Raw genomic sequence first — 65,000 nt, forward strand, 5'->3', positions numbered from 1 at the left:
AGAGAGAGAGAGAGAGAGAGAGAGAGAGAGAGAGAGAGAGAGAGAGAGAGAGAGAGAGAGAGAGAGAGAGAGAAAGGGGGGGGAGAGGGGTAGGCGGGTATTGTAACTTCAGCGTATATCGGTGCTAAAACATATCCCAATTCGAACCAGGCACCGTCAGGACCAACATGTGCCCTGCAGTATGCTACTTACTTCACTTCGCCGCACAAGTGACTCGCGAGGCAGCCCACGGTAGCATTGAAGGGAGGGCGAGGCACACGCCATCCCCGGCACGTCACGTAACAGTCTTGGCACCTGAAAGATACGTTTAACTTGCTAAATATCACAATAAAAGTTCTTAATATAATTAATAAAATCGATAAACCTCTTGAGGTATTTATGTATCTAACCGACAACGTCATATGAATTCATTGGTACAACGCCTGGCGGGTTATAAACCCATTAACCTCATTAACAACTCACTCACCTATAGTAACTACCGTAGCAATCTGTCCAGTACTGTGGGAGGTCCTTCGGGCACAGAGCTGACGGAGCAGGGGAAGCGCAATAATTAATCTTTTGACTGAGATTATGGTATAACACTTGTCACCTCATTTGAGTAATCCTAGAAAATTTTACTGAAAAAAATAATAGGCGAATAAACAAATATACAAATAAATAAGTAAACAAATAAATAAACATCGCAAATTACTTACGTTGGGTTGTGGTAGAGGGCGAAGTGGTTGTAGTCGTGGTTAAGATAGTGGTGGTGGTGGGTGGGTTGGTAGTGGTGATGGTGGTGGGTGGGTCTGTTGATGTGGTGGTGGTTGTGGGTGGGTCGATGGTGGTGGTGGTGGTGGTGGTGGTTGTGGGTGGGTCGATGGTGGTGATGGTGGCGGTGGTGGGCGGGTCAGTTGTGATAGTGGGTGAGTCGGTTGTGGTAGCGGGTGGGTCAGTTGTGATGGTTGTGGTAGTGGGTGGGTCAGTTGTGGTGGTTGTGGTAGTGGGTGGGTCAGTTGTGATGGTTGTGGTAGTGGGTGGGTCAGTTGTGGTGGTTGTGGTAGTGGGTGGGTCGGGTGTGGTGGTCGTGGTAGTGGGTGAGTCTGTTGTGGTGATTGTGGTAGAAGGTGGGTCGGTTGTGGTGGTTGTGGTAGTGAGTGGCTCGGTTGTGGTGGTTGTGGTAGTGGGTGGGTCAGTTGTGGTAGTTGTGGTGGTTGTGGTAGTGGGTGGGTCGGGTGTGGTGGTCGTGGTAGTGGGTGAGTCTGTTGTGGTGATTGTGGTGGAAGGTGGGTCGGTTGTGGTGATTGTGGTAGAAGGTGGGTCGGTTGTGGTGATTGTGGTAATGAGTGGGTCATTTGTGGTTGTTGTGGTAGTGGGTGGGTCAGTTGTGGTGATTGTGGTAGTGGGTGGGTCAGTTGTGGTAGTTGTGGTAGTGGGTGGGTCAGTTGTGGTGATCGTGGTAGTGGGTGGGTCAGTTGTGGTGATCGTGGTAGTGGGTGGGTCAGTTGTGGTAGTTTTGGTAGTGGGTGGGTCGGTTGTAGTGGTCGCGGTTGTGGGTGGGTCAGTTGTGGTGGTGGTGGTGGTGGTAGTATCTTGACTCCTGGCACCTGAGAGAGAGAGAGAGAGAGAGAGAGAGAGAGAGAGAGAGATGCATTATGATTCTGATGTGTCATCATGGCATAGTAGTAATGTCAGCTTTACTAACACAACTGAAAATCTTAATATACTTATATTCTCTGATCTATAGACAATCTATAATGATTCTACTTATATTTTTATCATCAGGAAAAAATTAGACTACGTCAAGAAGAAAAGTCACTCAACTCTTCGAATGATCGCTATGGAGAAAACGTATCCCTACAGTCCTATTACTGATTAGGCAGTCTTCGTTTCAGTGAACTTCAGTACATGACACTGTACCAGTGTAACATGAAGGTAGCTACCGTATAACTTATTATTTTAGCGACTTTGTAACGAAGACATTCTAAAGACCTATCTTGTCATAATAATACACTCGTAATCTCTGTACTGTTTCTATGGTGTAATTGTACTTGCTGTCGTACCATCTTCAGTTTTTGCTTCCAGCCATTGAATAACAACATTACACAAAACTTTCCCTTAATGAAGTTTACATATTTCATACATATATCAAAGTACACTTTAGGTTTAGAAGATCTAATAACATTCGTTGTTCGTTTCTCTCTCTTTATTATGTACCTTGTTTGACGCCACTGGAGCGCAATAAATTTATCAAATCAAATCAAATCTCTCTCTCTCTCTTTCTCTCTCTCTCTCTAGAATACATAGTTCATAGTTCATAGTTTTATTGACCACAACATCTTGCACTTACAGTAATAATTACATAACAATATTAATTTATGAGTCCAACATAACTCAGTACTATAATAAATCTTATTCATTACAGAAAAGAAACAGGTCACCAATATGACAACTAATGTTACATAATCCTAATACCTAAATATGTCACAAATTCATACACACACACACACACACACACACACACACGCGCGCGCGCGCGCGCGCGTGGGCGCGCGCGAAAGGACTACACGAATGTAGCTCAGATCCTGAAAATTACAAGTAGGAAATACATCCAGCCCACCTCGCACTTACGCCATACTAGAGCGGCCAGAATTAGCGCGGGGATGGCGCTCCTCAATCCCAGCATGACAGAGTTTGAATATGGCAAGACTGGAATAAATAAAAGAAAACTATGAATGCATCCTACCATTAACCACGACTGCAGGACTATTGTCATTCAAAGAGGTTTTTCTTGATCACTGATCGATAACAATTGTACTTTTTCGATAGCTTGTCACAAATATCACCGTACAACAAAAAAGAAACACATGAAGTGATAAATGAGTGTCAACATACCAGATGCAGATGTGATAATCAGGGGAGTAAAACCTTAATTATCACGTAAACAGTGCGGCCCTTTCACCCATAAATGTGTCACTTATTTCTGGATGTGAGATAACACAGCGTAACCTCTGAACGGTGCAGCCACACTGGTGCTATTCTCTCGTGCTAAGCCGTCAGCTCGTAGCTTTTTTTGTTGGTTGGTCACGGTGCATAGTCATGCCTTGTGATGCTTTTAGTTTGACCTTCCATCCACAATGTCCACTCTCCACCCTTGCCACCGGCCTCCCTCTCGCTACTTCATTCATCCGTTTCACCCCAGCCTTTCTACCATTACATGCCATCTCCCACTTGTCTCCCCTCCTCTCTTATTTCATTCTCTCATTCAGGTCTCATATTCGCCCACGTCTAGCAATTTTTGTTCCCTTCCCTTCATTTCATCGATTTTTTTTTCCTGAATTTCTGTATCACCTTAACCGTTAATCCCTTTTTCTTCCTTCTGTACTTTCTTCTCTCATTACCAACCATCATTTGTCTCCTTGATCTATCATGTCCCCTTTGTTCTTTGCATAACCCCGACTCATTTTTAGGACAGGAAGAGTTCTCTTTTGTGGAGCCGCGCCGGTGGAACAGTGAATAGCATTACAGGATACCGCTCGACCATGAATACCAGTGACCGGGGACGTTTTAAGCGATGTTTGCGTGCTGGCGTGTTTTTGATACATTAATTTCCTCACGCTCTTAATTTACTCATTATACGAGTATTTCCACCGCATAGGCTATATGGCAATTCATGAAATATGTGTATATGTCTGCATTATAGGAGGAGGCAGTAGACACCTGCCGAAACGATAATTACTCCCAGTGAGGTCTAAAGCACTGTTCAGGGGGTGCTGTGAACCTATCATTAAACCCAGCTGTGACCTCACTGAACGTTTCCCTTTGTGTCTCACAACACAAGGGGGCAGTCACAGCCTGCCCTCTAAAGACAACTCTCTTCCTCCACACAAAACTACAAGCACCTAATAACACACACACCCTTCACTCAAAAATTTTAAAATCATCATGGCGACTCCTACACCAGCCTCGGGGTCCCCATCTGGGGAGGCGACCATAAATGTCCCCAGGTCGGACTGCCTTTCTGTTGACGACCCTAAGTGTCTTGACACCCCTCTCAACTTTTTCTTCATTAACTTCTGCACCATTCGCGGTCTAAGATCTAATTTTCAATCTGTAGAACACCACCTCTCCTCTTCTAAACCTCATCTTCTTTTCCTCTCTGAAACTCAGGTGTCTGAGGCAACTGACAGTAGCCCCTTTTCTGTTCCCTCCTACTTTCTCTATCCTCATTTTCGATCCAAAGCTGGATGCTGCGTTTATGTGCGCAATGACTTAACCTGCTCTCGTGCCCACGCTCTTGAATCTTCTGAGTTTTCCGCCATCTGGCTACGACTACAGAGTCACTCTCATACTAAATTTATCTGTGCTGTATACCTCTCACCTAACTCCTCTGACTATAAGAAATTCTTTGACTACTTAACTTCCAAAGTGGAGCACATTCTGACCCTCTTCCCTTTTGCAGAGATCTCCATTCTTGGAGATTTCAATGTTCACCACCAGCTTTGACTTTCCTCTCCCTTCACTGACCATCCTGGTGAACTAGCCTACAACTTTGCTATCCTCCATGACCTACAGCAATTGGTGCAACACCCTACTCGTATTCCTGACCGCCTTGGAGATACACCCAACATTCTTGACCTTTTCCTGACCTCTAATCCTTCTGCTTATGCTGTCACCCTTTCTTCTCTGTTGGGCTCCTCCGATCACAATCTCATAACTTTATCTTGTCCTATCACTCCAATCCCTCCTCAGGATCTCCCTAAGCAAAGGTGCCTCTGACGTTTTGCCTCTGCTAGTTGGGGGGACCTGAGGAGGTATTTTGCTGATTTTCCTTGCTTCCGTGCTTTGGTTCCTTGCTTTCCTTGCTTCCGTGTCAGAGACCCGTCTTTGTGTGCTGAGCGCATAACAGAGGTGATAGTGTCTGGCATGGAGGCATACATTCCTCACTCTTTTTCTCGTCCTAAACCTTCTAAACCATAGTTTAACACAGCTTGTTCTCATGCTATACATGATAGAGAGGTGGCCCACAAAAGGTACTTAAGCCTTCCATCACCAGAATCTCATGCACTTTATATTTCTGCCCGGAACCATGCCAAGTCTATTCTCCAACTAGCCAAAAACTCCTTCATTAACAGAAAATGTCAAAACCTTTCAAGATCTAACTCCCCTCGTCATTTCTGGCATCTAGCCAAAAATATCTCCAATAACTTTGTTTCTTCTTCTTTCCCTCCGCTATTTCAACCAGATGGCACCACTGCTATCACATCTATTTCTAAAGCTGAACTCTTTGCTCAAACCTTTGCTAAAAACTCTACCTTGGACGATTCTGGGCTTGTTCCTCCCTCTCCTCCACCCTCTGACTACTTCATGTTACCTATTAAAATTCTTCGCAATGATGTTTTCCATGCCCTCGCTGGCCTAAACCCTCAGAAGGCTTATGGACCTGATGGGGTCCCTCCTATTGTTCTCCGAAACTGTGCCTCCGTGCTTGCACCTTGCCTAGTCAAACTCTTTCAGCTCTGTCTGTCAACATCTACCTTTCCTTCTTGCTGGAAGTTTGCCTACATTCAACCTGTTCCTAAAAAGGGTGACCGTTCTAATCCCTCAAACTACCGTCCTATTGCTTTAATTTCCTGCCTGTCTAAAAATTTTTGAATCTATCCTCAACAGGAAGATTCTTAAACATCTATCACTTCACAACCTTCTATCTGATCGCCAGTATGGGTTCCGTCAAGGCCGCTCTACTGGTGATCTTCTGGCTTTCCTTACTGAGTCTTGGTCATCCTCTTTTAGAGATTTTGGTGAAACTTTTGCTGTTGCCTTGGACATATCAAAAGCTTTTGATAGAGTCTGGCACAAAGCTTTGATTTCCAAACTAGCCTCCTACGGTTTCTATCCTTCTCTCTGTAACTTCATCTCAAGTTTCCTTTCTGACCGTTCTATTGCTGCTGTGGTAGACGGTCACTGTTCTTCTCCTAAATCTATTAACAGTGGTGTTCCTCAGGGTTCTGTCCTGTCACCCACTCTCTTCTTATTATTCATTAATGATCTTCTAAACCAAACTTCTTGTCCTATCCACTCCTACGCTGATGATACCACCCTGCACTTTTCCACGTCTTTTCATAGACGTCCAACCCTTCAGGAGGTAAACATATCACGCAGGGAAGCCACAGAATGCCTGACTTCTGATCTTTGTAAAATTTCTGATTGGGGCAGAGCAAACTTGGTATTGTTCAATGCCACAAAAACTCAATTTCTCCATCTATCAACTTGACACAACCTTCCAGACAACTATCCCCTCTTCTTCAATGACACTCAACTGTCCCCCTCTTCTACACTGAACATCCTCGGTCTGTCCTTTACTTATAATCTGAACTGGAAACTTCACATCTCATCTCTAGCTAAAATAGCATCTATGAAGTTAGGTAAACTCTGGAACTCCCTGCCTGCTTCTGTATTTCCACCTTCCTATGACTTGAATTCCTTCAAGAGGGAGGTTTCAAGACACTTATCCATCAATTTTTGACCACTGCTTTGACCCTTTTATGGGACTGGCATTTCAGTGGGCCTTTTTTTTATTAGATTTTTGTTGCCCTTGGCCAGTGTCCTTCCTACATAAAAAAAAAAAAATGCAAGTCACGATAAAATAAATAAATAAATAAATAAACTAATACCTGCTTCTGAGCTACTGAAGAAGAATACTGATATGTTCCAAATGATCTACCACGAGGAACTACAGGTGTTGATGCAAATGGGCAGTGTATAAGGAGTGAAATAGTTACAAATTTCTTTGAAGAAGAATTTGGAGACTGGAAAAGTAGTCTTTTTTTTTTGGTGGGGGGGACAGCACCCATCCAAATGTATAGTGTTCTATGGATGAAAAAATAAATAAATAAAGATAAAATAATGCAAAACAAACAAATACGGCACACAAACAAGTGCACCCAATAAGCACTGATAAAGAGATTAATGATGAATGTAATGTAAATATGTTATATAATATAAAAAAATATAACAATTAAAACTCAGTATAATCTTAAGTATGTAAGGTCTTGCTGTTCAGAGAGAGAGAGAGAGAAGGGGGAGGATATAACTTTTCTACTCATAAAACTGATTTACCTTACATTATATCGACATCATTGTGAGAACTATGTTGTGTACTCCATCCTCCCAACCCAAACATGAGTAGTGGCACTTGGTTCATTTCCTGTTGTTGGCTGCCTTGGTTAATACTGGAATTGATAACTCATGCATGCAATACCTGATGACCAGTCACTCTATTCTGTGTTCTATTCAGAATTTATGCTTAGAATCTGAAAGCTAAGAGATGATAGCTGGTTAGAATCTCCTATTTTGACAGGATCTTTTTGGAGGGAAATGAAAGATGCAAGGTTAACTATAGATATCTGTACTTAAGCCATTATACATTATGGAACATCACAGAATAAATATTAAACTATATGTTATGTACACAAGGCACTGGAATCACAGACTATAATTGAAATGAGGCAATGCTTTAAAGATGAAAAGGCAATGGAAACATCTTACAAGCTGACATTTTGTCTATGACAATTTTTGTTCACAACAGTTTCTACAGGGCCCTCAGGAAATGTATACAGGCTTCCTTGCATGGCCAAATTCTATGAATATATTACATTTACTTATCTTTACAGTCAATTATAAATCAAATAAGATAGTAAGTATTTTTGTGCAGTTTAACCAGATTACTTAGACCATACAGACCAATCATAACCACATGTAGCACTATTGATGTTAGGCACAAATTCTGTGGCTAAAATCACTGAAATGCAATGATGACAGGCATTCTGGTAAATGTCCTCTGACAATAATACCAAGCACAAGTAAATGGTTAAGGTGACTTTGTTCAACAGGAGGCTTGTCTGGAAAGATTTTCATGGGAAATATTGACAAAATTTTAATTTGTGCAATTAATCATGCACAGTTTAGGAAGTAATACATCACTGTGCCTCAGAGGTTCAGCTGCCAGTCACAGATCACAGTGTATGGAGTGTGACAAAGAGGAACTCTGAAACTGACAAAACTTGAATAGAAACACTGGCACCTCTTGAGTACCCAATAACTTGGATAAATTTACATTGCTTCACATAATTGTGCATAAGAATATTATTGACACCATGAAATGTTTTTTATGAAAAAGAGAATCAAATTAATTCACCAATCTACATAAATTAGTATAGTCCTTCATCCCTCAATTCTAAAGGGCAGCCAGCTTAAACCTCATTTACCTGAGCTTGCTGGACTATTAACAGTATTCATGTGTTTTCTGCATATAAACATTAATACCTTAAAGGTGGGGTTCATGCTGCAATGCTATGCTAGATGTGGGATGCACATGATGCAAAACCATGTGGCTTCCAACTGATAGTGGTTTTTAAATAAAGGTGTTTACACTGGATGCGACACTACTCTCGCAATGTATGCAATTGTCACTCATGTATCCTGCCTGTTGCTGGCCCAGCAATTTTTTTCAAACATAGCTCAGCTGATGCATGCACATCCTGAGTACTTGTGGGTCACTCCGGGCAACAAGGGCATGCTGCCACTTGACTGCACTGCTCCCCTTGGAAGAGAATGTGTATAACAGTATATCATCGCTTGCAGTCAGAACAGTCATGTCACAAGCATCGCCAGCATTGGCCCATGGCATTCCATATCTAGCTAAGTATGAGTGTCAGATCAAGTAAACAAGTTTGGAAGATGTACATCATCCAATCCTGAAAGACACGACTGACATGAAAACAATAAAGAGAAATCTTGGTTATCCTCCCTGATGATGCAACACAACTCAACTTCAATTGAATTTTTAAATGAAAATACATGAATGAATGATGTGGGAGTCCAAATGATTCTGTGTAAGCTACACACTTTGAATAATTGATAACATGCAAGGAGATAAAAACATTATGTACCAGATTGTGCACCAACATACAAAAATAACTACTCATTATAATTGTATAGGGATAAATGACAGGCAGACTGTTCTGCGTTTAAGGGATAAATGACAGGCAGAGTGTTCCAAGTTTAGCTTGATATACCACCTGACCTGATTAAGTGCAATGCTTAGCCTATCTATCACCTTCACTAAATTAACGACTCTGACCTGATCCCATGGTGGGTACACTTCACATTCTTAAAGCCTTTGACAAATTCAATGCATGTACTATAGCAATGAGGTTTTGCAAGTTTTTCCTTGGTTTCTTAAATATAACTGAATCCTGTTCATGTTTTTTTTTTTTTTGTGTGTGTGAGAGAGAGAGAGAGAGAGAGAGAGAGAGAGAGAGAGAGAGAGAGAGAGAGAGAGAGAGAGAGAGAGAGAGAGAGAGAGAGAGAGAGAGAGAGAGAGAGAGAGAGAGAGAGAGAGAGAGAGAGAGAGAGAGAGAGAGAGAGAGAGAGAGAGAGAGAGAGAGAGAGAGAGAGAGAGAGAGAGAGAGAGAGAGAGAGAGACCTTCTAGGTAGCTTTTACATGACCAGATCCTTCAGCCTAAATTAGTATCCACAGGTTATGATGACCAATGCAAACTACTGGTACAGCTTCACAGAACAGGGTATTTTACATATCAACATCCACAGTTTAATTTCACTGAAGGTGACTGCTGTTAGTGTGCACTGTTGGTACCAAATCACACTCTAAACTAAACCACACAGCAATGAATTACTGATATCAAATACAACATACATGGGACTTGAAAGATTAAAGTTATAGATAGGAAAAGATAATACTAAACAAAGCTACTAATATTCTTGATTTATATCTTGCCAAATAGGAGGCAGCTAAGACATCGTGCCTTGTCTCATTGTAGGAATTAAAATAGGAGGAATTCGCAGTTGCCTTTTGCAGCACCAGGACAGAAGATGACAGTATTCTTATTCTTTCAGCTGTGAAATGTGTGGTCAGGCTGAATCTCTCACACAGGAAGCATTGCAGAATACTGAGGTACAATACAGGAAACTTATATACAAAAATAATAGCCAATGAAATGAAATTCAAACACTGGTTTTAACCATAAAATATTATGTACAGCATAGTTATCATACAGTAAAATAGTCCTACATATACAGAAAAATGTTCTCCAGGTGTTAATAAAAGGGATAAGACCATATCTTCATTCTAGGAAACATGATTGCCTCTCTTAATAAAATTATCTAACATATAAGGAAGCACACTTTACTTTGCATTTTCACTTCCTTATCACATTTTAATATCGGGATGCAAATATGCCAATATGTGTAAAATTTTGGACTGAGAAAGTATGTATATTAATTTTATGTTTACACTTACCTAATTTAAGCTTCATTCTTATAATGCAATGCCATTGCAGATCCTTATGATTCACTGAATGAAACAATTAGGAACATGGAAACAGGTCTTGAGTTGGATAACATTGCTGCTTCATTCCATGTGCAGAGTATAAATGAAGTACTGATTACTAGCTTTTGTATAAATAAATCAGAAAATTAGTTAAACTGATAACCATCTCCACAAATAAGACAAACTTATTCAACATGGTATTTTATTGCAATGACAGTGTGTATTAAACAGTGAAGAATTTTCAAGTAAAATTGTTATTTTAAGGATTCAGCAAAAGAATCCCAAACCAAACCTAAAGCCGACATGAAATGCAGCATAACAGTTGTCAGCATGTGCACTGAGGGTGATTGAGAGAGCAATATGGATGTGTGACAAATTTGGTGAAACAGTGAAGGGAATAAATTGTGGAGTGACTGAGTGAGCAGTGTTGCACATTGAAATGGTTTGGATGAGTGATAACAATGAATGGGAATGAGTCTATGAGAAATTACAAGGTTGAGACTAAATGGCAAAATGTGAGATGGAGAACATCAGTAAAATGAATAAAGAGTGGATTAACACTAAAAGGAGAGAGGTGACTGGTGAGGCTTTGACCAAACAATGAGGTATTGCTGGAGCAGGTAAAGATGAAGACTTCTCTGTTATGGAAATGAGGATGTAGATATACAGATAATAGATCTATATATATATATATATATATATATATATATATATATATATATATATATATATATATATATATATATATATATATATATATATATATATATATATATATATATATAAACTGATACAGTGCTACAACAGAATATTCCACCTAGTTCTCTCATTTCCAAAACTGACTTCAACTTAACCTGCTACACTTATCTAAATCTAGATGTTTATCTGTACACTAGGCTGAGATCCCCCTTAAAAGGTGTAGCAAAGCAGAGGACATGCCTCATCTCATCACAAAGTAGGAATATAAATACAGAAATAAGCCACTATCTCTTGGCTAAATTCCCTTCAGCTGACTTTTACAAAGGGCAAGGAATATAGTGGTAGTTGTCTACAATCCACATCTTGCTGCATGACTATCATGAACAAAACTGTAAATGACTAGGAATGCTGGCAATGTGCTCTTGAATTCTTATGTCAAAACTACCAAAACAAGCATGGTATCTTTCTTCACTTAGTTATTAACTGTGAGGTACATCAAAGATGAATATTCTTTTGATTTATAAAATTTAGAAGTTCATTCAGAACAATTTATTCGTTTTCTGAAACTTCAATTAAAATCTACAATTATTGATTCTACATGAATAGCAATAGCAATAGCAATCACAGTGGGGTCTTGGACAAATACATGTGGAATGTGAGAAGTATATGCATAACTAAAGTAACAGTAAACCTACATTCTTGTTGGACATGTGGTTGGTGTGATGTAGTGTTTCTCCTTCACTGTAATAACTTGTGATTGACTGACTGTCTGAAAACAGCTACTGGGACTTACTTAAGCTAGAACAGTGAATATAAAATACAGATTCAAAATACAGCACAAATAACAATAACTGAAAACAACAAAGAGTGCTGAGTATCAATATTAAATTAAAACATACAGAATACTAAAATGCTACAACTTCATAAAGGAAAAATGTAAATCAGTAAGATAAAGATTACATGAGAAATTAAAAACCACCAAAAGAAAACAAAAGTATAGATGAATATTTTCAATTAGTACTTTTAATTTCACTAGTAAAAATGCCCGACATGATTGTTGTTTATGTATATTTTTGCATTAAGAGAGACACTCATACATGATATGGTCTTAAGCATTTGCACCTCATAAAATTCCACATGTAGATTTTTCTTTGCACTGCTGCATTGCATGCACTGGGGGCCAATGTGCACTGTCTTCTCATGAACTGTAACCTGAGTCTAATTGTGTTCTGCTTGTGAACTAAGTGTTACTCTTAAAACATTCTGCCTTATTCAGTTAAGTAAGGGGTAAATTTAAGAGCTAAAAGCAAATCAGATGTCTAGTAACATTCCAAGTTGCACAAACCTCTAAGTTTATTTGAATAAGGCACTAAACTGAAGTATGGAGAGAGAGTGAGAGAGAGAGAGAGAGAGAGAGAGAGAGAGAGAGAGAGAGAGAGAGAGAGAGAGAGAGAGAGAGAGAGAGAGAGAGAGAGAGAGAGAGAGAGAGAGAGAGAGAGAGAGAGAGAGAGAGAGAGAATGCTTGCATGGAGATTCATAAAATCATGAAAACTTATGTGGCAGTACAGAATAGGAATGCCTGACAAATCCATAATAATAATCCATAAACTAATGCAAGAATTGAGTGTATTTACCTGTTTGTAGCATCCAGGAAATGAGCTATGTTTGAACTGTCCTGTCTCCATACACACTATTATCTGATTTAATTTAAAGCTGTGGATGCTCTCAGCTCTCATGACCTTCTTTCAAACTAATGCATATACCAACAAATATGTGGGTAGACAGGCTGCTACGCTGTCCATCACATGTCAATATTATGCACCTAGTGGAGTGTATTGTGAAATATGACATATTTACATTTAATTATACATCAACCAAATTCATATACAAATACTTGTGGTTTTGGTGTTGAATGAACAATAAATAAAATAACCTATATTCACACTGGTATATACTCAGCCTTAGCTTTAGGGATGGACCATGGACAGACCATAGCAGCTTCTACCACTGGTACCACTTCTGCTGCTGCTGCTGCTGCTGCTGCTGCTGCTGCTATGATCACAATTGCCACTGCCTTTACAGTGCACCACAAACTAAGGATGCAATGGTACCTGGAAGTAAGCCTTTTTTTCATGCCTTTATCAGAGCTGATTGCAAAGCTGACTCTAAGGAAGAAAACTGTTATCTGACTTTTGTTTCAGACTAACTTTTAAAAGATCAATATTATCTTTAAGATTTAAAACTGTGACTGAGTTCTCTAACAATATCATGCAATTATGTATGGTTGTGATTGATCATTCTGCAAGTTTTCATTCTTTTTTTTTCCAGAATGCATGATAGTAAATGGCAAATATCCACTATGAAATGTTTCAAGTGTCCCCCACCAAGATCCAAGAATTTACCTTGTCTGGTGACTGTACAACTATCTTACTCCTGAAGATCCAGCGCTTGCCACAACCCAGGTAGAAGAGCAAGAACAACATCATAACAAACAGCAGACAGGTGGTGTATAGGATGTGAATCTGGATCAACGTCACATCACCCTGAAACACCGTATTTTTTAATAAGATTTGAAGGGTTTATTTAACTCTGTGACTCTTAGTGGAGTCCCCTAAAATACCTTTGTTACCATTCTCTGAAATATACTCTGACACTATAACAATGTGCAACATGGCATGTCAAACACAAAGGGAAGAGATGTCAATTTTTTTCTGAAGGGAATGATAAGTGATAGAGCAGAGGCACAGAGTTCTATATGCATTATTATTATGCAAATGTTCTACACACTAATCAGTGAAAAACTAACCTCTGAGAGATAGACACTAAGTTCATGTTGAGGAGCCACTAGGAGGTTGCCACTCACTCCATTGCTGCACCATCCAAAACTCTCCTGTACCAGCCATGGCTTGGCCAGCTCCACCTCAACAGGTGGCTCAGGGCTCTTGCAGGAAGAAAAGAGACATGGAGGTAAGAGTAAAATAGGAAAGTATGAAAAGACTTCTCAGCTTACTGACAGTAAAGTTGAAAACACAATGGTCAAAGTGGTAAAGATGTGTGGAATAAGTTAAATGATTGTTGTTCACAGAAAGAAATGGCTAGGGTTATCTTCATCTTTTCCCTAAGAGGTCTAGTGGTGTAGTGGCCATTGCCCTAAAGTGAACTAATTTAAGCTCATGAAAATAAGAGAGAGAGAGAGAGAGAGAGAGAGAGAGAGAGAGAGAGAGAGAGAGAGAGAGAGAGAGAGAGAGAGAGAGAGAGAGAGAGAGAGAGAGAGAGAGAGAGAGAGAGAGAGAGAGAGAGAGAGAGAGAGAGAGAGAGAGAGAGAGAGAGAGAGAGAGAGAGAGAGAGAGAGAAAAAAAAGTAATATGGTTATATGGCTGGTAAGAAGAGCACAATTCAGAAGGAAGCCTCACCTGATGTACTGAACAGTTCACAGGCCTGATTGGGGAGTCTGGCAGTAAATGAGCTGGGCCAGACATCATTATGCAAGCTGTCCAGTTCTTGGCACTCTTGGGCACCAATGATATGGTCATTTCTAAAGCACTGGGATCTCCTGTCAATAAAGAAAATACATAGGAATTGCAAATTTTTTTATTAAACATTATTGTCTCATATCCTCTTGTACGCCAAAACTCATTTCTCCATCAACTTTGCATTCTTATAAAGACCTTTCACTCCATTCAATTACCTCTTACTCACTCCATACACAGTGTTCCCTGTGTATTCACAGTTTTGTGTATTTGTGGATTTTTCCCTAACCTAACCTAACTAATGGGGAGTTTTTATAGTTACCAGATGTCACCACCAGCTCAGTATTTCAGCCCAAAGACCCTTTATTCTTTGAAATATCATAAATTAGTAAATCCTCAATATAATGAACACATATGACATATATGGGGGGGATGGATGGATCACTAAAGACAAAAATTTGCTATATTGAGAGAGAGAGAGAGAGAGAGAGAGAGAGAGAGAGAGAGAGAGAGAGAGAGAGAGAGAGAGAGAGAGAGAGAGAGAGAGAGAGAGAGAGAGAGAGAGAGAGAGAGAGAGAGAGAGAGAGAGAGAGAGAGAGAGAGAGAGAGAGAGAAAGTTGTGGATGTGTGAACCAGTGACCTTGACAATGGCCAATGATGCAACACTCTCTCTCTCTCTCTCTCTCTCAGATAAGTTGAGAGAGAGAGAGAGAGAGAGAGAGAGAGAGAGAGAGAGAGAGAGAGAGAGAGAGAGAGAGAGAGAGAGAGAGAGAGAGAGAGAGAGAGAGAGAGAGAGAGAGAGAGAGAGAGAGAGAGAGAGAGAGAGAGAGAGAGAGGGGGAGGGGGAAGGTACCAGCCTTAAAGGGGGCATTATACCCAAAATCTGGTAAACAGAAGTTCGTTATATCAAGGGTCTACTGTCAGTTTAGTCTCCTTTCATTTTACAGTGTACTGAATTTTCTTATTAAAACATCATGTAGAACATTTATAATAATTGTTTCTCATGTTAAAGTAAATTTTAAATCCACTTAATTAGTGTGAGACATATATTTTATGGCTTAAACTATAAACATAGATATTTCTAAGTCTTGTAAATGTGGTTTCCTGGATTCACATATTTTTGCTATTCATGACAGGCTCTGGAATGTAAGCCCTGCAAATAGCAAGGCAACACTGAACTTACAATACATCCCATATACATACTCAAGAATACACATCCCCCAGTAAGATATTTCAGATTTTTATAATCTCTTGTTGAAATCAAACAGACCAAAGACAGCATTGTTCTGTAGTTATGTCTACTATTTGTCTGTATGTTTCTGTAACTTACTGTTAAAGCCGAGATGTCTGGCAGGGAGGGAAGAGTGGAGATTTACCCCAAAGAGCGTCACACCAGCTTTCTCCACATGCACATCTGCCAACACACTCAGGGTAACATTGTTCTCTACATCAGTTGAGTTAGTTTCAGGCAGAGAAGTGGTGGTGGCTGGGTCTTCAGACTCAAGTACCTCTCGCTTCATGATATGGGCAGACCCAGGTTGGGTGTCCTTATTGGGGAAGCAGATCTCCATACCAGATAAGGTTGTGAAGAAGCTGTTCCAATCCTGTTGTGAGAGGAATGTTTCAGTATTTTCTATCTACCTATGAGATATACAATGCTAATATGTTAAGATCTACTTGTCTAAAACTAGTTGTTTAATATAATTTGCACTGCATAATTGCAATTTTCACTGGTACTGTAAAACTGCTGCAAGAAAAATACAAAATTGTCACTGGTTCTCACACTGCTAGGCCTTGAATATTCTGCATGCAAGTTAAATATGATAAGTAATTATAAATTGATGAATTACATCTGTGTTTCTTACACAGTGAATACAATACTGTAGACTATACAGTAACTTTAATTCTGGAGCCTGAATATATGTCACTTATAATCACTCATACTGAAAGGCACCTAATCATCATCTCACCTTTATGTCTGGATTTAGAATATGAGTCTTGTGGCTCTGAAGGTAGAGAGACACACCAACTAATGCTACAGCAAACACGGCAATGCTTGCTGTGAACACCACCAATGGCGGCCTGTTGCCCACACACTCCCTTGCATTGCTACACACTGCCATCTGTAATACATGACAGGTTGATACAAAATGACTTGTCTGAGAAATGGTTGTGGTGGGTAAAGATTGGTGAAGGTAGATAATGCAACAAACATCAATTAAGGGTGAAGCAATGAATTTCCAGTAATATCCATGAGGGAGATAATCTTTCAAGACAGGGATTTCAAGGCACTTATTCTCCAATTCTGAGTAATCCATATGGTTCTTTGGGGGAGTGGATCTTTTTTTTTCTTTTATTTGCCCTTGGCCAGTGCTCCTCTAGTGAAAAAAAAATAATAATAAAATAAAAATAAATAAAAATAAGAAAAAAAAAGAAACGAACTAAAATAGGCTGTCCAAGTAGGGCATTATGGCAAGAATAGACTTGGACATCAGATTGCTAATGCAGAATGAACAGGGGACACTCATGGAGACATGTGGTCCATGTGGTCCCAGGCCGCATCCAACAGGACTGAGTTGGCAGTTACACAATTTCCTTGCATTTACCACACTGGGTAAGCAATGATTCTCTCTCTCTCTCTCTCTCTCTCTCTCTCTCTCTCTCTCTCTCTCTCTCTCTCTCTCTCTCTCTCTCTCCAGACAGAAAATAATAACAACTTTTATTTTGCTAGATGGCCATAGTGTGTGTGTGTGTGTGTGTGTGTGTGTGTGTGTGTGTGTGTGTGTGTGTGTGTGTGTGTGTGTGTGTGTGTGTGTGTGTGTGTGTGTCTCTCTCTCTCTCTCTCTCTTTCTCTCTACACACACACACACACACTATGCCTGCCTAGCAATGTAGTGATCATATCTCTTGTCTAGAGAGAGAGAGAGAGAGAGAGAGAGAGAGAGAGAGAGAGAGAGAGAGAGAGAGAGAGAGAGAGAGAGAGAGAGAGAGAGAGAGAGAGAGAGAGAGAGAGAGAGAGAGAGAGAGAGAGAGAGAGAGAGAGAGAGAGAGGAGAGAGAGAGAGAGAGAGAGAGAGAGAGAGAGAGAGAGAGAGAGAGAGAGATCCTCACTTGCACAACATGATAATACTGCAAGGAATATGCATAACTAGCAACTCACACCTGCAAGACATGGCAGGAGTTGTAAAAATGTTGGCACAGCAAAAATCATCCCAGTGCACATGCACAGTGGTGGATTTTCCCTATTGGAGAGGTGGAACACACAGCCCTTAACATCTCAATAAAATTGTCCCAGTGGAAGGTCTGCTACGTTAGGTTACTTTATAGGTTAGGTTAGTTTGATTAGGCTAGGTTTCTATAGGATGACTAGAATGTCTATAATTTTTATTGGTCAATTTTGAGTATACAAAACTATGATATTCATTATTAGTTTTATAAATTATAGATGATTTTGAGCTTACAACATGCCAGAAATACTTCATTTTGCCTCTTCTTCATACATACCTGTATGACCTTGTGGACTTGTTGAGAAGCAGGGTTTATGAGCATAGAACAAGGAAATAGTCATTTTAGGATACTTGAATGGATGACAGCTTAAAAGAAGGCAATCCTAACCTAACCCAACCTGACCTAACCTAACCTTACCTGACCTAAACTGATTTAACCTAATGTAACCTGTCCTAACCTCATCTAACCTAACCTTACCTTACCTTACCTTGATGAGTCCCACATCCCTCCCTAGTCTCTACTGCATCTTCCAACCATAATAGCTTAAGAAGTTCAAGAAAAAAACAATGAAGTTGTTGGCTAATGATAGATGCAGCACAGAACAAAAATGCATTAAACAAAACTCATAGAGACAAGGACCAAGACAATGTTCAAGGAGACGTTTAAAGGCCCGGACAGATTGTGCAGATATCACTTCCACAGGAAGAGAATTTCAGAGACCTATAACTCTTAATGAGAAGAAGCAAGGGGAAATATGGAGATAACCTTAGCCTCTTCTCCCAAGGTTAATACTTACATGTCAGATAGAATTAAGGTTGTAGAATATCATGCAATATATATCAACTTCCAGAAGAAGAAGAAAAAGAAGAAGAAAAAAGAAAAAAAAAGAAAGAAAGAAAGAAAGAAAAAAAAATCATGAACTGACACATCCTCATGCTACATTATCCCCCTTTGAGTGCTTGAGAGTCACTGGTGGATGGCTGCTGGAGCTGTGCAGGGCAGGGTGGGGTTAGTCATTATGGTAATCAAAATACTTATTGAAGTTCTCGCTAACCTAACCTAACCCTTGTTTTGTTTTATTTTTTTCCTTTCATAATTAGGTGAGAACTTCAAACAAATAAGTATTCTGATTCCTCTAATGGTTAACCCTGCCCTGACCCGCACAGCTCCCACAGCCAGCCAGCAGTGACTCATGCACTTGGAGGGGGAGGGTGTTGTGCAGGGATGCATCAGCTCATTAACTTTTTACATTGTTTCTTTTTTTGCTTTAACAAGTTTCCAGAAGTTGATATACATTGCATGATATTCTTCAACCTTAATTCTAACTGACATGTAAGTATTAAGTTTGTTAGTATCAATAGAAATAATAAAAAGCAATACTTCTAAATGCGTAGAGCATTATGGTCCTCTCCTAAAATAATATTTTTTTGTTTGACAGATCAATTAAACTGATGAAGTTATGTTATATATATCACATTACAATGTATAAACAACTGGGTTTGGGACAATTTTGTCGCTGGGACGATTCTCTCGTCTGCGCCGATTTTTTTACATCGGGACCACACGGACCACACATCTCCACGAGTGCCGGAATGGGGAACTTTCTGGAGAGGGAAGACTAGACAAGTATAAGCATAGGTATGATAGGGGAACATAGATATATAAGTTCTGAACATAGGCAACCACATATAGGCTTAGTGGTTTGTTTCAGCTCCCTTATTATGATGTAAGGGAGCCTTATCAGATCGTCACTTTCCCTAAAGCGGCTCCCTTCCTTCTTCGCACTCCTGTCACCTCGCCATTGCACTAACACACTTCATCAATGACAGCACATCATACCTACTAAACTGTGCCTCCCGTGTGTTGTTTTGGCCGCGGTGGTGCCCCAAAAATCCCTTTGCAAGTCGCTGACTGGCCAACCCTCGGGACTTGCAACGTGTCACTGTTTATGTTGTTGTCAAGATCCCACGTCCCGATCCCCTAACGCGGCTTAGACTTCCATAGTTCTGCTCTTAATTTATCTTACAGTTGTTCTTTATTTCATAAATGTATGTTTAGAAGTTTATTAGGTACTGCTCATTCGTTCCTGCTTCAATTGGTTGCTATTTCTTTAGCCTCTTGTTATTCATTTTTCCCCTGCGTTTTGATCTGTTATTAATGGTTTACCCTGAGAGCTGTCACTTTTTTCCATTATCACATTACTTTTTTATGTATTCTTATAACAGGCACAACACGCAGTTTTGATTATTAGCATTTTCTTTTCTTTCTTTCCCTCCACAAAAAAAAAAAAAAAAGTTCAGAATCCAAAACTTGCCTTATTCCAATTTTGACCATATATATTTTTTTTCTATAAAAAAATATATCTAAATTACACCCAATTATCTTTCTCACAAACAGCATGTGAATATTGTGAGATAACAGGATGTTATTACCGGTGAGTGACTGTGCGCAAGGAGAGCCTCAGTTGTTTCCAGCCATTTTGGTTTGTGTCCCTTCCTCGAGTAGCAATACTCACCATGCCGCCCAAAAGTGAGTCTCCGCAGTTTTTCTTATTTTTAACCCGTAGTTAGTCTAATTAATGGTGTTCCAGGTACATAAAGTTAAAGGTTTAGGTGTGAATGTTGTCTTAAATGGCGTGAGAGGACAGACATTTGTCTGAATAGCGGTAAATAGAGCAAGTTATGTGAGTCACGTGTGAGAAGCGATGGAAGATGAGTACTGGTAGGGTTTTGGCAGCGGGAAAAATTAATTAAGCTTCCCTCATCTGCCCTATCCTAGCGGTGCAGATGTGACGGTGTGTGTTTGTCTTGACTTATTTGTTTGAATGTGTGTGATGGGAAATGAAGAAGGAAAGGAAAGCCGCACCCGTGTTAATGTTGAATTATTTGTTATGGTGAAAATACATGAACATAAACTACTTCAGGTGGGTTATGTCATGTCAGGTTAGGAGGAGGTAGCCTAACTTGAGCTTACCTTGTAGTAAGATAACCTAAACCTAAGCTAACTATTTATTGAGCTAACAAAGTTAAGTATGTATTAAACATAATCAAGCTAACCTCTTCAGTTGGGTCAGACCATGTTAAAACATAACATTGCATTTCATAAGGTATATTTTCTGTTCATACTGATATTTCCTGTGTTTTACAGTGGTGTTTGCTCTTAATTTGTAGGTTGTATTGTTTATTTTCCTTACTCATGTGTCATGGCTAATTATTTCCTTGTGTTTACATTTTTTTCAATATATATCTTCCATTCTTTCTTACAGATTTTTATTTTTAGATATTAGATGAAAGACAGGAGTTTGGAAAGTTGTGTTATTGTTTGTTCATTTTTGATACATGATAAATCTTTGGTAATTGTCTAGAGTCCTTACCGGGCCTTATTACTGGTCTATTCACTTCAATTCTTTTACACATACCTTCACATGCACCTAAAACATCATTTTAAAGTGGGGGACAAATGCCCCCTTCCCTCTAGTCCAGCAAAATTGGGGACATGTGGGAAGGCGGGGTTTTTGGGTGGGGGAGACATAAATCAGCGAGCGATTTTCGGCCTTTCCACTGCCCCTGTAGGTTAGGTTAGGTTAGGTTACGGTATTGGATACGTTTTAACTATATAGAAAGATCCATACTTGGTGTTGAATGGTGTTTTTAAAAAAGTAAACATAGAATCAATCATCTATTGGTTTTGGATGAGGTGTTTGTGAGCGAGTGATGCTGCACTGGACCTGAAGCTCCTAACCTAACAAACATAACCTAACCTAACCTAACCTAACCTAACCTACAGGGGCAGTGGAAAGGCCAAAAATCGCTCGCTGATTTATGTCTCCCCCACCCAAAAACCCCGCCTTCCCACATGTCCCCAATTTTGCTGGACTAGAGGGAAGGGGGCATTTGTCCCCCACTTTAAAATGATGTTTTAGGTGCATGTGAAGGTATGTGTAAAAGAATTGAAGTGAATAGACCAGTAATAAGGCCCGGTAAGGACTCTAGACAATTACCAAATCTTTATTTGAATGATATGTGCTATTTAAGTCTATAGTCCAATACATTAATGCATCGATATTATGGAGATATACTTCTGCATTGCACCCTCAGCCTTTGAGTGTTTGAGAGTCCCTGCCTGGCCTCACGGGCCCAGGGCTGTGAGCATTGTGCTGTCTGCTGTGGCTCGATTGGATCCTAATTAAAGGCACTGACTGTTTCTGGGCAGAGTTTGATAGGCTAAGTTTAGTTTAGATTAGGTTATGGTTAGCTTATTTCAAAGTTAAAAGAAGCCACTTGTAGTTTCTGGCAAAGAAAACTATCTTGATTTGAAAAAGCATTATATATTGCCCAGAAATAAATAGTCATTGTCTCAAAAACTGTAGGCTAAGTCTATCTTCATATTACCCAAATGTGCAACTGTTGAAAAAAAAAGGAAGCACCATCTTGAATGCGATATTTGCAAATATTAAATTCCTTGCCCATTTAAAGTTGAGGGATGAAAAGAATGAGTAATAAATTAACGCAAACTACTCCAAATTCAGCCTAATTCATCATCACAGATAACACACACGTGCAGTTACTCTGAACCACTTACTTTCATCCCTCATTAGAGACAAAGAACAAGTCATTTTCATCCCTCATTAGGAGTAAAGAACCAGTCACTTTTCATCCCTTGCTAGGAACAGTTTCACTGGTCTGTCAGAATGTGCTAACTAAATTAAATTAAGCCTGACCTAACCAAACCAAGTGAATTCTTAAAACACCTTACTTTGCCAGTTAAGCAGCTGAAATAAATAAGTGTTTTTATTTATTTTTTTAAATTTTTTTTTATATTATTATTATTATTTTATTTATTTATTTATTTATTTATTTATTTATTTATTTATTTACTTATTTATTTATTATTATTGGCCAGCAGCATTGTCTTCATTCAAAGAAACCAGTCAGCATTAATTATTCCACTCTGGCATTTTGAGGTCACTCATCTCGGTGCCACATGCATGTATCACATGCAGCATCACTCAGTGGGCAGTGATTTAATGTCAAGTGAGGCTGTATGGCACTCCAGACAGTTGCCTCAGAAAGACTGCAGTGGCAGTCTGGAACAGTATGAATAAGATTTAAAAAAATGGCTAGCAGCATTTCCAGTACATACATACAGAATTGAGAACATTCAACATGAAAGGATGTATCTGATGGGATGGCCAAGAATTGCTGCTGCTCATTGGGCAAAGAATTTGATATACCACAATGTTAAGGTTAAAAAAAAAAAAAATTGTCTCCTGAGGCTCAGGTTTTGTTGTATAGAGCAGTGTGATCTTATTATTACCTAGAAATACTGGAATTTTCTCTAAACTTGCAAAAAAAAGTTTTGTCCACCAGACTGATGGATATAATTCTTTAAATTTACTGGAAAGTACAAGAAACCTGTATGCCTACACATGACAGTCCTTGTGCAATACATTTGTAATGTCTATGCTCACTTGTCATCCCAGTCTTTATATATATATATATATATATATATATATATATATATATATATATATATATATATATATATATATATATATATATATATATTTATTTATTTATTTTATTTTTTTTTTTTTTTTTTCTGCATGAGGGACCAGATTACAATGTTCTAGACATCTACCTTTATTTGAGAGCTGCAAACCTTTTTCTGAGAGCTGCAAACCTTTTTCTGTGTCCCAGTCTGATTGGTAACTCTTTAAGGATTATGTCTATGTCTTTTTATCATCCTTTCCATTGACTTAAGCAGTCCTATATCCACTCTAATATGTGACAGGAACCAAAACTTTGCTGCTTAAGTGGAGGCTTCCATGTTGTGCTTATTTGTCTAAGGGAGTTAAAATAATGAATATCATGTTAGATTTGACTAAAAGAATTTCTTTGATTTGTAGTGAAATGACAACTTTTTCATGAATATCATAAAATTCAATTTTACATTTCAGAAGATAAAAAGCCTGCAACAGGAGCGACTGGGGGCAAGTCAGCAGGCGGGTCTGAGAGCAAGCCCGCTGCTGGAGCCACTGGTGGAAAGTCAACTGGATCTGGAGCCAAGCCAGCTGGAGCTGCAGGTGGAAAGCCAGCTGCACCCAAACCTGCTGCTGCTGCTGGTGGAGGTGGGAAGCAAGGTGGAGCCACTGGTGGCAAGCAAGGTGGAGCCACTGGTGGCAAGCAGCCTGCTGCTGCTGGTGCAAAGCCTGCTGCTGCTGCAAAGGGTGGAGCTACCGGAGGCAAACAGAATGCTGCTGGAGGCAAGCCTGCTGCAGCTGCTGGTGGAAAGACTGGAGCTGCTGGAGGAAAGGCTGGAGCCACTGGAGGAAAGCCTGCAGCAGCTGCTGGAGGCAAGCAGGGTGGCAGCAAAACTGGAGCCACTGGACCCAAGGCTGCAGCAGGTGCAGGAAAAGCTGGAGGCAAACAGAGTGCTGGAGCTGCTGGAGCCAAGAAACAGGGAGCCAAGGCAACTGGCACCAAGGCAGCTGCTGGTGCCAAGCAGGGAGCAGGCACTAAACCAACAACAGGAACCAAGAGGCCAGCAGGATCTGCTGCCAAGGGGCCTGCTGCCAAGAAACAAGCCAGTGGAGCAGCAGCTCCTAAGAAGGCAGCCCCGAAGAAGGCAGGAGCTAAGGGAGCAGTTGCTGGCAAGGCTGGTGCCAAGGGTGCAGCCAAGAAGCCTGCTGGTAAGGGAGCTGTTGGAAAGAAACCTGTGGCTAAGGGAGCTGCTCGTCCTAAGGTCGGAGTGAAGAAGTTGACCATGGGAGCCTCCAAAGACAAGAGAGTGAAGACCAAGACTGGCAAGAAGGTTGCAGTAAAGAAGGCTGTGAGGGTGGCTCTCAAGGTATGCTATCATCTTTTGGTTTCTTTTCCAATCCAAAATTAACCTTCTCAGATGTAATATTCAACAGGCTGGTGGTATGAGGGTATGATACTCATTTTGTAGATCACCTTTTTTTTTTTTTTTTTTTTTTTTTTTTTTTTTTTTTTTTTCCCAAAAGCTGCAGAATTTAGGGATTTTATCAAGATTGCTTAGAATATCAGGTTTTCTGGGGAAAAAAAACTAGGAGGATTGTTTAACTGTGACTTTGAAGACTCATCCAAATGCACAGTTAATTTATAGTATTTGTGCATCATCATTAGAATTAGGGGGTATAGCTGATGTATCTGTCACCTCCCCACAGATTGTGAAGGGTGCTCATGGCACCAGAGTGAAGAAAATCAGAACTACTGTTCGTTTCCGTCGCCCCAAGACCCTGAGGCTGCCACGCAACCCCAAGTACCCTCGCCGCTCAGTCCCAAGGAAGAGCAAGTATGTTGGTTATTGCTCTGACATGACAACCTCTCTCTCTCTCTCTCTCTCTCTCTCTCTCTCTCTCTCTCTCTCTCTCTCTCTCTCTCTCTCTCTCTCTCTCTCTCTCTCTCTCTCTCTCTCTCTCTCTCTCTCTCTCTCTCTCTCTCTCTCTCATAAAGAAGGGGTCCCAAAGCTAAAGAAATGCCAGATAATTATTACTGACCATTTTGTTGTTACTATTATTTTCTTGTAACCTTGAAATTAGCAATTAGTACCTATTTGTCTTCAACATCTGTTGGTACTATTATATCCTTGAAGCCATGAAATCAGTTATTGTTACCTATTTGCCTTCTTCAGCAGCTAACTTCACCATTCTCTCTATCTATATATCTGTCAGACTCATCACTCCCTCCGCCTGTCACAAGGGAGAGCTGTGATAGAATGTCTGCAGCTTGCTTAACAAATATTCCCTTCTTGCTTGTTCTAGTGCTTGGCTTCTATTGACACCTTTCATGTATCTGCTTCTCCACTCTCCCCTTCCATATATCAAGTAGCCTTTGTTGACATCTTCATTTTCATTCGCATACACTTTATCTTGTACACACCTTTGTGATCACCCTCTCATCTTGTCAGTTCACATGATAACTGGAAATGATAACTCATTTCCACAGCATGTCGTCTTGCTTGTTGTGCCACATTCCACTTCCAGGTCTCTGATCCAGACATCATTGTTGGCATGAGAAAATTATTCCTTAAGCATCATCAGCAAACAAACAGTCCATCCCACTCATTCTGTTAGTTTTGCGCCATTTCCTATTTTACCTTTCATCTCTCCCTTTGCAGCAGGACACTAAAACATTAAGCAACCACAGAGACATAACAAATCCCTATCTTGCTTCTGTTCATAAAAGTGAAATACTCTAAGCTCTCGTTCCACTTTTACATATGCAGTTGCATCCTTATAAAAAGCCTTAATTCCTTCCAGCATTTGTCTTCCTACACCATGAATTTAAGAACATCCCAAAGCACTTCCCTGTATACCAAGTCATATACTTCCTCTAGGTTCTGTTTACCATTATCTCACATTAGTATTTAAACTGTTCTTCCCTGTAAATCTATCAGGGAGGAACTTCTAGCTAGAAAAACCCTCACTAATTAGATACCAATATTTTTACTATACACAGGCTTACAATTCTGCATTTTCCAGTTCCCATATTTTGTTTACATGTTCTCTCTCACCTGTTTCCTAATAGACTGGATGCCTTCAACATCATCAAGTACCCTCTTACAACTGAGTCTGCCATGAAGAAGATTGAGGACAACAATACCCTTGTCTTCATCATTGACCGTCTTGCTAACAAGTACCAGATCAAGTCTGCTGTGAAGAAAGTTAGTAGCTCTTACTCATGGTTAAAATTATCTGGTTTTATATTAGGAGATATGAAAATTATAAGCCATGAAATAATGTTGTATATACTCTCCTTAGTTTTAGTAATTTACAGTAAAGCAGTTTTTCTGTATTTGTATGCTGATTTATAAATTTCTTTTCAGTTGTATGAGATCGATGCTGCTCGTGTCAACACGCTTCACAGGCCCGATGGACTGAAGAAGGCGTATGTGAAACTTGCCCCTGACTACGATGCCCTTGATGTTGCCAACAAGATTGGCATTATCTAAACATTGTGGTGAATGGAAAGATTTAAGTAAAAAAAAATGTCTCATTAGTTTTTTCTTATCCTGAATTTGATATTACAGAGAATGTGAATGGACCAGCTAGCAGAGTTTAAGGGAAAAGTATCAGAGATTGTAACACAGACCATGTGGATGAAGAGTAAAACTACAAGAAGGCATTAGTTGATCTTTCCTGAGCCTGGATGCCACCGTGCAATAGATGGTCAGATTTGGGCTGGAAAATGTGTCACGTGGTTAATTTTGAAGGAAGTAAACTTCGCGTTACTAAAATGTGAGAGCTGCTATAGGAAATTAAAAGTGGGGCTTAATTGAAATAGAAAATAAAACGGAGTGACTGAGAACTGAAGGAGATTGAAAGGATGAATGTATTGATACTAAACGGGAAGACTGGTGAATGGATTGATATAGTGGAAGTATTTTTTGGAAAAGCAATCTAAGAGCAATTAGTATAATGTATGCTGGTATCCGGTATTGGCCTGCTTATTGCATTTCACAGGCACAGCCAATTTGGAGGAAATTGTCTACGTTATACTCAAAGGGGAAGAAAAAGAGCTATAAATATTCACTGAAATAGTTTATATGTAGTGAAGCACAATCTCTTCTCAATATATTTTTCCTTTACTCATAGTCTCCGATTTACAGCTTTATGTACTTAATGTAAAGAAGAAAAAAAAGCGAAAGCTCATGAGTTTTACGTCCTAGTTGTGGGTTTTGAGGGACTACTAAAGATGAAAATAAATAAATAAAATAGATGGACGCTATTTTGATCAATAAAAGTGTTCAGTCAGTCTAGGGTTTGATTATTTGTGAGGCTTGCCTATTTAGAAGTCAGTAAATGGTATAAAATTGCATAAACATTGCAAATCAGTAAGAGGTGAAGAAAAGTCGGAACAAGAAATAATAAGGATAGAATATAAAAAAAAAACAGTGTGAAAATAGTAAAAGGTATAAGAAAATAGTTAATATATATATATATATATATATATATATATATATATATATATATATATATATATATATATATATATATATATATATATATATATATATAAAAGGCGCATGTTTTAGGGTCACTGATCAGCTGGCAAAACATGGCAAGCATGTATGAAATGTGTTCTCGGCGTGCAGCTCAAGCCAGCAGGGGTGTTAGCCCAGCACAGCACAAGACAAGTGGTCTGTACTGTGACAACAGCATGATGTAGTTCCCTCTTGACATTTACAGCCCTTGGAGTACAGGTATTATTCAAGGTATCAGTGAGCACGTGCTTAGTTTTACATAAATGTAATGAGATTGCTCTCTTACCGCTACTATTTTCAAAGGCCAAAGAGAAAATTAGCCGAGTTATCAAGAGTGTTAATAATTTAGAAATCTTGTTAAAATGTCACTGGAATCGTAGAAACACCCTTAAAAACCCGTGTAACTTGAACTACAGCCTCTTGAAAACAGTGGAGGTGGGGCGCAAAACTAAGAAGGTGGTCCATAGTTGTGTTCTTGGCTTGGTTGTTTTCTAGCAAGCCTTGCCTCTGTATGCCCTCGAGGCTTGCCGATGTTTTCAATGAAACAAGTAAGGAAATGTAAGAAAGGAAAGGAAAATGTGGTAAGAATACCAGGTAAGGCGGTACAGGTCACTGCACTCGTGGAGACTTGCGGTCCCTGACTGGCTGGGCCCCGTAGCCTGCCTTTATGAGTTACTCAACGTGGTATTATCCTTGCTTGTGCAGCGTGGCAGTATTCTCGCACCCCCAACGTGGTAAGACTGCATCAGAAATGCATGATTGGCAGGCCGCAGGCTCAGCTAGCCCAGGGCCCCAATTCTCCACGAGTGGCCAGGTCACAAGAAGACTGGGTAATTGTCTAGAGTCCTTACCGGGCCTTATTACTGGTCTATTCACTTCAATTCTTTTACACATACCTTCACATGCACCTAAAACATCATTTTAAAGTGGGGGACAAATGCCCCCTTCCCTCTAGTCCAGCAAAATTGGGGACATGTGGGAAGGCGGGGTTTTTGGGTGGGGGAGACATAAATCAGCGAGCGATTTTCGGCCAGGTTAGGTTAGGTTAGGTTAGGTTAGGTTAGGTTAACCTAACCTAACCTAACCTAACCTAAACTAACCTAACCTAACCTAACCTAACCTAACTAACCTAACCTAACCTAACCTAACCTAACCTAACCTAACCTAACCTGGCCGAAAATCGCTCGCTGATTTATGTCTCCCCCACCCAAAAACCCCGCCTTCCCACATGTCCCCAATTTTGCTGGACTAGAGGGAAGGGGGCATTTGTCCCCCACTTTAAAATGATGTTTTAGGTGCATGTGAAGGTATGTGTAAAAGAATTGAAGTGAATAGACCAGTAATAAGGCCCGGTAAGGACTCTAGACAATTACCGAAGACTGGTAAGTTATAACTTGAATAAAACAAAGAATGAATCATAGGAATTGCTCTTTCTCACCTTTCTCACCAGACGCAAGGTAGGCAATGCCTGTCAGTGTCCGGCCTCTACGAATCTTCTCCAAAGGTCTCTATCCATGTAATCCTCATCTCTGGTTATTTCTTGTAGATTTCTTCCTCTTCGTTCAGTAGCTTCTTCAACTCCCTGCATCCATCGCTTCCTAGGTCGTCCCACCGGCCTCCTGCCCATAGGAACCCATTCCAGAAACTTCCTTGCGTATCTTGTATCTTCCATTCTTTGGACATGTCCATACCATCTCAATTTGTTCTTTTCAACTATCTTCAGTACAGATGTTATCCCTAATCTCTCTCTGGTTTCTTCATTTCTAATTCTATCAAGTCTGGTCACACCTCGGATCATTCTCAGAACTCTCATTTCTGCTGCTTGTATTTGTGAAGATGTTCTTGTTGTCAGTGTCCAAGTTTCTGACCCATATAGAAGTACTGGTCTTAGTATTGTTGTAAATATTATTGTTTTAGCTTTTGTTGGAATATTCTTATCTTTAAGTATGGGATACAATGCACTGACATTTGCATTGTACTTCTGTATTCTATTTAAAATTTCTATATTCTGTCTGTTTTCCTTGTCGAAAAGTACTCCCAGATAACAAAATTTGTCGGTCTGCTTCAGTTTAACGTTTTCTATGTAAATATTACATTCCTCCTTTATTCTGCCAACTTTCATTATTTCTGTTTTTTGTTTGTTCATTCTCATTCCTTCCCTATTTAAGACATCATTCCATCTTGTCATGGCCTCTTGAAGATCTTGTTGGCTTCCTGTCACGACAGCGACATCGTCTGCATAGGCCAGCATGATCTCTTTATCCTCCCTTACACACACTTCCTTCAGGCATCTGTCCATGTATATAATGAATAGCAAAGGAGAGAGCACTCCCCCTTGTCTCACTCCTGTCTTAATGCTAAACCATTCACTCTCCAGCTCTCTGTTCTTGACTCTGCTCTCCGTGTTCTTATATATACTCTTAATTACTCGTATCAGTTTAGAGTTTATGCCGTAGTCTTGATGTTGTAAGACTCTCCACAAGCAATCTCTTCTAATTCTATCAAAGGCTTTTTCCAGATCTATAAAAGCCACATATTTATCAATGCTCCACTCCCAACTCTTCTCCATTATCATCTTTAAAGTGAACACTAGATCTGTCGTGCTCCTATTGGGCCTGAAACCATACTGCCATATTCCTAGTTTCTCCTCGACACAGGTTCTTAATCTTTTCTCAACTATTCTTTCATACAATTTTCCAACATGAGATAACAGGGATATACCTCTATAATTTGCACAATCTGTTTTACTGCCTTTCTTATATATTGGAATTGCTCTTATAAATAGTTACTGAGATTTCATTAAGGAGTTGTGGGGTTTTATTCAAGTAAGGGGTTTTAAGTTTGAGCTGGTTGTATTAAAATCCATTCTCTCACCTGCTTCTTTCACCTGGTGGGCTTCCTGGTACCCAGGATTGACAACCTAGGTGTCCAGCAGAAGCTGCACTCTGCTGGTGTGCCAGCCCATCAATATTATGTGCTATGTTATTCAGGATCTTGCTTAGGTCAGTGCATCTGTTATTTGGAATGATTTACATTAATATGGAGAATTAGTTTTATGGCTTCATTGACAACCCTGCTTTTTTTGTCTTGCTTATGTTGCATAGGTGATTGTACCTGAGACCTGTAGATATAGTAGATATGTGTTGACTATGGTCTTTTTTTTTTTTTATGTAGGAAGGACACTGGCCAAGGGCAAAAAAAATCCAATAAAAAAATATGCCCACTGAAATGCCAGTCCCATAAAAGGCTCAAAGCAGTGGTCAAAAATTGATGAATAAGTGTCTTGAAATCTCCCTCTTGAAGGAATTCAAGTCATAGGAAGGTGGAAATACAGAAGCAGGCAGGGAGTTCCAGAGTTTACTAACTAACTCTAACTGAAGAAGTTAGAGGAGAGGAGTTGATGAGAAGAAAAGCTTTTGATTCCACCCTGTCTAGAAGAGCAGTATGAGTGGAACCCCCCCAGACATGTGAAGCATACTCCATACATGGACAGATTTTTTTTTTTTTTTATGTAGGAAGGACACTGGCCAAGGGCAACAAAAATCTAATAAAAAAAATGCCCACTGAAATGCCAGTCCCATAAAAGGGTCAAAGCAGTGGTCAAAAATTGATGAATAAGTGTCTTGAAACCTCCCTCTTGAAGGAATTCAAGTCATAGGAAGGTGGAAATACAGAAGCAGGCAGGGAGTTCCAGAGTTTACCAGAGAAAGGGATGAATGATTGAGAATACTGGTTAACTCTTGCATTAGAGAGGTGGACAGAATAGGGGTGAGAGAAAGAAGAAAGTCTTGTGCAGCGAGGCTGTGGAAGGAGGGGAGGCATGCAGTTATTAAGATCAGAAGAGCAGTTAGCATGAAAATAGCGGTAGAAGACAGCTAGATATGCAGCATTGCGGTGGTGAGAGAGAGGCTGAAGACAGTCAGTTAGAGGAGAGGAGTTGATGAGACGAAAAGCTTTTGATTCCACCCTGTCTAGAAGAGCAGTATGAGTGGAACCCCCCCAGACATGTGAAGCATACTCCATACATGTATGGATAAGGCCCTTGTACAGAGTTAGCAGCTAGGGAGGTGAGAAAAACTGGCAGAGACGTCTCAGAACACCTAACTTCATAGATGCTGTTTTAGCTAGAGATGAGATGTGAAGTTTCCAGTTCAGATTATAAGTAAAGGACAGACCGAGGATGTTCAGTGTAGAAGAGGGGGACGGTTCATTGTCATTGAAGAAGAGGGGATAGTTGTCTGGAAGGTTGTGTTGAGTTGATAGATGGAGGAATTGAGTTTTTGAGGCATTGAACAATACCAAGTTTGCTCTGCCCCAATCAGAAATTTTACAAAGATCAGAAGTCAGGCGTTCTGTGGCTTCCCTGCGTGATATGTTTACCTCCTGAAGGGTTGGACGTCTATGAAAAGACGTGGAAAAGTGCAGGGTGGTATCATCAGCGTAGGAGTGGATAGGACAAGAAGTTTGGTTTAGAAGATCATTAATGAATAATAAGAAGAGAGTGGGTGACAGGACAGAACCCTGAGGAACACCACTGTTAATAGATTTAGGAGAACAGTGACCGTCTTCCACAGCAGCAATAGAACGGTCAGAAAGGAAGCTTGAGATGAAGTTACAGAGAGAAGGATAGAAACTGTAGGAGGGTAGTTTGGAAATCAAAGCTTTGTGCCAGACTCTATCAAAAACTTTTGATATGTCCAAGGCAACAGCAAAAGTTTCACCAAAATCTCTAAAAGAGGATGACCAAGACTCAGTAAGGAAAGCCAGAAGATCACCAGTAGAGTGGCCTTGACGGAACCCATACTGGCGATCAGATAGAAGGTTGTGAAGTGATAGATGTTTAAGAATCTTCCTATTGAGGATAGATTCAAAAACTTTAGATAGGCAAGAAATTAAAGCAATAGGACGGTAGTTTGAGGGATTAGAACGGTCACCCTTTTTAGGAACAGGTTGAATGTAGGCAAACTTCCAGCAAGAAAGAAAGGTAGATGTTGACAGACAGAGCTGAAAGAGTTTGACTAGGCAAGGTGCAAGCACGGAGGCACAGTTTCGGAGAACAGGAGGGACCCCATCAGGTCCATAAGCCTTCCGAGGGTTTAGGCCAGCGAGGGCATGGAAAACATCATTGCGAAGAATTTTAATACGTGGCATGAAGTAGTCAGAGGGTGGAGGAGAGGGAGGAACAAGCCCAGAATCGTCCAAGGTAGAGTTTTTAGCAAAGGTTTGAGCAAAGAGTTCAGCTTTAGAAATAGATGTGATAGCAGTATTGCCATCTGGTTGAAATAGAATAGGGAAAGAAGAAGAAGCAAAGTTATTGGAGATGTTTTTGGCTAGATGCCAGAAATCACGAGAGGAGTTAGATCTTGAAAGGTTTTGACATTTTCTGTTAATGAAGGAGTTTTTGGCTAGTTGGAGAACAGACTTGGCATGGTTCCGGGCAGAAATATAAAGTGCATGAGATTCTGGTGATGGAAGGCTTAAGTACCTTTTGTGGGCCACCTCTCTATCATGTATAGCACGAGAACAAGCTGTGTTAAACCAAGGTTTAGAAGGTTTAGGACAAGAAAAAGAGTGAGGAATGTATGCCTCCATGCCAGACACTATCACCTCTGTTATGCGCTCAGCACACAAAGACATGGAAGCAGTAGTCATTCCAAGGAAAATCAGCAAAATACCTCCTCAGGTCCCCCCAACTAGCAGAGGCAAAACGCCAGAGGCACCATCGCTTAGGGGGATCCTGAGGAGGGATTGGAGTGATAGGACAAGATAAAGATATGAGATTGTGATCGGAGGAGCCCAACGGAGAAGAAAGGGTGACAGCATAAGCAGAAGGATTAGAGGTCAGGAAAAGGTCGAGAATGTTGGGCGCATCTCCAAGACGGTCAGGAATACGAGTAGGGTGTTGCACCAATTGCTCTAGGTCATGGAGGATAGCAAAGTTGTAGGCTAGTTCACCAGGATGGTCAGTGAAGAGAGAGGAAAGCCAAAGCTGGTGGTAAACATTGAAGTCTCCAAGAATGGAGATCTCTGCAAAAGGGAAGAGGGTCAAGAATGTGCTCCACTTTGGAAGTTAAGTAGTCAAAGAATTTCTTATAGTCAGAGGAGTTAGGTGAGAGGTATACAGCACAGATAAATTTAGTATGAGAGTGACTCTGTAGTCGTAGCCAGATGGTAGAAAAATTGGAAGATTCAAGAGCGTGGGCACGAGAGCAGGTTAAGTCATTGCGCACATAAACGCAGCATCCAGCTTTGGTTCGAAAATGAGGATAGAGAAAGTAGGAGGGAACAGAAAAGGGGCTACTGTCAGTTGCCTCAGACACCTGAGTTTCAGTGAGGAAAAGAAGATGAGGTTTAGAAGAGGAGAGGTGGTGTTCTACAGATTGAAAATTAGATCTTAGACCGCGAATGTTGCAGAAGTTAATGAAGAAAAAGTTGAGAGGGGTGTCAAGACACTTAGGGTCGTCAACAGAAAGGCAGTCTGACGTAGGGACATTTATGGTCCCCTCCCCAGATGGGGACTCCGAGGCTGGTGTAGGAGTCGCCATGATGATTTAAAAATTTTTGAGTGAAGGGTGTGTGTGTTATTAGGTGCTTGTAGTTTTGTGTGGAGGAAGAAAGTTGTCTTTAGAGGGCAGGCTGTGACTGCCCCCTTGTGTTGTGAGACACAAAGGGAAACGTTCAGTGAGGTCACAGCTGGGTTTAATGATAAGTTCACAGCACCCCCTGAACAGTGCTTTAGACCTCACTGGGAGTAATTATCGTTTCAGCAGGTGTCTACTGCCTCCTCCTTGTACAGAGTTAGCAGCTGGGGGGTGAGAAAAACTGGTGGAGACATCTCAGAACACCTAACTTCATAGAAGCTGTTTTAGCTAGAGATGAGATGTGAAGTTTCCAGTTCAGATTATAAGTAAAGGACAGACCGAGGATGTTCAGTGTAGAAGAGGGGGACAGTTGAGTGTCATTGAAGAAGAGGGGATAGTTGTCTGGAAGGTTGTGTCGAGTTGATAGATGGAGGAATTGAGTTTTTGAGGCATTGAACAATACCAAGTTTGCTCTGCCCCAATCAGAAATTTTAGAAAGATCAGAAGTCAGGCGTTCTGTGGCTTCCCTGCCTGAAGTGTTTACCTCCTGAAGGGTTGGACGTATATGAAAAGACGTGGAAAAGTGCAGGGTGGTATCATGAGCGTAGGAGTGGATAGGACAAGAAGTTTGGTTTAGAAGATCATTAATGAATAATAAGAAGAGAGTGGGTGACAGGACAGAACCCTGAGGAACACCACTGTTAATAGATTTAGGAGAAGAACAGTGACCGTCTACCACAGCAGCAATAGAACGGTCAGAAAGGAAACTTGAGATGAAGTTACAGAGAGAAGGATAGAAACCGTAGGAGGGTAGTTTTGAAATCAAAGCTTTGTGCCAGACTCTATCAAAGACTTTTGATATGTCCAAGGCAACAGCAAAAGTTTCACCAAAATCTCTAAAAGAGGATGACCAAGACTCAGTAAGGAAAGCCAGAAGATCACCAGTAGAGTGGCCTTGACGGAACCCATACTGGCGATCAGATAGAAGGTTGTGAAGTGATAGATGTTTAAAAATCTTCCTGTTGAGGATAGATTAAAAAACTTTAGATAGGCAGGAAATTAAAGCAATAGGACGGTTGTTTGAGGGATTAGAACGGTCACCCTTTTTAGGAACAGGTTGAATGTAGGCAAACTTCCAGCAAGAAGGAAAGGTAGATGTTGACAGACAGAGCTGAAAGAGTTTGACTAGGCAAGGTGCAAGCACGGAGGCACAGTTTCGGAGAACAATAGGAGGGACCCCATCAGGTCCATAAGCCTTCCGAGGGTTTAGGCCAGCGAGGGCATGGAAGACATCATTGCGAAGAATTTTAATAGGTGGCATGAAGTAGTCTGAGGGTGGAGGAGAGGGAGGAACAAGCCCAGAATCATCTAAGGTAGAGTTTTTAGCAAAGGTTTGAGCGAAGACTTCAGCTTTAGAAATAGATGTGATAGCAGTGGTGCCATCTGGTTGAAATAGAGGAGGGAAAGAAGAACGAAAGTTATTGGAGATATTTTTGGCTAGATGCCAGAAGTCACGAGAGGAGTTAGATCTTGAAAGGTTTTGACATTTTCTGTTAATGAAGGAGTTTTTGGCTAGTTGGAGAATAGACTTGGCATGGTTCCGGGCAGAAATATAAAGTGCATGAGATTCTGGTGATGGAAGGCTTAAGTACCTTTTGTGGGCCACCTCTCTATCATGTATAGCATGAGAACAAGCCGTGTTAAACCAAGGTTTAGAAGGTTTAGGACGAGAAAAAGAGTGAGGAATGTACACCTCCATGCCAGACACTATCACCTCTGCTCAGCACACAAAGGCAGGTCTCTGACACAGAAGCAGTAATCATTCCAAGGAAAATCAGCAGAATACCTCCTCAGGTACCCCCAACTAGCAGAGGCAAAATGCCAGAGGCACCTTCGCTTAGGGGGATCCTGAGGAGAGATTGGAGTGATAGGACAAGATACAAATATGAGATTGTGATCAGAGGAGCCCAATGGAGAAGAAAGGGTGACTACATAAGCAGAAGGATTAGAGGTCAGGAAAAGGTCAAGAATGTTGGGTGTATTTCTAAGACGGTCAGGAATACGAGTAGGGTGTTGCACCAATTGCTCTAGGTCGTGGAGGATAGCAAAGTTGAAGGCTAGTTCACCAGGATGGTCAGTGAAGGGAGAGGAAAGCCAAAGCTGGTGGTGAACATTGAAGTCTCCAAGAATGGAGATCTCTGCAAAAGGGAAGAGGGTAAGAATGTGCTCCACTTTGGAAGTTAAGTAGTCAAAGAATTTCTTATAGTCAGAGGAGTTAAGTGAAAGGTATACAGCACAGATAAATTTAGTTTGAAAGTGACTATGTAGTCGTAGCCAGATGGTGGAAAACTCAGAAGATTCAAGAGCGTGGGCACGAGAGCAGGTTAAGTCATTGCGCACATAAACGCAGCATCCAGCTTTGGATCGAAAATGAAGATAGAGAAAGTAGGAGGGAACAGAAAAGGGGCTACTGTCAGTTCCCTCAGACACTTGAGTTTCAGTGAGAAAAAGAAGATGAGATTTAGAAGAGGAGAGGTGGTGTTCTACAGATTGAAAATTAGATCGTAGACTGTGAATGTTGCAGAAGTTAATGAAGAAAAATTTGAGGGGGGTGTCAAGACACTTAGGGCCGTCGACAGAAAGGCAGTCCGACCTAGGGACATTTATGGTCCCCTCCCCAGATGGGGACTCTGAGGCTGGTGTAGGAGTGGTGGTGTGTGGGGAGTTTTCAGTGACATATAGGCTCTAATCTGATAATTAGCCTAGTACAAGCTTTGGCAGCACTGCATGTCGGGGAATCCTTGGAAATGACAATGCCCAAATGCTCAATTCAAAATCGTCAGACCATAGATGAGTCTTAGTTTATAGTTAAATTATCTGTTAATTTATCTAGATCTTAATGTTCTGTAATCCTCAGCTCTGTGACATGGAAGGGAATCAATGGACAGCACCTGTCTGGCCCAAGTGTGGCCCACGTAAGGAAGGCAGGAGGAGGGACCTTCACTACAGCTACCCAGATTGGGGCAATATAGGGCCAGCCACTGCCACCCCCGCACAATATAAAGGTGATCATCAATATGTAGGCAATGGATGTTGGTTATTGTGTTTGTCATCAATGATGCCTTTCTTATACTACATCATCTGCTTCCATTGCCTTTTTCATTACCACATCTTAATTTTTATCACAGTATCAGCATTCATTATTATCTCTTCCACTTGCAGCAGCCTTTCTTCATGAGAAAATTTCTTGAAAGGGACTGGGATTTCCTTTTATGTGTTCATTGGGGTTGTTGCAAATATTGTACTATCACATTTGTTATGTTTGCATACAGGGTGTAACACAAGTTTCTGCAGATACTGCCAGAGGTGAAAGTACAGGCTATTTGAAGTCAAAAATGTTCTGTGCACATATGCATTTTCAGGTGTTTAGCTGGTGTGAAATTCAAGTGTGGCCTGGTGACAGATACGTCGGCTAGGCCGGGCAGGTAACCATGGCGGAGAAACACCATGTCCACACACTAAACATTACTTTTAAGTTATGCAGTGCAATCTGAATGTATTCATTGTCACTGTCTTGGAGAAAAACTGTGTGTAACTGACTAGCAATCAACTGACTTACTGCTAGCCTCACTGCTTCCTACTCTCTTCTCGGGCAGGCAGTACATGGTGCCACTCATGGTGCCAAAACTCATAGAAATCATGACTGAGTTATTCACAATTTCACCAACAGACATCCAAGCCTACATGTCCTACCATTGATACATGAACAACCAGGCAGTTGTATCTGTCACCAGGTCACTCTTGAATTTCGTTCCACAGCTAAACAACACCTCAAAATGCATATGTGCATAGAACATTTTCCACCTAGAATGATCCATACTTTAATTTCTGGCAATATCTGCAGAAAGTTGTGTTACACTATGTATTATCCACAATAATAGTTTTTATAATATCTTCAGATTTCCAGATGCAGTCTTCCAGAACACCTTCAAGGTCATGCTTTACCACAGTGAAGGATGTTCAGAAGGAGTTTCCCTTAAGGACAACTTGTCAGTTTTCCTATCCTCTCTTTCATCCACAAAGGTCATACTCACACAGTTGTGTTCAGCACCCGCTTGTTGGGAATCGTCTTGATGTAGTGGAGGTTGGTGATCAGACTACAGTAGTACATGTGGATCTAACCAGTGATAAACAGCAGGCAGTGGTAGCTTCCAGGTTGAGGCCTGGTAGGTATTATCAGAAGGATGAATCCATAAGAGATGATCCATTTTTTCACCTGGAAAAACGGGATGATATTTTGTTTGACCATGTGTACCAGGTCGTATCAAAATCACTTCATAACGATGTTCATGTCCTTGTGAGATGCCCCACCATAGTGCATCTGTTAGATTTGGGACAGCCAGGATTTTCAAGAGACAAAATGAAATCTTTTGATTGTTCCTTAACATCAGATGCAGCTCTGAGTGGTGCTGTGCCTGGATTGTGGTCATTAGTCACTGCTTCTGGGGAAGTCACCCTTTGTGAAGCTGAAGCCAGGGAGCCACTCTGGATGACACACTGCCAACAAAGTAAAAATAGTAAGAATGAATCAGCAAGGATATTCAGTTGTGACTTTGGTAGACATCCTCTTTACCTTTATGTTAGGAATGAAAGGCAATTGTGGCTGTATGATACAAGGAAACCTCCTGATGCCCAAAGACCTTTATTTGACTTGAAGAAAGTTAAGGATTATGTTTCAGTTCATGAGAACATTTGTTCCTTTGCCCCAAGTATTGACCAGCCACATGTTTACATAGTAATGGATGAGAGTGTGTATGTTGTGGATGACCGTCAGCCAAAGACTCCAGTTATGCACTGGAGACACATGTTACCAGAAAGACCTACATTTTCAGCATTAAAAAAATTAGAATCTCTTGAAATCCTGATGCTGTCATGCACTCAGAACAAGGAAGTCTGTGTGATTTGTAGTGAGTGGGAGTGTGGAAGGCAGCAGTGCTATGGTGTTGGTGTGCCTCACCATTTTCCAACCATTCGTGACACAGCTGCTTTTGCTCACTCCCATCGTCTGTGGTTCACCAATCAGGTGCAGGAGAGGCTGGAAGAGAGTATGTGGCTGGGCACGGCATTCCTGTCCCATCCAGCTGAAAATGACAGCTTGTTGTTTATTTCATTGCATAATAGTGGGGACATATTTTCACATCCATTTCAGACTTTACAAACAAAAGGTAATTCAGCTACAAGCATTGAAACCAAGCAAGGTGAAGCTATCCTTAGCACGTGGGAGAGAGATGTTGTGGAGGTCAGTACCCACAATTGGTCATCTCAGAATGTAAAGTATTGTGATGTGTCTGGTTTCTTCCATCAAGTACTTAATAAACCATCTTGTGGATATGTTGAAAAAATCTTAGATGGTCTGCCAGAAATAAAGCTTAACTATTTGAATGATAAAACTAACACTATGCAAATTTTAGGTTCCTCCAAAACTTGCAAGAACAAACAGGTATCCCCTAACACTAAAAAAAGTGAAAATAACTGCCATAAGAGAACTTATAAAGTAGAAATATCTTCAGATTGTAATGACAATGGTTTCCATAAAAGGACCAGCAATATATGGAATTTGAAAGACCAGGTGCAAAAGTACAAAAGTAATTGGTCATCAAAGTCCAGTAGAGCAGGAGCTTGGAATAAATCCTTAATGGAGGCCTATGTCATAGATCCTATTGCAGATCCTTCATGTGATCTTCCTATACACTCAAATGACTCTGTCATTGGGGACAGTCTTAATAAATTCCTTCCTAAAGACATGATTGCAGATTTGAAGATAAACAAAATAAAAAGCTGTGAAGATTTTTTATCATCCAAAATAACATCCTTGTGGCTAGGTGAAAATAATTCAAGTGTCAGTGAGGAGGAAGCTGGGATAGAGCAACATGAAACTTTTGATAAGAGGCTTTCAAATCTAATAGGGATTCCAACAGCAATAAGAAGACATGGATTCCAGTATCACACTGCTCCTGTTGATCTCACTGATGTGTCTGCCAGACTTAGCACATTATATCAAGTGAGAAGTGAGCCAAGTCCTGAACCTTGTGAGACTTCTGGCTATCCTTCAGCAGCCATGCTAGAATGTAGTCAAAGTGCATCATTGAAATTTAAAGGTACTTCGAAAAAACAGAAAAAGAAGAAGAGAGTAGATGGTTTTTAGATAGTAGTGCACAAGCAAGACAAAGAAAGATGGATAAGTTTTCAGTTACGATTATGTCCTTTTACTTCTATATTATTGACAAAGAAAAAAATGTTTGAAATGAAAAAAAATGCTTTAGTCATCATGGAAGCCAGGAGAAGTAGATTTTATCTCAAAAGCATACTTTAAACAAATCAAAATTTTTTACAACTGTAAAAGTGGAAAAAGCAGATTTTAGATTTTAACATTGTTTTTGCCAGTACTATAAAGGGTTACTGTTGAGATTTAAGTGATGGAAATTAAGTTTGTTATAACAAGGTATATCTATCATCATTCAGCTTAGGTACAGAAAGATTTGTGTCAATGTGAACTTCCTCTGTGACAGGGAGGACAGAAGGCAGCTGCACACCATGACAGAGTTGGAAGACTACTTCCACAGCATATTGTAAAAGTTACCTAAAAGGTATTGAATTAGGAGGCTTGGGACCATCTCTGTATTTTAATAATATAAAATATTGTGTTGTCTTGTCTTACCTGCCACCTGTTGATGAAATCTCGGTGTGATACTAAGATTTATGGATGAACTTTTAACATCACAGTTAATGTGTTCTGTACTTTAGACTATTTTTCTAATTTTATATGTTTGTACAGTACAAAGGTATATATTTAGTTTTGTAAATTTAAATATACATTAAAAATAAAACAAAGTATTGCATTCTTTATTGTGCCTGAATACTTGTGTTGAGAAATAATAGACCCTCAAAAGCAGCCCATTAGAATGGATGAGGCCATTCAAACAAGGTGATGAAGACTGATGGGTGATAATTGCAGCTCACATGGTAGGTTTTAATTCTTATGACTTCATAGAATTTTGAAATGTCTCATTTATACATGTGTGAATCAGTTTCACTTGATACCAGTGTTTCTGATTATATATATATTGTCAAGTTTAATAATTTCTTGGTCCCTTGTTGGAACCTCACCCTCTAAATATTCTCTCTTGCTTTTTGTGTTCTATTTTCCATACTTCATGCAGTGTTTACTATCTGCAAAACCAAAACTGTCTAACTCCCTTCTTGATTTCAGTATCTATCGTTTATTTCACAGTTTTGATGCTGATAGTGACTAGTTTGGGATTGTTCACATTCATCATCCTTGATATTTTATTTAAGCAACTTTTAGATGTGTCTTTTGTGGTAGTGCACTGCAGGGAATCCTAAATAAAAACCATGATGTCAGTAACAATAGATTTATTACAAAAAATAATTAATCTCTATAAAAGAATTAAAACAAATTCATCCTTAAGCTATGCAACTGTAGTGGGAACAGTGAGCATCAGTCCTTTATCTTCTAGAGACCTACAGGCAACATGTGAGGGAATGCTTAAGAATGTGACTGTGTGCACATTGGCACCTTACCTTGGCTGCCCCTTTTACAAAGAATGTCAGTGTAGGGTAGAGAAAGAATAACCTTTAAGTGTTTATCAGTGTTTATTTCATGTGATGTGGGAACATCCAAGCATTGGACTGGAATGCAATTATCAGACTAAAAATCATCACAGAATTTGTAACAGAAAAAGATACACAAACATACTATCATCATACAAAACCCAATTATCATTTAATAAAACTGACCTCACATGCAAACAACAATGAACAGCCTGGCATATTTGCTCATGGCACACAGCCTTCTGCCTTGCACCACACACATGCCCTGAAATCCACAACCAACTGAAGCTTAGATATACTCATTGTGTAAAACCCAAACCCAAATGTAACTCTCAAACTGATCTTACATATGAAAAACAGTATAGAACCATGCACATCTACTGACTTATGCCACACACTCACTCTTATGGCACAATACTCGTGCCTTGAAATCCACAACCAGTGAAGCTTAGATGTGATCTCAAGAATTAAATGACTGAATAACTGGAGCCATCATAGTGATTAGTTACTGCACAGATGCAAATGTTGACAAATGGACCTCTCCATACATTTCTCTCACATACCTACATATGTGTATATTTTCAGCTTATGATGTGACGTCATCTTCATTCATGTTTCCTTAACTGTAATCTAACTTTACTTGGCATTAGCTACAGTACAGTTCCGATGAATGAAATTAAAATCTTTGGTCATATATAAGTAGTAACGCCATTTATACAAACTCAGAATGCTATATATACTCGTATATACATATATGTATATATATATATATATATATATATATATATATATATATATATATATATATATATATATATATATATATATATATATATATATAATGAACTGTTATGTCTTATAACACACACACACGTGGTGTCCAGTGGCAAGAGGATATCTCATGAATTATGTACCAAATTTTGTCCATATTTTATGGGGCAAAATTGAGAAAGGGAAAAGCATCCTTGTTCTATCATATACTGTGTAATGGTGCAACACTCATAGTCAATTAGAATCCACTTGTACCATGAGGCTTATGGTAAGATGTCACATACAGTAAGTGTCCTGCCAGGGATCTGATCCCTTGCCATACTCTCTCATAGCTTAAAACTTTAGATAACTGTTTTAAAAATGTAACTATATTGCTGAAGCTGCCCTTTCCCAGTCCTGTGCCATTTCATGCTAACATACAATATTTGCAATATAAAAAAATATGATATAACTCATGTAGAATTAAGTAAATCACATGAGCATTTTTACTGTATTATATAATACAGTAAAAATAATTCATGTTTTTTTCATTATACACAGAAAATTGTAAGAAAGTATGAGATGGAAAGTATTTTGATTTTGATGACCAATATCATTCACCATTTTTTATTTATTTACCTATTTTTTTTAACAATCTCCTTAGTGAGTTGATTAGAAAAACTATTAATGTTCAGCCCAAAGTTTTTCCTGTGTGTAGAAGTCAAAATCTTATTCTGGTTTTCCCCAAGACATGCTTTTGATTACTTACTTTCCTGCCACTGGATACCATCTTATCACATATCTCATTACTACTTATATAAAGTTATTTTTTGTACTAGTGTACTATTTGGTATCAAAAATTCTACTAGGAGAAATCTTGAATTCTAACTCTGTGATTCCAATGCCATGTTACTTTAGGATTGGCCACAGTAGCAGCAACTAACATTCTGATATCGGAAGGTTGCAATGAATACTGAGGACTGTTTTCGCAAGATAAATTAAGGTTTTCTGCTTCTATGATAAGTTTAAGGTTGTGATGTATTATACAGTGATTTACAGCATATAGAACTAATCCTGATTTGTAGCTATGAATGAATGTAAAGAGACAAGGGTTAGTCTCAGGGTAAGAAACATCAATTTTAGGAGTCAAGCCAAACACTGGTTGAGAAAGCAACTCATTCAGACTTGGTGAATTACTTTTCTTACTTCCAATGAAACTGAAATTTTCTAAAAGATTTCCAAATATCACAGAGCCAAGAAATCCGCCATTTTGTCCCTGAGTTTTAGTGTTACAAACACACAATTTCAGTTCAACATTTTGATCACGACATCTCGAATAGATTCCATACAAGCTGATACGCTCAAAGGATACAAGTCGTAGAGAATTTCTGTTGGAGTCAGACTCTATAGTGAGAAAGAATATTTCCTTATCTTCTCTCATTTCCTTAAAACCATTGACAAGCACATCAATTTTATATCTGATGAGATATACTGAGAGCCTCACTTCAAGCACCTTTCGTACCTCATATGCTTTAAGTGGCTTACAGTTTCCAAATCCAACAGCTCTATTCTTTTTATGCTGTTGCAAGATCATGTTGTTTAAGACACCAATACCAAAATCTGCAAGTGCCATGTGAAACTGAGTCGGCTGCACTGCTGTTTCAAAGTTCTTACAAATGCAGAGGTTTGGCTGAAGCAGAGGAATGTCCTCACACGTTCTGTGAGGAGATATGCTACTCAGTAGTCCACCTGGAACTGAATACTTCTGAGCAAAATCTCTGTCTAGAATTTTGCCTTCCACTCCAATCAAATGAAGTAGCATATTGTGTACATCAATCAAACTGATTAAGTTTCTCTCATTATTTTTCAGTATTTTCATTAGACCAGCACCATAATTATCTTGGATATTTTTTGGCATTATTAAGAACAAGAATGGGTTGAAAGTCTCAACGTGTGCTTCTGGACTTGACTGTATGAATTTTCCATAAGTACTTCCATGATCAGAAAAGAGAATGGTTATGGTATTTTTCAGGTTTCTGGCAAAGCTCAAGTACTTGACTAGTGAATCATCCAGAGTTTGCACCCGTGTTCCTGTTTCATCGTGAGCAACATCAGTAACTGTAAAGGTGACAAAAGGTTGATTGGTATTTTGGGCATCCTTTTGATATAACTGTAGGTATTCCAACAAGTATTCATGATGATACCGACCATTGAAACACACGGCAGGCAAATTGTGAAATGGATCTTTCTTGCCATTTACTTCAAGTATGTCACAACTAGCTAATGTCATGTCAATGGAGTCAATGTTTGCTTTCCTTAGTGCACTCTTGAATACTTCCCAGGAAGGATAGCTATCAGAATCATTTATAACTTTTAAATCTTTTACTAAACCCCATTCCCAATTCCAACACAGATCTTCCAGCCAGAGTGTCCTGAAGCCCTTCTCCTTATAGTGCTTTAAAAGATCAGACACAGGCAGTGGTCTCTTAGGAATGTCATAAGTTCCAAAAGGAATCTCAGTCCTATTGACATGCCCAGAAAAGAGTGCTTCCAGACTTTCATATGTCCTTGGCTTCACTGCCTGGAGAAACTGGAAGTCGAATATCTCACGATGTGTTCTGCCATACAAATCCTCAAAGAATTTAATGGTCTTTGGAAGTGATCTGTAAAAATGAGGTCGTGATAGGGAGTCAACCATTACTAAGTTTATGTTTGGATATACAACCGTGTCTGAGACTTTCATCCTAAATGTGTTCTTTTTGGGATACAGGAACAACTGAGTGTATGATTCAACATTTTCATGCACATAATCTTCTGAATAATTTGGCTGCTCTCTCTCATCCATAGATTCATTAGTACATTTTATAAACAGAAAGCCAAAATAAGACTTTTTTGTAACTTCCTTTTCAATATTCTTTTTCAGATGTATAGGGTTGATTTGCTTCCATTTTGTTCTAGCCTCTATCTCATCAAAAACACCAACATAGTGCAACAGTGAAGCACACAGGGCTGGTGATTCACATGAGATGTGTCCAGATACCTGAAAAATAAGGAAAAATATATATGCATGCTACATTATAGAACTAAAATATGGAGTACAACTCTTAAAGATTGTGGAACTCGTACTCACCTTAAGAGATTTTTCATAAAAAAAGAAAAAAAAAAAGAGATCCTCCCTTTTTTTATATGTTTGCATGTCTATACAGATAGTGAATGATAGCAAGGTGAACATGACTAATCAATGTTCCTAAGTATATACTTTTAAAATTTCCACATTAATTTCTACTACCTTTCCCGGTGTAAATTTTGATTATGATAACTTTTGTCCAGTCTCCTGGTGCACTCCTCTTTCCCTATGCTAACTCATACTCATATGTACTGTGCATTAAAGATGGTAGAGATATTGCTTACTGTTGCACAAAAGGTGACTCTAGTTTGGTGCTGGCAAGTCTGGGGTTTACTGCTGAAAAATAAATTCTGCATGAGGGAGCACAATCCCCGAGGGGGAGCCAGGTGGTGGCAGGAATGTTGAGAATCTGCCTCATGGGTGGAGGCTCCCAGGTTAGTCTTGACACAAGGCTGCACCTCTGCCTCTTCATTTAGACTTGTAAGTGACTGGAAGGAACAAAATGAATGATCAATTCATTATATAAGTTGTGTGGAAGGCAATACTAGCTGGCTCATAGCTAATGGCTGGTGGGGTGGAAGTGCATCTATAACCAATATTGCATTTTTTGGACCTTATGTTGGTATGCTTTAAAATTTTATAGTGAAGTGTCATAGTGTATCCTGATGACTTCTCACCTCTTTCTTCACACAGGTGACTCTCACTTCACGTCTTCCTTTTGCTCGTCTCCTTGAGCCCACACACTGTCATCTTGACAGTGAGTGTAACTTCTTATTTTGTTCAGTAAACCCTTGATATAACAAACACTGACATAATGAATACTGTTTAAAATGAAACTTTAAGGCAACTGAAACAACCCTCACATTTGATTAATTATTGATTGATACAAAACGTGGAAATAAGAAATCCCAGGGCTTCCAGAACAGTTGCTGCATAGAGTGAACTGATTTTGGCTTAAAGTGGTTGAGTGCAGCCAAGACTAAAGTAACACTATTTGAATATATATCACTGAATGATTCCTATTATATAACAACCTGAATTTACATAAAGGCCTCATCAGATATAACAAAGTGCCCTTACTCCAAATAATTTACTATATCAAGGGTTTACTGTGCTTATTATGACTATCTTTATAACTGTAACATGACATCACTAATGTATAATAGTACTGGTGCAGCAAATTCATACTGTGAAAGTCTGCAGCAATTAAGGATTACGGGAAGGTAAAATATGGATTGTGTACTGTAACTTTGTATGACTAATAATTCTAAACATGCCAATTTTAATTTGCCAAGTACTGTGTAACTACCATGTCTCATAACTGCCATATACAGCTTCCTAAAGTGTCATGTTTAGTTACCTAACAGCCATATATGGTCTCAGCTTTAAAGATCACAGAAACACAAGATATTGATGGGAAGGTAGCATAAATATTTTTCTTAGCTGTGAGAGGTGCCCTGGGTGGGAATGGAACCCCTGACACAAAGATATAAAGTGCAGGACCTCAGACATTAGGACCATAAACAATTGTCAATTTCCAAGATAATTTATGGAATCATTATATCTTTGGTCACTGAAATATAATTTCCTCATGGCCAAAATAGCTAAGGACTTTTCACATGCAACAAACTGAACCTCCCATTACATGGCCAAGTGTATCCCCTAACTGATATGGATATTATGGTTGATTATATGTCTAGCAGGTCAACTCGTCTAAATGCTTGGAATGACAAAAGCTATGACGAAATAAGTAATGGAATGAGTATCTGGAGGGTAAGGCTTACTAAGGTCATTCTGGGGTATTGCCTACAATAGAACACATTTGTTATATTTCAGATTCAAAATCACAACTTTATTTATAGCATCACAGAGAGTAGGTCACTGAGTGGCATTAGACTTAGTTTAAAAGTACTCTTTACCATCATATCAAGCACACCTCTGCTGATGCTAACAACTGAATTTTCAACTTTACTGTATATATATGCATAAACATAAATAGGAGTTGTGGGCAGTCTTACCTTATTAAGCTGAAATGATCAGTAACTGTCTACCTAGTGGTCTGTAATACCTCCATGCTAATTCTTACCTCAATTGAGTGACCATTTAACAGTTGTGGTGGATGATTCAGCTGCAGAGCTCGAAAGAGTTGAGACATCAGGAGCATAACAGATAATAAGACGGATACTAAGATGGTTCGCTTCCCGGGCTGGATTCTACGAGGCTTGAAATGTGAAGGTAGAATAGTGTACGAGTCATCTGCGTGGAACACCATCTTGAGGAAGGTCTGAAATAATGAAACAATGATAAGTTAACATTGCAGATGGGAAATGAGTTAGGACTGTGTATTGCTGAGGATGAAACTTAACCAAATAACAACAGCAGAGTCTGAAGTATGGTGAAACAAGATTAAGGTAATACTGAGGCAATAAAGAAGTAAGGTGGATTTTGGACATAACCTTACCTTACTAATTTCCAGACACTAATACATTGACTGTTTATTTCCCAACAAAATATAACACATTTTCAAATCATGACCTACACAATGAAGAAATAAATAGTAAAATTAATGAACTACATGAATGGAAATTTAATCTAGTCTTCAGATGAAAATGCTAATATTATTTCACTATTATCCAAATTAAGAACTAGTTAGCTCAAGGATGTAGCTTTACCAAGTAACACCAGCAGAGGAATGGTACTTTACTTACCTATATTGTATGCATGTATTGAAGTGACCCAAAGTATCAGAGGCACTAAAATGACCTTGGAACCTGACAAGTAATGTGTATCTGATGTCTAAGGTGCTGTCCTTGTGTTCTCCCAATCCAGCAAAGGCCTCTCGTAGTTAAAGATTCATCTCACCTGATCAATTTCTCAGTATTTGTATAAAGGTTGGAAGGATCTAAGGTACTTGTGTTTTCCCAGCTAGGGAATTGATTGTCAAGTTCATCAAAGATTTTTCCTGGTTAAACATGTATCTCCTCTTCAGATCATTTTCTCAATATTTCTATAAGGAATAGGGAAAGGGAGGATCAAATAAGCTTCAAAGGAATATATACAATACTGTAATATAAATACAATCAAAATAACTGCCACCTTATCTTGCATGGGATGGAGACTGGAAACTGCAAGATGGATGTCCCAGTGAAAACCTCTCATGGTTAGACAAATTTTTCAGTACCTATAATGACTGGGAAGTATCAAATAAGCCTCACTGTAACATATAGAGTACTGTAAAACTATCAGTAAAATCGGAACATGCACTGACACCTTACCCTGTAGTGGATGAAGGCTGGTAACTGAAGAAAGGATGTCCCAAGATTTTAGGCTCACGTCGATACTTTTAGAAAACTTTCAGGTGAAAAGCTTAAGCTAGAGAAACCTGTGTTTAAATCCATTGGCGTGGGAAGATTTCGATGTGTGTACGGGTTGCATTGGGAAGGAATTTCAGTCCATGTTGGATATTTTTGAGTGTGTTTGGTTATTCTGGATATGTTTTGAAAGTTTTTGAGTGTGTTTAGGGGCGTTTGGGGATGTCTGGATGTGTCTGGAGGTATTCTGGGTCCGTTTTGCGAGAAACACACTTTTCTGCTTCACTCACTAATCACAACACTATGAAATAAGATACCAGACTTCCATAAGGCATCTACGTATGGTAACAGAAAATAAGTGTAGGAAGTGCTTGCTAGCCTGACCGCTGAGCATCACACGCAACGACATATGAACAGCTGATGTTTGTTTACCTTTTGCGACGCCACGTGACAGTTGACATTTGTTGGCATTCTGCGTCTCTCTGGTTCGCGCAGTGCAACTTTCTAAAGATCATCATTATTTTGTTAGTCGAGAACAGGTTTTATTGATTTATTGATTTTTTTCTTACGTAACTGAAAGTTTGCTCTCTCTCTCTCTCTCTCTCTCTCTCTCTCTCTCTCTCTCTCTCTCTCTCTCTCTCTCTCTCAGCATCGAGAGAGAGAGAGAGAGAGAGAAAGAGAGAGAGAGAGAGAGAGTAGTTAGTCATTCTCTCTCTCTCTCTCTCTCTCTCTCTCTCTCTCTCTCTCTTAGCATCGAGAGAGAGAGAGAGAGAGAGAGAGAGAGAGAGAGAGAGAGAGAGAGAGAGAGAGAGAGAGAGAGAGAGAGAGAGAGAGAGAGAGAGAGAGAGAATGACTAACTACACACACACACACACACACACACACAATGAAGCACATGTAAGCATTGTACTTGTAAATGAGTGTTTGTCTTGTAATCTGACTGAGGGATCCACATTATTCTCTCTCTCTCTCTCTCTCTCTCTCTCTCTCTCTCTCTCTCTCTCTCTCTCTCTCTCTCTCTCTCTCTCTCTCTCTCAGGATTAGTCATAATTGTGTAGCAATCTCTATTCTCCCCTCTTTTTTCTATCTATTTTTCCTTCTCCTCCTCCTCCTCCTCCTCCTCTTCCGTCTCGTCCTGTTGAAATGTTGTGAGGCTGTGAAGCATACTCCCCACCTCTGAGTATTTTATGTTCAGTTCCTCTCTTCCTTGTCATTTATCTAGTAAGTACACACAACATTCATCACCAGACTAACAAGTGTATGTACGTCAATGCGTTTCCAATTTTTAAGATAGTTTACCTTTCTGTCTGTAGATCTTGTTTCCCTTGACTTAACGAAGTAGAAGGATTTCAGTGAGCGGGTCCTTGAGGTCAGCGCTCTACGACATCAAAACGAGGTACATATTTTCCGTAGACGTATGTTGAATTTACCATCAGCCATTCTTTGTAAGGGGTGACCGCACAGCTGAACGAATAACACTTCAACCAGTGACTAATTCGACCAAAATTACACCAGTGGACAATTGAGGTAGCTATAATTCAGCTAGTGAACATCTCAGCCAATGGACGATTACACCACTAAATTGTTTACTAGTAAGTACTGTTAAGTTACTAATGTTGGAGGGAATATATAATGAAACTTGACGAAATATTCTGAATCTACATAGATATACAAATTCGATTCAAAATGCAATATATTTTCTTACCTTAAAGACCACCTCTGCTTAGAGTTTCAGCATAATCTTTTGATAATATGAGACATCTTAAAGACAGACAGACAGACAGACAGACAGACAGATATAGACAAATGGACAGACAGACACTTATGAATACATACTACCTTCATTGTCGGATGTACTGAATAAAAAAAAAGATACTGTATTGTACGTACACAAGAATAAATTTTACTTATAGCTCAGTGAAATGTTGTAGTAATAGTGCTGTCACTGCTTCGGATAGTGAGATGACAATGATTCAGTGGTGATATAATGGCCGTCATAGAGGTCATGGGAAAGAATAATATAAAATTGTGATACTGTTCGGTGTGTAAAGAAAAAGAAAAAAATGATGTTAAGCGTGTGAATGTGTTAAAATGAGGATGATACAAGAAGACAAGAAAGATGATTGGCTGAGCAGAGAGAGAGAGAGAGAGAGAGAGAGAGAGAGAGAGAGAGAGAGAGAGAGAGAGAGAGAGAGAGAGAGAGAGAGGAGGTGGAGGAGTAGTAAATAAAAAAAGAGAAAAAAACGAAAGAATCATAAACAACAGATGAGAAAGAGAAAGAAAAAAGTGAAGCATGGAAAGGAGGAAGAGAAACTTAAGAAAAAAGAGGAGGAGAAGGAGGAGGAGAGGAATAAAGTGGTGCAGGCGTAAAGTAGACAAAGATGTGGATATCTGGCCGGGATGCTCATTAGCGTGGATTCTAAAAGGCATTTTCATCCTTTCTCTTACTTATTTGCTTATTTGCTTGCTTGCTTGGCTGTTCCGCCTGCCATACTGATATCACTCGTTACTTTTAATTTTTTTATTTTATTTATTTTTTTTTTGCTTTATTTCTTTAGTTCTTTCTTTTATCTTTCAATATTTGTTTCACCGGTTTCTTTGTTTTGTTTTTGTTTTAACTGTTCTCCCTTACTTGCGGGGCCCACCCCCCTTTTTTTTTGCTTTTAATGTAGTGTTTATTTTCAATTTACGGAAAGGAATTTAGTGTTGTAAGTTACTCGATTTTTGACCTCGACTGTACTTGCCAACCACTGATGCATGAAAAATAGCAAGAAAAAAAAATAATAAAATAAAAAAAAATAAATAGATAAATAAATGAAAAAAAAAAAAAAAAAAAAAATAGCAATAAGAGAAAAACTTAAACTGCTATGTAGTTTTTTGGGATTGAGTTTGGCGCCTCACAAAAAAAAAAAAAAAAAATGAGCCCGAGGAGGAGGAGGAGGAGGAGGGGGTTACTGATCATGGAGAGGAGGATCCAAGTCGCCCCTAGCAGGTTCAAATAACCGGATAGTAATTGCCTTGGGGAACACAGGTGTGGTGTGTCTCGTGAGAGCTTACCTGTGCGAGGAGGAGGAGGAGGAGGAGGAGGAGGAGGAGGAGGAGGAGGAGAAGAAGTAGAAGAAGGAGAAGAAGAAGAAGAAGAAGAAGAAGAAGAAGAAGAAGAAGAAGAAGAAGAAGAAGAAGAAGGAGGAGGAGGAGGAGGAGAAAGAAGGAAAAGAAGAATTCAAGAATGATGCAACATTGGATCAATATACACACACACACACACAACACACACACACACACACACACACACACACACACACACAATGGATGTTTGGAAGGAATTAACATTACTTCGTTTTATCTTTCTCTTTCTTTCTTTATGTGATTCTTGTTGCTCTTATTCCTCCTCCTCCTCCTCCTCCTCCTCCTCTCCTACTTCTTTATTCTTCTGTTTTCTCGCTTCATAATAATAATAATGAGTTCCTTTGATTCAAGTAATTCCATACTGCATTCTCTCTCTCTCTCTCTCTCTCTCTCTCTCTCTCTCTCTCTCTCTCTCTCTCTCTCTCTCTCTCTCTCTCTCTCTCTCTCTCTTCCCATCAAACCAGCTTCTCTCCATCACACATTATCTTTCTCTCCCTCCTTCCGTCTCTTGCTCTCTCTAACCTCTCCCCCTCTCACTCTCTCCCTCTCTCCCAATGACTCAGCGTTCCTCCACAGTTTCACACGGGGCAAGCCACTGTTTGCTCAGCCAGACGCCTCTTATTTCTTCCCTCCCTCCCTCCTTCCCCCTTTTTATCTCCTCCCTCTCACAGTTCTTCATCTTTCTATCTATATATCCAGTTTTTCCTCTGCAGTTATTGGCCATTCTCTCGTTTATTCTCTGCACACACACACACACACACACACACACACACACACACACACACACACACACACACACACACACACACACACACAAGGATTAAAGCTTCCATCGAGTTGAAGGGTTAAATTTTCGTTTTTATTCTAATCAGCTCAATTTAAAAATCCATCACGTCAGGTATGGTGGCTGTAAGACGCAAAGTCCCGTAATTATATATTTTTTATTCCTATTTTTTCTAAGTCTACAGCCACAAGTCACCAGCATCAAATAAATCAACTGGAATTTATGTGTATAGAAGTCGTAAAGTAAATAAATACCTGAGCTGCTCCTTGTTGATGTTTGTGGAGTGCTGTTGTGTAAAGTAAGCTTCATCCTTTGTTTTTTGTATGCTTTCATTGGATGTAGAGTAATGTGAGAAGATATATATTCAGAAAAGCTAATAACGTAAAATAAACACCTTAAAAACTGCCACTCGTTCACGTTTGCTGTTTGCTGTGGTGTATGTTAAGTTCCATCCTTGGTTTCTTTCGTGATTTTATTGAAGAAAGAGTAACTTGGGAAAGAAATGTATGCCGGAAAAAAAAATAAAATAAAAAGAAGAGAAGAATATGTAAAATAAATACCTTAATTCCTTAACTGTTCCTCGTTCATATACGTGATGTACTTAAACACTCGTATATGTCAACTCTGATCCTTTGTTTCTCTTGTGCTTTAATTGGATACAAAATAACTTAAAAAAAAAATGAATATAGAAAAGAGGAAATGGCTTGGTGATCTTATATTTCAAGAGGTCATTTGTTGTTTCAGTTACTATAATCGTTGGCAGCAGAAAGAAGTGAAAATAAGAGGAGATGGATAGATGGATTAAGATGCTAGGGAACTAAATGAGAAGGATAGACTGTGGAAAGGAGAGAAAAGGAACGGACAGGAATAGGATTAGGATGAAAGGGCAAAGTACAAGAATGCAATCAGATTTTTCTTTAGTAACCACTCATCTCTCTCTCTCTCCCTCTCTCTCTCTCTCTCTCTCTCTCTCTCTCTCTCTCTCTCTTGTTTCTGTCTCAGTCTTCTATAATATAAAAGTAATGATTTGATTATGTTTTTTTATTCTTTTCCTTCCATGGTATTTTATATAATTATGTCATCGAGAGAGAGAGAAAAAGAGAGAGAGAGAGAGAGAGAGAGAGAGAGAGAGAGAGAGAGAGAGAGAGAGAGAGAGAGAGAGAGAGAGAGAGAGATAGAGAGAGATGAGTGGTTACTAGAGAAAAATCTGATTGCGTTCTTGTGCTTTGCCCTTTCATCCTGATCCTATCCTGTCCGTTCATTTTCTCTCCTTTCCACAGTCTATCCTTCTCATTTAGTCCCCTAGCATCTTAATCCATCTATCCATTTCCTCTTATTTTCACTCCTTTGCTGCTTTACTCCGTGATCCTTCCCTCAGAGCGTTAATTAAGGCAAGCAGCGCACGGAGATTTCAACGCGGCCGATAAAATAACACGACGAGGTGATAGTAATCCACGAGGCCGGCCAGAGGAAGACTGGTTGATGGGTGTTATGGCGTTGTAGTTATGTGAGGAGGAGAATGATTGGTGGAGAATGAAGAGTATGAGGAAAGGAAGGAAAAGGAGGAGGAGGAGGAAACATGATGAAGAGTATGAGGGGAGGGAGGGAGGAGGAATCATGATGAAATTGTTTAGTGAGACAGTTATGAGTTGCGTGCTGCTCGTTTTAGAATCAACAGCAACGCAATAACAGTATTGGTGATGATGGTGATGATAATAACACTTCTACTACTACTACTACTATTGTTTATTAGTGACTAATGTTGACAATTTTCAATATTATTATGTTTGCAGCTGTCATAATCATTATCACTGTTGTTATTATTAATGTTCTTTTCCTTCTTATTGTTATGATTATCACTGCATCATCATCATCATCATCATTATCATCATCATCATCATCATCATCATCATCATCATTATCATTATCATCAATATACTAACATGACATCCATTTACAAGGAGAGTAGCGATGCATTTAAATCAATCGTGACTATCAGTGTGTCCCTGTGCCTCGTCTTGTGCGCCGCCAGCGTGAGGTGGTGAGTAGTAATTGGCGAGTGGCACCTTGACGTGAAGTTTCGAGCGAGCCCTCCCTTCCTTTCCGGGCCGGGCCTTGAGCCACACTGCTTGTCCCTTGCCGAGTGTTGCCCATCGGCGCCACGGTTGCCAGGTACGAGGACCCAGCAGGTGTCACAAGCCTGCTCATAGTAATTTTTTTTTGGGCACAATATGAGCAACTTCTCCTTTACTGTTCTCGATGAGAACGAGGGACGAGAGAACTCCAGGGTGGTGCTGGATTCACTGTGGGTGAATTTATTGATTCACTTATTCACGCGTTGGGTGACGAGATGCGTGAAAGTCTTGGCGTGCCAGCCGTGACGTCACAGGTCTTCAGGGCACCAGAGGAGGAGCGTTGTGGGCAGCAGGTGAAGTGGATGTCAGTAATCGCGGTGAGGGCGTGGAGGCTAGACGCGTCGCACCGCTGCCTTATACTTGCCTGGCTCGCGCCTCGCTCGCCGGCCCGCCTGGACTAACCTTCCCTCCCGTCACTGGACCTTTGACAGTTGCAACTCGTGATTATTTAGCAAAGTCTGGGATACAAATACTTCCTCCTGGCCAGGACTTAAAAGACGGGATTTCCTTGGCAGGGAAGCCCAATGCAGTGGCCTGCTGGGTCTCCAGTGGGTTGACTTGAGGCAAACATAACGAATCGCAGACCATCACTCCTCGTATTGCGTCATGACCATGAGGGAAGGACTCAGGCAGGCTGTGTGAGATCAGTGCATAGGCAGTGCAGTGTCCTACGTGGCAGAACATCACGCTCACGCCCACACTGACAGACACTGTTATATCTTTGTTGGACCCTTCAACAACGATTCTGAATAATTATTAACATAACATAATTTTGAATGCTAGACACGAGATAGAATTAGAGGGAGACTTAAATACTACTTAGAAAGTTATCTGGATACTGTGGGAGAAAAATATTGTGCTGGAAAGTAATTACTCTTGAGTGAATGAACTGAATGGTGGTCAGAAGGTAATCAAGGAGTGGACAGAGCGATGGCAGGTAGTAAGGAACAGGCAGAGGGCGACAAGCTCCTCACAGACACCAACAATAACAATAACAACAGTGGTGGCGGCGACAGCGGCGGCGTGCGGGGAGAAAAGTATGCCTTGCGACCCAGAACACTTATCAAACGACTGCAGCAGGAGAAGGTGCGACAGGACATCCCCAAGAGGTCTCCCGTCAAGTCCAAGTCGCGGCCAGCACCACTCTCCAAGTACCGCCGGAAGACAGCCAACGCCCGAGAGCGGCTCAGGATGCGGGAGATTAACAACGCCTTCGAGTCCCTGCGGCGCGTGCTGCCTGAGGGAGCGGAAGTGCAGGCCAGCAGCACCTCGGCCATCACCAAGATCATGACGCTGCGCCTCGCAGTAGAATACATCAAGGCTCTCTCCTTTGTGCTGGAGGATGATGCCGACCAGCCCTTCGGTCCTCTGGGTGGCTCCCTGCACTCCTGCCTCCACCACTCCCTCCCGCTATCCCTTCACCACCACAAGGCCCTCCAGCCCGCCAGGGTCACCGCAGCCCCTCATAACGCACACCCACACCCACCGCCACTGCCTCTCCACCACCACCACAGGCCGCCCACACAGTTGGTGGCTCATTACGGCAACTGTAACCCCATCTCCACCTCCTCATCCCCGGCCACTGTTCGCACCTCCGTCAGCAGCACCAGCGACCTAGAGGAGCTCTTCTCGGACGACTCAGGGCTACTGGAGGAGAGCTTTGATGTCTTTCACGACCTCCAAACTTTGGCAACGGCTGATCCCTTCGACATATTGCTGGGGGCGGACAAGGACGCCGCCCTCGCCTTCCCTGCGGAGCTGTGCAACTGAAGGTCTATATGGCGCTGCTTCCTTAGACGATCTCTACATAAGCAGCTGTCTGAAGGAGGCACCGACGGAGGGGTGTTTGTGTGCCATACATGCAGTAAAGACTCCGCATTGTGCGCGCGCGCGTGTGCGTGTGCGTGCGTGTGCGTGTGTGTGTGTGTGTGTGTGTGTGTGTGTGTGTGTGTGTGTGTGTGTGTGTGTGTGAGAGAGAGAGAGAGAGAGAGAGAGAGAGAGAGAGAGAGAGAGAGAGAGAGAGAGAGAGAGAGAGAGAGAGAGAGAGAGAGAGAGAGAGAGAGATCCTTTCCACGTTCAATAACTAGAGCGATGCTAGTCTGGTGTGCCATACCCACTATACCTCCCCTCATCCCATCCCTGCTATATAATGTCCCCATAAGCTCCCATAGGCTCCATAACCCCCCTAAGCCTCCACAGCCCCCCACCCCGTGCTGTGTGGAGCTTGGTGCAGCCACTTCGCAAATACTGTACCGGCAAGGAGTTCCCATCGACATCTATTATTTAAAAGATAGACTAAGTAGAAAGAATCATGTGTCCGTACTTGGTGTATTACATTAAGAAAGTAACGTTTCTTTATCACATGTACAAAATAAACCTTTATAATGAATATCTCGCCTTTTGTTTGCCTTTACATGTCGCTTATAGGACCATAGAGCATAAGAAAATAAGGAAAGCTGCAGTAAGTCATCAGACCTACATGTGACAATCCCTTTTGTTAGAAAATCTTAATAAACGTAAGGCTGGGCAGGTGAGGAATGCACGTGTTATCCTCCTTCCATCTTAGTGAGTCTGGGTCTGAGTCTGTGGTGAGTTGGTGAGTCATTCTACCGGTGAGGGAGAGAAGGGGAAGGGAATAGAAGGAAAGGTGTTACTTCACTCTCACTAGTGACGCCGACATGATAACAGGATGGTGTGTGTGTGTGTGTGTGTGTGTGTGTGTGTGTGTGTGTGTGTGTGTGTGTGTGTGTGTGTGTGTGTGTGTGTGTGTGTGTGTGTGTGTGTGTGTGTGTGTGTGTGTGTGTGTGTGTGTGTGTGTGTGTGTGTGTGTGTGTGTGTGTGTGTGTGTGTGTGTGTGTGTGTGTGTGTGTGTGTGTGTGTGTGTGTGTGTGTGTGTGTGTGTGTGTGTGTGTGTGTGTGTGTGTGTGTGTGTGTGTGTGTGTGTGTGTGTGTGTGTGTGTGTGTGTGTGTGTGTGTGTGTGTGTGTGTGTGTGTGTGTGTGTGTGCTTACATTTTTTTTATCATTACCTTAAATTGTAGATCAATTATGAGCAACTTAAATCATTCGAGTCTCTCTCTCTCTCTCTCTCTCTCTCTCTCTCTCTCTCTCTCTCTCTCTCTCTCTCTCTCTCTCTCTCTCTCTCTCTCTCTCTCTCTCTCTCTCTCTCTGTGTGTGTGTGTGTGTGTGTGTGTGTGTGTGTGTGTGTGTGTGTGTGTGTGTGTGTGTGTGTGTGTGTGTGTGTGTGTGTGTGTGTGTGTGTGTGTGTGTGTGTGTGTGTGTGTGTGTATTTTCATTAAGATGCTGCTGATTCGTCAATATTTTTCTTGTCTAGCCCCTTTTCTTCATATTTGCAGTTTATTATTATTATTATTATTATTATTATTATTATTATTATTATTATTATTATTATTATTATTATTATATTGCTTATCTTTCTTTGCACGTTTATTTTCATGTATTGTTGCATCCATTGCTTTCTATTCCTCCTCCTCCTCCTCCTCCTCCTCCTCCTCCTCCTCCTCCTCCTCCTCCTCCTCCTCCTCCTCCTTTTCCTCCTCCTTTTCCTCCTCCTCAGCCTCCTCAGCCCTACCCCCACCCCAAGAACGCCGTGATACGCATCTTTGGATTGCCCTTATAAGGAAGTCTCTAATTGCCACCTCCACACATTACCATAAAAGGAAGAAATATTGGACGTATCTACTCGCACGCTTCTCCTCCTCCTCCTCCTCCTCTTCCCCTACCTCTTCCCCTACCTCCTGAGTTTCCTCCCTCATCAAGGAAGGCAATCAGCGAGTCGGTGAGAGGCATCGAAAGCAAACTGTGGCAGCAGATTATCAGTGTTTGAGGAGGTGAATGGTTTGGAAGCTGCTTGGGAAGTGTGGTGTCTCGTCTTGACTGTGTTATTATTATTATTATTATTATTATTATTATTATTATTATTATTATTATTATTATTGTTATTATTATTATTATTATTATTACTATTACTATTACTATTATTATTATTATTATTATTATTATCATTATTATTATTATTATTATTATTATTATTATTATTATTATAATTATTATTATTATTATTATTACCATTATGATTATTATTATTATTATTATCATTATTATTGTTGTTATTATTATCATTATTATTATTATTACATTTAAACATTGCACACATAGGGAATAAAATAACATGACGTTAAGAAAAAAAAAAGGAGCTGTGTTTTTAAGCTAAAAATTATTACAGATCTGTATCGCTTATCTCGTGTGTGTAATAATAATAATAATAATAATAATAATAATAATAATAATAATAATAATAATAATAATAATAATAATAAACGGTTTATTCTTTAGGCAGTTAACAAACTGAAAATGTACAGTGTGCGTGTGTATGTGTGTGTGTGTGTGTGTGTGTGTGTGTGTGTGTGTGTGTGTGTGTGTGTGTGTGTGTGTGTGTGTGTGTAGTAATAATAATAATAATAATAATAATAATAATAATAATAATAATAATAATAATAATAATAATAATAATAAACGGTTTATTATTTAGGCAGTTAACAAACTGAAAATGTACATAGGAGGAAATGTGTGTGTGTGTGTGTGTGTGTGTGTGTGTGTGTGTGTGTGTGTGTGTGTGTGTGTGTGTGTGTGTGTGTGTGTGTGTGTGTGTGTGTGTGATGGAGGGAGTTATGTACTGCATTAACTAGAGGGCAGATATTAAAAAAGTTAAAGGAGGTAGTGGGTGGTGGTAGTGCTAAGGTGTGTGTGTGTGTGTGTGTGTGAGAGAGAGAGAGAGAGAGAGAGAGAGAGAGAGAGAGAGAGAGAGAGAGAGAGAGAGAGAGAGAGAGAGAGAGAGAGAGAGAGAGAGAGAGAGAGAGAGAGAGAGAGAGAGAGAGGAGGAAGGAGAAAGATTACTGATATATTATAGAACTTTCTCTGTCATCGCAACCATTTAGTCACTAATGTTGGTGAATGTGGTAAAAGTAGTAGTAGTAGTAGTAGTAGTAGTAGTAGTAGTAGTAGTAGTAGTAGTAGTAGTAGTGGCAGTAGTAGTAGTAGTAGTAGTAGTAGTAGATGGTGATAAGGATGGTGATGCAAACAGTACTAGAAAACCGTTTATGTATTTTGGCAACATCCTGCACCATATCTTTGTTTGCATGTCTTTGCCTTTCTATTTTCCTCATTTCCCTTGCCTTGCTTTTTCTGTTTTTCCTGCTTTCTCTTTATTTTTGATCTCTTCTTTCCTCCCTTTCGTCCTCCTCCTCCTCCTTCTTCATCCATATTAAGTATCTGGCAGTCTTCCCCTCCTTGGATGATAAGGAGGCGAGGTGAGACTTACGAACTGAGATGACCCTGATGGCGAAGAGGAAGAGGAGGAGGAGGAGGAGGAGGAGGAGGAGGAGGAGGAGGAGGAGGAGGAGGAGAAGGAGGAGGAAGGAGTGGCGCTGCGAGATGAGACGTATGGGTTCTGTAAGATTAGGAGAGAGAGAGAGAGAGAGAGAGAGAGAGAGAGAGAGAGAGAGAGAGAGAGAGAGAGAGAGAGAGAGAGAGAGAGAGAGAGAGAGAGAGAGAGAGAGAGAGAGAGAGAGAGAGAGAGAGAGAGAGAGAGAGAGAGAGAGAGAGAGAGAGAGAGAGAGAGAGAGAGAGAGAGAGAGAGAGAGAGAGAGAGAGAGAGAGAGAGAGAGAGAAATCACCTCCTAATATAATAAAACAAGAATGACAAACTACTAATACTACCACTTGTATTACTACTACTACTACTACTACTACTACTACTACAACTACTACTACGACTACTACTACCACTACTGCCAGCACCATCACCACCACCATTACTAATAATACAAAAAAGGTGCTGATTGTTTCTAATTCTTGGGGTGAGGAAAGGATAAGTTATGGAAGACGAATGTCAGGGAATGTTACTGTGGGAGGGTTGGGGTGGTATGCAGTGTGGATTTGAGTGCAGTGGGTAGGGTGGAGGAAAAGGAGGTCTGGGTGTAAGGAAAAATGGAGGGAAAGGGATGTGGATGCAAGAAAAAAAAAGTCTAGGAGGGGGACAGGTGTGTATGTGTGTGTGTGTGAAGGGTGATGGTGAAAGGAGAAATGGTGAATGAGTGGAATGGAATGAAATACACCCTTCTCTCTCTCTCTCTCTCTCTCTACGGACAGACCTTCGGCAGTCGTCATCACCTCTCCTGCCTTTCTACTCTCTTTACGAGGCGAAGAGGAGGAGGAGGAGGAGGAGGAGGAGGAAGAGGTGGAGGAGGAGGAGGAGGTGGTGGTGATGGTGGTAGTGATGATGGATGCAGGAGAGGTTGTAATGGTAGTGGTGGTGGTGGTGAAGTTAAAAAAAAAAAAAATAGGAAGAGGAGGAAGGGGAGGATGAGGAGGAGGAGGAGGAGGAGGAGGAGGAGGAGGAGGAGGAGGAAGTAAGGAGGATAAGTGATGGAGGGGAGCTGTGTGGACAGCTATGGAGATATATATTAAAGACTTGTCAGGTGAACAGTGAGAGATTCTTCAGTCTCCTCCTCCCCCTCCTTTCCTCCCTTCTTCCTTCCTGCCTTCCTTTCTTCCATCCCTCACTCCCTCCCTTGTCTCATTCATCACTCCCCTTCATTCCTTCCTCCCTTATTTCCCCATCTCCTTGTTTAATTTCTGTCTGTCTCCTCATCTCTATTTGTTTCTTTGTTCACATCTTCATCTTCTATTTCTCTCTGTGTCTTTTATTTTCTTCCTTCTCTCTTTTCTCTTACCTATTCTGCCTTTTCATCTCCCTGTCTTTCTCTCTATCTAACTGCCTGTCCATTTTCTTATTCACATCCTCATCTTCTTCTGTTTATATCTGTAACTCTCCTTCTTCTCTCTATTCACTCATTTATTCTCCCTTCTTCATCTCTCTGTCTGTCGGTCTATCCAGCTGTCAGTTTCTTTATTCACATCCTTATCTTCTTCTGTCAGTCTGTCTATAATTCTTCTTTCTCTCTGTTCTCTCACTTATTCTCCCTTCTTCAACTCTGTCTGTCAATTTCTTTATTCACGTCCCCACATCTTTTCTCCCTCTGTTTGTAAATCTCCTTCTCTCTATTCTCTCACCTATTCTCCCTTCTTCACACCCTGCCAGCTTATCTCCCTCCCTTCACTCCCTCGTGGCAGTCTCCAGCAGGGCGCATCACCATCAATCCTTCAGCCTCGCCTCCCGGTTGGCATAAGCTTGAAGGGATGACAGCACACAAATTTGATCATATAAAGAGACCGATATTGTATTGTTATTGAAGAGACGCGCGGAAGCTTCCTCTTATTAGTAGTGGTATGCATCTCTCTCCTGCTGGTAGTCTTGTTCTTGTTCTTTCTATTCTTCTTCTTCTTCTTCTTCTTCTTCTTCTTCTTCTTCTTCTTCTCTTTTACTTTTATTACCTTTCCCCCTCGTCTTCCTTCTTTTCTCATCTTCATTGAGTATATTTTTCTGTTTTGTTGAGTGAACATAAATTATCATGAGTGAAAAGCAAGAAAACGAAGAGCAGGAGTAGGAGGAGGAGGAGGAGGAGGAGGAGGAGGAGGAGGAGAAGGAGGAGGAGGAGGATATTACTCCCGTTGGATAGTTTACGAAGTACTAAGAAAGAGGAGGAGGAGGAGGAGGAGGAGGAGGAGGAAGAGGATGAGGAAGAAAAGGAGAAGGAGGAGGAGGAGCAAGGCACGGGCAGACAATTACTTAAGGTTTACATTCAATTAAGTTTAGCACAGTGTCCGTCCTTATTATGTAGCGAGTGATGAAGGAGTGAGCGGGACGTGTGTGTGTGTGTGTGTGTGTGTGTGTGTGTGTGTGTGTGTGTGTTTTGGATACTTCACTTACATATACACACACGCACCCAACGCGCCCTCTACCATCTCATCCCATCCCCACATTAACACAAGCCTCTTCACCTTTTCCTCCTCCTTCAGAAGTGTAAGCAACAGGGCTATAAATCCTTATCACGCTCGAACCCTTGCTGTTATATCTCAGAATCCTGCGCTCCTCTTTTTTTTTTTTTTTCCGGCTTCGTGATCAGGGAGTCGCTGGCGGGCAGGCGATAGGATCCAGGCTGGCGGGGCTGAAGACGGGGGCAAGGGCGGCGGCGGCGTGGAGATGAGAGGGATGGGTTGATAATTATATTGAGTGGGAGGGAGTGTGAGGCTGGTGGTGGTGGTGGTGGTGGTGGTGGTGGGCTGGTGTGGAAGGAGAAAGAGAACGGGATGGAACAAACAGTAGTATATCTGTTGGTCACTATGAGAAAAGATATATATATATATATATATATATATATATATATATATATATATATATATATATATATATATATAGAGAGAGAGAGAGAGAGAGAGAGAGAGAGAGAGAGAGAGAGAGAGAGAGAGAGAGAGAGAGAGAGAGAGAGAGAGAGAGAGAGAGAGAGAGAGAGAGAGAGAGAGAGAGAGAGAGAGAGAGAGAGAGAGAGAGAGAGAGAGAGAGAGAGAGAGAGAGAGAGAGAGAATTCACTTACAGTAATTACATGCTTTCCACACATCACGCTCCATCCCTTAGCCAAGGTCGAGGGCGAGGGGCGGAAAGGAAGGCTGGGAGGGAAGGAGGGAAGGACAGCAGGTCAGTAGGCTACGTTCGAGGAGAAGTCATGACCGTATATAGACCACCACTACTACCACCACCACTACCACCACTACACTCACTATTACTACTACCAGTACCACTATCGGCGGTGATAAGGCCTGGAAGTTATCTGGTAGTTGGTGATAATTACGAGGTCTGAGCACTGGGTTACATCAGGGCACTTATCCGGCGGTGATCTCTTTCTAACACCAGAGTAAAGGAGGAGGAGTGAGGAGTTCTCGGGATGGCGACGTCTTTAATTATATAATGGGAGCGTAGGGATAAGGAGGAGGAGGAAGAGAAGGAGGAGGAGGAAGCGGGATGGTTGGCGAGTATGGAGTGGGGGTCTGTGAATGCGTGGGGACAAGGAGGAGGAGGGTGGGATTATTGATGAGCGTGGAATCGAGGTTTGTGAGGGCGTGGGGACTGGGAGGTGGTGGAAAGGATGATTAGGTAGTATATAGTTGAGGTCTGTGAGGGTGTGGTTGGTGAGTGTTGAGTTGAGGTCCATGGGTGCCGCTTGACACTAACTGCTTCATAATAACTGCTGAAAACCGTTACTGGCCTATGATGGGAGGATAGGGGTAAACATGGGATGGGGTGGGCTGGTTGGCGGGTGTGAATTAGAGGTCTGCAAGGGTGTGAGGGTCAGTCCGTAGATGCTGCTGGTCCAGCGCGTACACAAACTGCTTCCTGATAATTACTGAACATCGTTAGTGGTGTTTATTACATTGAATTAAAGGAAAGATTGAGAGTATAAGCTACAGCTGCGCGTGGCCTCGGCGTTCATCTCCGTCTTCGTTTGTAATATGAGACCATTACACCATGACAAGATTAGAAGCAGTCGGCAGGTAACCAAGAGGGTTTGGCCAGTCGGATCTTTGTCATTCGAGAAGACATCATCTAGTAGGTGACATAATTTTTCAAATATGTTGATATATTAAAGAAAGAAGTATCGAGCCATCTTCAGAAATTAACTAACCTCCATTCTGAAGTCTTTTCTCTTTTTTTATTTTTACAGAGTAGCAAATTAATAACTATTTATTTATTTACTTATTTATTTTTTATGTTTTTGCCCTTGGCTCGCCTTCGCGTAAAAAAAAAAAAACATTGGAAAAGATATAAACTAATGACAGGGTAATAGTTATCAGCAATGCTAAATTTACCAAAAGTGAGGACAGTTCTTTTGGAGACTGCAC

The 65,000-nt window shown here is 40.5% G+C and overlaps 6 protein-coding genes across 16 annotated transcripts in view; 3 read left to right on the plus strand and 3 right to left on the minus strand.

The window, feature by feature from the left end:
* Window positions 1–3,239, minus strand: part of LOC135100643 (salivary glue protein Sgs-3-like) — a 3,677-nt gene extending 438 nt beyond the window's left edge. The window contains exons 1-5 of one of the 2 annotated variants that reach the window (XM_064003725.1): window positions 2,875–3,239; window positions 2,611–2,688; window positions 696–1,586; window positions 467–524; window positions 193–294 (exon numbers count right to left, since the gene is read on the minus strand). In XM_064003725.1, coding sequence (XP_063859795.1) covers window positions 193–294; window positions 467–524; window positions 696–1,586; window positions 2,611–2,665 — 1,106 coding nt within the window. In that variant the 5' untranslated portion in view covers window positions 2,666–2,688; window positions 2,875–3,239. The other variant, XM_064003724.1, reaches the window with a different exon arrangement.
* A 4,132-nt stretch (window positions 3,240–7,371) lies between these two features.
* Window positions 7,372–19,720, minus strand: LOC135100648 (transmembrane protein 248-like). 3 transcript variants are annotated; one of them, XM_064003739.1, is made up of 7 exons: window positions 19,566–19,719; window positions 16,470–16,622; window positions 15,830–16,103; window positions 14,443–14,582; window positions 13,836–13,970; window positions 13,432–13,572; window positions 7,372–13,140 (listed from the first exon to the last, which is right to left on the minus strand). In XM_064003739.1, the coding sequence occupies exons 2-7, from the start codon at window positions 16,620–16,622 to the stop codon at window positions 13,123–13,125; spliced, it is 861 nt and encodes a 286-aa protein (XP_063859809.1). In that variant the 5' UTR covers window positions 19,566–19,719; the 3' UTR covers window positions 7,372–13,122. The 3 variants fall into 3 exon arrangements, with proteins under 3 accessions (XP_063859809.1, XP_063859807.1, XP_063859808.1); XM_064003737.1 differs by lacking the exon at window positions 7,372–13,140 and having other exon boundaries at window positions 13,147–13,572; window positions 19,566–19,720; XM_064003738.1 differs by lacking the exon at window positions 7,372–13,140 and having other exon boundaries at window positions 13,147–13,572; window positions 19,570–19,705.
* A 385-nt stretch (window positions 19,721–20,105) lies between these two features.
* LOC135100647 (uncharacterized transmembrane protein DDB_G0289901-like) lies at window positions 20,106–26,746 on the plus strand. The gene is made up of 5 exons (XM_064003736.1): window positions 20,106–20,255; window positions 23,686–24,575; window positions 24,916–25,043; window positions 26,279–26,414; window positions 26,577–26,746. The coding sequence occupies exons 1-5, from the start codon at window positions 20,243–20,245 to the stop codon at window positions 26,700–26,702; spliced, it is 1,293 nt and encodes a 430-aa protein (XP_063859806.1). The 5' UTR covers window positions 20,106–20,242; the 3' UTR covers window positions 26,703–26,746.
* A 1,033-nt stretch (window positions 26,747–27,779) lies between these two features.
* On the plus strand, window positions 27,780–41,206 carry LOC135100645 (uncharacterized). Of its 6 annotated transcripts, none has more exons than XM_064003729.1 (3): window positions 27,780–27,890; window positions 37,233–37,380; window positions 38,275–41,206. In XM_064003729.1, the coding sequence occupies exons 1-3, from the start codon at window positions 27,822–27,824 to the stop codon at window positions 40,518–40,520; spliced, it is 2,463 nt and encodes an 820-aa protein (XP_063859799.1). In that variant the 5' UTR covers window positions 27,780–27,821; the 3' UTR covers window positions 40,521–41,206. The 6 variants fall into 6 exon arrangements, with proteins under 6 accessions (XP_063859799.1, XP_063859801.1, XP_063859802.1 ...); XM_064003731.1 differs by having other exon boundaries at window positions 27,785–27,965; XM_064003732.1 differs by having other exon boundaries at window positions 27,785–27,953.
* A 764-nt stretch (window positions 41,207–41,970) lies between these two features.
* LOC135100644 (uncharacterized) lies at window positions 41,971–49,716 on the minus strand. Of its 3 annotated transcripts, XM_064003728.1 has the most exons (5): window positions 49,100–49,561; window positions 48,533–48,831; window positions 47,911–48,108; window positions 46,109–46,312; window positions 41,971–45,737 (listed from the first exon to the last, which is right to left on the minus strand). In XM_064003728.1, exons 3-5 carry the CDS (start codon window positions 48,094–48,096, stop codon window positions 43,563–43,565), a joined length of 2,565 nt encoding a protein of 854 aa, XP_063859798.1. In that variant the 5' UTR covers window positions 48,097–48,108; window positions 48,533–48,831; window positions 49,100–49,561; the 3' UTR covers window positions 41,971–43,562. The 3 variants fall into 3 exon arrangements, with proteins under 3 accessions (XP_063859798.1, XP_063859796.1, XP_063859797.1); XM_064003726.1 differs by lacking the exons at window positions 48,533–48,831; window positions 49,100–49,561 and adding an exon at window positions 49,568–49,716; XM_064003727.1 differs by lacking the exon at window positions 48,533–48,831.
* Window positions 49,717–56,113: 6,397 nt separating this feature from the next.
* LOC135100955 (helix-loop-helix protein ngn-1-like) lies at window positions 56,114–56,953 on the plus strand. The gene has a single exon (XM_064004572.1). It carries the CDS (start codon window positions 56,114–56,116, stop codon window positions 56,951–56,953), a length of 840 nt encoding a protein of 279 aa, XP_063860642.1.
* The last annotated feature ends 8,047 nt before the right edge of the window (window positions 56,954–65,000 follow it).

This window comes from Scylla paramamosain, chromosome 5, assembly GCF_035594125.1.
Source record: "Scylla paramamosain isolate STU-SP2022 chromosome 5, ASM3559412v1, whole genome shotgun sequence".
In the NCBI taxonomy this organism is placed as follows: Eukaryota; Metazoa; Arthropoda; class Malacostraca; order Decapoda; family Portunidae; genus Scylla; species Scylla paramamosain.

Coding starts and splice junctions, on each gene's coding strand:
- LOC135100648 (XM_064003737.1), bottom strand. CDS start 16,622: ATGGCAGTGTGTAGCAATGCAAGGGAGTGTGTGGGCAACAGGCCGCCA. Junction 13,971..14,442: donor TGAACTGTTCAGTACATCAG/GTGAGGCTTCCT, acceptor TCTTCCTGCAAG/AGCCCTGAGCCACCTGTTGA. Junction 13,573..13,835: donor TTAGTGTCTATCTCTCAGAG/GTTAGTTTTTCA, acceptor ACGGTGTTTCAG/GGTGATGTGACGTTGATCCA.
- LOC135100955 (XM_064004572.1), top strand. CDS start 56,114: ATGGCAGGTAGTAAGGAACAGGCAGAGGGCGACAAGCTCCTCACAGAC.
- LOC135100645 (XM_064003729.1), top strand. CDS start 27,822: ATGAAATGTGTTCTCGGCGTGCAGCTCAAGCCAGCAGGGGTGTTAGCC. Junction 27,891..37,232: donor AGCACAGCACAAGACAAGTG/GTCTGTACTGTG, acceptor TGTAATCCTCAG/CTCTGTGACATGGAAGGGAA. Junction 37,381..38,274: donor CACCCCCGCACAATATAAAG/GTGATCATCAAT, acceptor TAATATCTTCAG/ATTTCCAGATGCAGTCTTCC.
- LOC135100644 (XM_064003726.1), bottom strand. CDS start 49,606: ATGCCAACAAATGTCAACTGTCACGTGGCGTCGCAAAAG. Junction 46,313..47,910: donor TAAATGGTCACTCAATTGAG/GTAAGAATTAGC, acceptor TGTTCCTTCCAG/TCACTTACAAGTCTAAATGA. Junction 45,738..46,108: donor GAGTCACCTTTTGTGCAACA/GTAAGCAATATC, acceptor CTTATTTTTCAG/GTATCTGGACACATCTCATG.
- LOC135100647 (XM_064003736.1), top strand. Junction 25,044..26,278: donor TCAGTCCCAAGGAAGAGCAA/GTATGTTGGTTA, acceptor GTTTCCTAATAG/ACTGGATGCCTTCAACATCA. Junction 26,415..26,576: donor TCAAGTCTGCTGTGAAGAAA/GTTAGTAGCTCT, acceptor ATTTCTTTTCAG/TTGTATGAGATCGATGCTGC.